Source organism: Primulina eburnea, chromosome 9 (genome assembly GCF_022965805.1).
Source record: "Primulina eburnea isolate SZY01 chromosome 9, ASM2296580v1, whole genome shotgun sequence".
In the NCBI taxonomy this organism is placed as follows: Eukaryota; Viridiplantae; Streptophyta; class Magnoliopsida; order Lamiales; family Gesneriaceae; genus Primulina; species Primulina eburnea.
The window spans coordinates 13474031-13546119 of record NC_133109.1 but is presented as its reverse complement, the minus strand read 5'-3'; the positions used below and the strand labels follow the sequence as shown (position 1 = coordinate 13546119).

The 72089-nt window shown below is 37.9% G+C and overlaps 2 protein-coding genes, 1 long non-coding RNA gene and 1 pseudogene across 3 annotated transcripts; all 4 read right to left on the bottom strand.

Moving 5' to 3' along the window:
• Positions 1 to 3237: 3237 nt before the first annotated feature.
• Positions 3238 to 6483, bottom strand: LOC140841282 (protein MET1, chloroplastic). Its single transcript, XM_073208577.1, has 7 exons — positions 6037 to 6483; positions 5801 to 5907; positions 5248 to 5342; positions 5065 to 5141; positions 4866 to 4986; positions 3828 to 3887; positions 3238 to 3675 (listed from the first exon to the last, which is right to left on the bottom strand). Exons 1-7 carry the CDS (start codon positions 6387 to 6389, stop codon positions 3535 to 3537), a joined length of 954 nt encoding a protein of 317 aa, XP_073064678.1. The 5' UTR covers positions 6390 to 6483; the 3' UTR covers positions 3238 to 3534.
• A 126-nt stretch (positions 6484 to 6609) lies between these two features.
• On the bottom strand, positions 6610 to 10849 carry LOC140840736 (ruBisCO large subunit-binding protein subunit beta, chloroplastic-like; annotated as a pseudogene).
• Positions 10850 to 13721: 2872 nt separating this feature from the next.
• LOC140840423 (uncharacterized) lies at positions 13722 to 20443 on the bottom strand. The gene is made up of 3 exons (XR_012119970.1): positions 20325 to 20443; positions 18813 to 19697; positions 13722 to 13975 (listed from the first exon to the last, which is right to left on the bottom strand). It is a non-coding gene; the product is annotated as an uncharacterized lncRNA (long non-coding RNA).
• Positions 20444 to 51218: 30775 nt separating this feature from the next.
• On the bottom strand, positions 51219 to 51751 carry LOC140840735 (uncharacterized). Its single transcript, XM_073207907.1, has 2 exons — positions 51573 to 51751; positions 51219 to 51516 (listed from the first exon to the last, which is right to left on the bottom strand). The coding sequence occupies exons 1-2, from the start codon at positions 51749 to 51751 to the stop codon at positions 51219 to 51221; spliced, it is 477 nt and encodes a 158-aa protein (XP_073064008.1).
• Between the last annotated feature and the right edge of the window lie 20338 nt (positions 51752 to 72089).

Here is a 72089-nt window from a genome sequence, read left to right as displayed (position 1 = left end):
AAAAACCGATCTTAAAATTGAAAAAAACCGCTTCTATAGACACTTTTTTTTGTAGTGTACCTAAGATTAATGGGTCTAATTATTTTCAAAGCAAGAGTCCTAAAAACTCTAAACTCTAGACTCCTGAATCACCTAAAACACTAAATTTTAAAATCAAATCCTAGGCTTGTAGAGACTCCTAGTGGCCGAAAATCACACACAATAGACACACTAGTTTTTGAAAATCTCAGAGCAAGAATCCAAGGTTGTTCGTCGCCTGTTTGCTCCTCTTCGCAATCCACACCAACGATTGAATATTCGAACATTATCAACGCAAATTCACACTTCTAAACTTTTTTTTTTGCACCATTCAAATCATAATATGCGTGTTTAATATTTAAAAGCATGAAAACTATGTTGATCAAATTATTTTATGTTTAGACGTATATTTTTCAAAGTTTTGATTTTTTACGCTTGCTTGAGACGCTTTATGATTCCTATGGACATGTTGCAAATAGGAGACGATTAGGGGTCGTAAAAAGTATCTTTTAATGGAGGAACAAAGGCTGGACAGTAGCTAGAAGTGGCACGCATGGGAAGAGGCTTGTGCACCTAAGGTTTGCTAGGGTTTTTAAGCTTGATTCCTCGGGAGGCTCGGCCATGAGGGAGGCTGCACCAGGGCTCGACCAGACTTGGTCAAGGCCCTATGCAGGCCACGTTCAGGAGCTAAGGACGTAGGTGGGTGGCTGGAACGGTGGCTCGAAGAAGGTGGAAGCCGCGAGCCCTATGGTTTCTTGTGCATGTTGCGCGCGGCTCGGCTGTGGACGGCTGAGGCTGGTGCACTTGTTCAGGGCTGGGTCAGGTAGGGTCCAGGGGGGTTTGGGCAGGGTTTGTTCCAGGGTGGCTCGTGGTTTGGGTGAGGCGATCGGTTTTGGGAAGAAAGAGGTTCGGTTATGGCTTAGGCTAGGTGCAAGGGTCGAACCGTGGTCTGCGGGGGGTCAAATCATGGTTCATGGGGGTAGTTTAGGGATGAAAAACTTATATTTAAAGTTTGGTAAGAAAATATTAAGTTTGAAATTAATTTGGGTTTAAAACGCTTCACGGTTTAGTTATTAATTCAATAAATCGAAATGCTCGGGTTTACGTTTAAGAAAATATTAAAAGTCAAATTTAAGCTTATATGATGTTATGGGATATGCTGGAGTCAATAAAAGTAAGAAAAAGTCAAAATTGGGAAGTTCAAAGTCCAAGGGTAAAATGGTCATTTTATGTCTCGGGTAGTTCGAAATGTATGGCAATGTCCCGAAGAATCATAATACATGCTAAATGATATTTTAAAATGCTTATGCTGAAAATATGATATTTTTATGATATATACAAAGGCTGAACGATTTTTCTCGAACAAATGCTATTTTTGCAGGACACAATATTTTATAAATAAAATGAAAGAAAAAAAATTTGAAGGATGTGAATTGACTGACACCAAAGATATAATGGGGAAATCGTGAGATAAAATGCACTAGAGGAGCCCGTTTGCTCGAAAAAACCCCAGAGTGAGCCCGACAATCGTATTTCCATACTTGGCGACGACCAGTGACGAGAGTAGCTGACGTCCCGCCCTCAGGCACTTGGTATAGTTAGACTTATTAGTCGACCATGATGATATGATATATTAGTTACTTTCAATGATCAAACTTCACCCAAAATGATATACGATGATGAAAAGCTTTATAATTTAATAATTGATTATTTACCTATGATCACGAGTTCTTACACCAACTTATTTTATTAAAAGATTTTTTTTAAAGCTGCATGTGTCTGTATATGTATTATTTGTTATGTATAATTAGAATGTGCTGAGTTATTAGACTCACTAGGTTTGGATGGTTGCAGGAGAGGGGGATTATGAGGGAAGAGCTGATGTTTGAATAGATCTGGTACGGTAGTATACTCTCGACAGACTTTTATTTTGCACATTAGATTAAGATTTAATATTTTAAAGTAAAGATTTTGAGGATTATTTATTTAAAGATTTTATATTTTATTTTGAAGTTAAGTTTTTGGATTATTTTAAAATTGACATACGATTTTGTTGTTGATGATTTATGAATTTTGTTTATATTGGATGATTTTGAAGTTCGAAAAAAATGATTATATATATATAAAAAAATTCTTAGTATTTATTTAAATTTTAAAGTTAAAAGTAAGAAACATTTCACGAACCCTACAAATCTTTACGATATGTTTTTGGCCCCTTCAAGCTAGTCACCATGAGTTTTTGAAAAGTTTCCTTAAAACTTCTTGTTTCACCTCTTGTTATTGGTCCTTCCGAAAATTTTAGCGGATCTCATACTTTTTAGGAGTTTGATCATTCATGATCGCATCATTTAGGACAAAAATAAATTTTATCCATCAAGATTCAAGGGTCCGGATACGTGTCATATTCTTATGTTCCTTTTGGAGAAACTCATATGTGATTGGGAAAGAATTTGCCTAGTTAGAAATGATTTTATTTCTTCACAATCTTGTTAAAAGATGATGTCGTGACTTAGTGACTCCTGGAGAGAGAGTTGCATATGACCTCACTCACCCTAGCCAGAGGACTTCCAATTCACCTTCAAAACCTCATGATACCTGATAAAATTTTAAGGGCAACTACAGTAATGGTGATTTCTTGTGTCATGCCATCAAAATAACTCCAAATACTCAATATTCACCATTGGAGCGTCTAAGAGTTTGTGTCTAATTTTTAACCGGTTACAAATTGTTTCCTTTTTTAACATTTGCGCGTCAGATACCATGCAACGAACCCCTCTCGCTCCAGGTTTTTTTTTGTTTTTTGTTTCTTTTTTATTTTTAAAATTATATTTATTAAATGTAAACGTTCATGTAAAATTTCTAATTTTATATTTGAATAAAAATATAATACTAAATAATAGATGAAATTAATTAAAGTGGTGAAATGATTTATTATAAAACTATTAGTTATTTTATTTAAATGAAAATAAAAGATATAATTAGAGTGACAGTTGGACCCATAAATATTTCATTGGTTAGATATTTGATTGTGAAATGTGAAATATTTGAGTAGTGAAATATTTGATTGATGATGTGGATTATGGGACCCGCAAATATTTGGAAGAAATACATATACTATTGTGGATGGCCTAAGCCATGATGACTGAATATACTTTTGTAGGCTACACATCAGTGATGTGTGGAATGAGTCGAACTATGATAATTATCAGAATCAAAAGGTTTCTTGGATACATATTCTTTTCTAGGAGAACTTTGGATAAATAATGAGAAGTCAAATCCTTCATACATCCTTTTTGTAACCATAATTACATATAATGGAAAAAGAAATGAAGGATTTCCTTCCAGAAGTATCAGGATGTCACTGAACACTAAACTGAGGAAGGTCTATACAGAAAATCCGAGAATGGGACTCCATCTCGAGGTCAAGTGATCTCGCATGAATAACACATCAATTCCGTCTGAATTTGTCTGTGTAAATGAACCCTGGTCTCGGTAATGTGTATGTGAAACCAGCTTTCACTTCTTGTTGAACCCAAATAGAGATTTAATCGCATTGATGGCGTTTTCATTTATAAATGATTCATCATATTTCTTCAAAAGAGACTCAAATTCTTCAGTTTTCCTTACATTAGCAAGGTCAGGATCTGCTCGGATTCTCTGTAAATAGTGGTAACATGGGATCAACTCAAAAAATATCTCAACAAGAGTTGAATGCACTAAGATAATATTTGTGAAATTGCTCCAGATAAGAGAACAGATTTCTATTATAGAATAATAGCTACATTTGGATTTTGATCCTGTCAACTTACCTTAAAGTCTTCAAATCCATCTTTCAAGGCATCACCAAGAGCTGAAAGCGCAGCTTTTATCTGGCACGAGTAAGAGATGACAGTAAGGGATCTAAAAGATTGAATGCCATCAGGGTGTTTGACTAAGTTTATAAGCAACTTAAACTTGGAGCAATTTTGTATTACGCTTGGTGCCATATTATTTGCTCTATTCAATAAATTTTGCCATGTGCCCTAGTACAATAGATTTGATATATATATCCAGCTAAAATACAAGATATCTGGAGAACAATCAGTTAATGCAACATAAGATGTAATAATAAATGTAGAAGACTTGCAAATGGTTCAAACATCAACCATCTAAAATGGATTATAGTGTGTCTATTATCATACTTCATGTTTCACCATTGGTTCACAATTACCCAATATTTAGCTTGATAGTAACAGATGCATCTTACAGTTTGATACGGAGGTTTGTTCACAGTGAAAAAAAATCTCATGTCTACTTTACAGCTTTTAATTTCCGCAATATTTATCCACAAGTTCTACATTTTTTTCTATCCACCCACATACTTGATTTACTAACCATTTTCAACCTGGAACTTGTTGCAACAATGCAAAACTGTTTTAGGCTGATCTGGTGTGCAGAAACTTGTTTGAAAAGGGAAATTTTTGAATCAGCTAAATTTGGCCCTCTGCTCTTAGGCCATTTTCAACTCCCAAAACTTTAAAACAAAGTCTTATTAATTTACAAAATAAGATGATAGAAGCCTGTGATCTCTTCTTCTAAAAGGAATTTAAAATCTTTGAACTCCAGTTCCTTCAGCATTAATCTAGAAAGATTGGCAAAAAAAGCATCTATGAAGCTTGTGGGATCTAACACAAACTGGGTTAAAAGAGAAACCTTTTAGCACAATATACAATATAAATAACATAAAGTAACTGAGATTGGGATGTTGCTGGTGGACGAGATTAAATGAGACCTTTAGAAACATAGTATCATACGACAACTTAAACCAGAACTGCAAAAAAAATTGGTTTAAGCATCTACAAAGTTACCTGATTAAGCTTTGAATAACAGCAAGCTACATTGTAACTTGCTACAGCAGATTCCTCTGGTTCGGGTTTAGAACCTAATACCGACTCAAACTTCTCTAAAGCCTCATTGTATTTTCCAATCCTTCAGTGATGGTTCAAAGAAACAAAAGATTGGTCATAGGTTTATGTGAGATTCATGACTATGCTACATGGGTCTTACTTGTAAAGCTGCAATCCTTCACGAAGGTCCTTCTCTCTTTGCTCCTTCTGTTCTTTTTTCCTTATGTAGTTTTGCAACTATATACAGTCGAGTTCAAAGCAGTGCTCCAATGATTAATCATTGGGTTGGTGAACATATAGAAACATCACCTTGTAACTATATTTCAAGAAATACAAAACTCACTTGAATTTCCCGAACTTTGTTGCTAATAAAACCCGCATTCCTCTCATTTCTTATTATTTCCTTTTCCGTCAATTCACCGGTGTTATCCAACTTCCCTGATATTAGCAAGGCAAAATATGATCACATACAGATGGTATGAATAAATCCCCCATTTAAAAGCTTAAGTTGGTTGGGATGTTATATCTTTAATATTTCAGAGTTTGTAGCAGATACATGAGACGTTAATGATCAAATGAATCTTCTGAGAATTCTCCTGTAGAATCAATTTCTGGTTTCCTTAAAAAATTAAATGGCTCCATACACACACCAGGTTCTGTGCAATAGCGTGTTGAGGAGAGCAAACATGTTAAACTCAAGTCTCTTTGTTAGAAAATTTCATGAACATATATATATATAGGCCAATGAGTTTCCAAGTTCGAAACACTTACTAAGCTAATTTATAGTCGATCTATTCAAAAATCTATTTCATAAGCTTTTGAGCGGTTATAAAAAACTCAAGCTTGACAAAAATGGAGTTCATGTCAAATGGGTCTAAAGTGTCTCGATCACATACCATCTCTTTTTTGCATTTTCATGCGCAGTGGACCTATTCTTTGCCGAATGGTGTACATTGTTCTTCCGTACTCAGCAGCTGGCCATATTTCATCCCCAAAAACTGCACTGCATCATACTCAAACTACTTTTATCCAACCAAGAAAAAGTGGAATAATCCCGAAAGCAAGCACCCAACAGTTTGAAGCACAATCATCACTCATCATGTCAAAATAGCGAAACATAAAAGCAAAGTACCTGGTAGCAATCACTCTATCCCCAACAGAGAACTTGCCAGATTTATCAGCGGACCCACCAGCTGCAATGGCGTCAATGTAAGTCCCTCCGTCCCTACCTTTTATGAATTTCAACCCAAATGGCTGAATCAGCTCAACTTCATACTCTTCATATTCCGAACTGGCTTTCGGGGTCTCAGAGGCTCTAACCACCAAAACGGAAGGTTTTGGATGATTGCAGAAAGTGATTGGCGGGGTGAGAAATTGATGATTCTTGAGCTTGATGACCGAGTAGAGTGATGGGTATTGCTTGGTGGGTTGAGAAGTAGCTGCGGCGGTCAGCGGTGGGGAAGAACAAAGGCAACACGAAGCCATGGAAGAGACGAGAGGGAGGAGTGGCTACGGTGAGCCGTTCAAATTGAAATGATTCTGCCACGTCGCCAAACGATTCCGATTGTATTTTCTTATTTTTTTTTTTTAAAAAAATTATGTTTATAACATTAAAATAAGGAAACAAATATCAATTTACGCCCCTGTTGTTTCTCACATTTAAAAATAATCCCGAAACTAGAGAAATTTCATTTAGGACTAAAAAAAAGAAATTGGAACAAGGGAAATAAATATGGAGGGACATGAAATTTAATCAGGTGATTCACCAATTTAAGAGAAATTTGACACAAATCATTTATTTTAAACTAATATGTATTATCTCAAATTTTGCCATTATTCTAAAAAACACGTTTTTTTTTTTATCAGTACAAACAAAATAATCAGGCCAGACCACCAGGAAAATTGAAGTTCTCTCGAATGACTGCTATATGGGGAAGCATAATAGAAGATTACAAAAGAATGTCTTGTACAAAAATGCATCAAGTTAATTATTGCCAGCAACAGTATAGTGAGATCAAAATTTCTTGCATTGCACTCGGAAGTCGGAACCAAATTCATTCAGATAATACATAGAACTACAAGTTCAAACTAGCCAAGACGAACCGAAGCTAACCTTGCTTCGATATAGATATAAATCAACGACACCTATTTTTCCTGCCTACGACTAAATCCATTTCCGAAACTGTGTCGTCTGCCTGCCAACTTCCCAGCCTCTAAAGATCATGGAAATAGATCATGTTGACCATTTATTTGTTCAGGGTAAGTTCACTTTGTTCAGTAACCATATCCTGATAAAAGAGGGATGATATGTAGTGTTTAAATGAAAACTGAAAAAGCACCATACATGAGAAAAATAAGCATGTAGCTGAATTGTCCATTGGGCTTCCAGCAACAGTTGGTTCAGGCTCCTTGATCTCAACTACACAATCTGACATCAAAAATGTCTTTGCCACAGATGACGCGTGTTCCAAGCAACATCCAGCGACCTAATTAAAAAAATGGGAATTTCAAAGACCAAAATATGGACGTAAGGAGAGTGCAGACCATACGTGCATAAGTTGAATGAAAAATGGACAGAAGCATGTGACTGACTAACATAGTGCATATAAGAAACACTGAATTGAAGAGATGTCCTCTTGAGTCTCGGTTTCAAGATTGAAATCAAAGTGAATATAAGGTGTTCGATGAGTTGCAATTAAATATAATAATAACTGGAAGAGAGATTGCTAAGAGCAATAATGGGCCACACTGATATGAGCTAGAAACATTGTATTTGAGCTACTGGTTGTTGCACCATTAGTACAAGCTATAACTTTTAATACAACTATCAGAGCAATCCTACACCTTCGAATGCATTTACGCATCCTAAACTACAACTTCCAATCTCAACTACGTTTCCTCACAAAAAGGGTAAAAATATTGACGTGCTACCTTATTGAAGTAAATAGGTTGATTTTAGCCAAAAGAACCAGACAGAACATTAGCTAAATCTAAGATCTCACCTTAGTTGGATCAATTATCCCAGCAGCCATTAAATCTTCATAATGTCTGGTAGCAGCATTGTACCCATACTTCTGATTATCACTTGAGAGCACCTGGATGGAGGAATGGATCCAATTGTCATGTACCTTTTAAAATATGATCCTGAACCCACATAGAGAACTCAAAAGTTCCAACAAATTAATGTGTGGTACAGGTCAAGAAGTTAAAACATTCTCACTGACAACACTTCCGTTGACACCAGCATTCTTGGCTATCAACTTAAATGGGTGACTTAAAGCTCTTTTGACAATATCTGCTCCAAACTGGCAAAAACTCATTTTTCATAAAATAATGAAAAACTTCTGAGTTCAAACATTAAAGATCACCAAAAAATTATAAGAATATCGTAATATAACTTCAAAATAGTTCACATCAACCAAAACTCATCTGTAAGTCGCATATATAAGGAACTTTTTTACCTTCTCCTCGTCGTTTTCAAAAGTTTCCTTGATAGCGTCATCCTCGACAAAGTACAACCACCTCCAACAACAATTCCTTCCTCAACAGCTGCCTGTATGTCAGGTATATTTTTGCTTCACCTCTCTGCCATCGAGTAAAACATGAACTAGTCTTGAACCATGTAGCTTAATCGAAAGCATACCTTTGTTGCATTGAGAGCATCTTCAACTCTTAAGTTTCTTCTCTTTTGGTTCTGTTTCAGTTAGTGCTCTTTCCTTCAGATAGAAATCAGAGTTGTGATAATGAAAGTGAATTCACCAATAATAATCACCAAGACAATGAAAAGAACAAAATTCATGAAAGATTGGTTGACCTGAATTACAGTGACACCTCCTGATAACTTTGCAATTCTTTCATTGAGTTTTTCTTTCTCGTAACCTTGATCAGCTACCTTCTTGAAAACTAATAAATGGATAGGAACTAGAGTTTCCAGCGAACAAGTCCATAAGTCAGTAAAAGGCAAGACAGAGAGACCTCGATAAGGTTTTTTATCTGAGAAACACGCTTATTTACGGCTTCCTGAGTGCTCCCATCACCAATTATTGTGGTTGCGTCCTTAGTCAACACCACCTTGGCAGAGTGGCCCAAAACTTCCTTGTCAACCTCGTCTAAGTTTAGCCCGCCCAATCTCATCCCTAACTAACGTTGCTGTATTAAAAGGGGACATACTGATTAAGATAACATGCACCAAATAGGCAACATGAGCACAACCACCAGAATAAAAAAATACAAAAGCAAGAAATCAAGGAGAAAATGAGGAACAAAACATGAAAAACACAACAATAATACAGGAATAACCAAGAAGAGGGACAAGACTCGAAAAACAAATGATTACCTCCGGTCAATATTGCAATATCATCAAGATACTGACTTCTCCGTTCACCAAACCCAGGAGATTTGAGAGCAGCAACCTTCAAAGCTCGCCTAAACTTATTTACAACAAGAGTTCCAAAAGCCTCTTGTTCAATATCTCCAGCAATAATCAGAATAGGATATCCACCTCTAATGGCATCTTCTAAGGCATTAATTAGATCCCTTGCGTTGCTTATCTTTTCCACCCGCAATAACCACAAGTAAAATCCATTTGTTAGAAAGATAAAAGACAGCACCGTTTTTTAAAAATAAAACCTTTCCTTTAGAGTGATATCTGAATGCCTACCTTGCAGTTCTCATATTCAACAGCCATTTTCTCGGTATCGGTGATAAAATAAGGGGAGATATAGTCACGATCAAACTGGCATGCCTTCAACAACATTATAAAGGCTGTTTTACACACCTTTACCCTCTTCAAGGGTAACGACCCCCTTCCTACCAACTTTGCTTAAAGCTTCGGCCATAATATTCCCTACTTTGGCGTTGTTCCCTGCACTAATTGCAGCAACATCTGCATGTTCGCTATCTTCCACCTGTAATATTTAGTGTTATTAATAACTTAAGCTGCATGTTCAAAAATCAAGTTACCACCAACTGCATAAAACTGTAAGTATAAGAAATTTTCAGCAACATGTTTCATCTCGAAGCAACTAAAACAGACAATCATACCTCTTTCGACATTGATTTCAGCTCAGACAGCAAAGCCTTGCTTGTCTTTTCAATTCCTCTAGTGATAAGAACTGGGTTTGCACCAGCTGCTACCACCTGTAAACAGGTTAAATTATAGGCAGAAATTATAAAGTTTCATGTCAAAAAATAATAAATCTAGGAGACTTTGCAACATAATAATGACCAACCCTACCTTAACACCTTCAGCGATAAGGCCTTGTGCAAGAACAACAGATGTAGTTGTTCCATCTCCAGCCAAGTCGTTAGTGTTTGCAGCTGCTTGCCGCACCAATTTAGCACCAATGTTTTCCACTGCATCCTCCAACTCAACCTAAACAAACAGGTATAAAGAATGTGTTAATATATGCTGAACCTCATGTGTGACAAGAACTGAAAGATTTTTCCCTTAACATATAATTGAGTATATTAAAAGAAGTTGAATATCTTTTGAAACAGATTCACCAATAGTTCCACATAAACTGTCAAAGGGCACAAGGTACATCATTAACTGCAGTTTCTCGTACTCACAACCCCAATAACCACAGTGAAACTTGAAAAATAAAAGTAATCATGATTCAGTTACCTACCTCTTTGGCTACAGTGACTCCATCATTTGGACAAAAAATGATGTGGGCAGTGGTCTAGAGGCCATTTCATAGTTCATTCAGAATCATACACGATATACTTTATTAGTCATTTCATTAATTTTTTAATTAAATTTATATCCAAAAAAGATTTCAGAAATCATTATTGTTTAGTAACTTTTAAATTTCAGTATCTTAAATAGTATATATGTCTATTTTTTATGTATCTAAATATCTTACTTGATTATTTGGATTTTGGAGCCTTCGGTCTTCACTGCAGTGCTCTCTTCTTCGTTCTTCTGCAGAGCTCTTTCTCATGTTATTATGCAGCACTCCCTTCTTCTGATTCGAGTTGGGGACTTGGGTTGTTCGTGTAATGACCCGAATCTTTATTTTGAATGAAATACTAATTAAAATAAGATTAAAGGATTGTTAATTAAGTATTATTAAAGAATCGATTAATTGAGAATCAACATGTTGGGGATCCACAGAATTAAAAATAGATCACCCAATCTACTTCTCATTACATATCTCGAGAAATCCAACTAGACGAATGAGATTATAACATGTGGCAGATAAGATTGAGTTCAGATCTTCTGAACTAGTTCAGATGCAGCTATAAATAGAAGCCGATTTCATTTGTTTCCTACACTGCTTTCTCTCAGCTACTCTCTCTCGAGTTCTAGTTATATACCTTAGGTTTTCTAGCCAGTTTCTATGACACTTAGTGACGGGAAGCTTTAGAGCTAGTGTCGACTCGAGGAGGGATCGGTGAACCAGGAAATGAAGATCGAGACATCATAGCGGGCTGACGACGGACACAGGTATAATTCTAAAGCCTTGAATACTGACTTAAGAATCATTAGGAAGAACTTTGAAGCATGTTTAGTGATTATGGATCTTGCTTGATAGTGATTTCAGTATGTTGATATTGTCTAGGTTCAAACGAGTAAACTTTTGTGTCAGATTGTTTTAGTGAGGTACTGGGAACATGATGTACTGACTGAGATATCCAAGCATAGTATACACACTTATATTATGCATATTTATCTGTTGCAAGATACATGTTTTACTACTTTGACATTATGCATGACATATCATGTTGGGCCTGATATCTTTTGAGATATACATCGTTTGTTGGGGCCGCTCAACCCTGTTCTTTATTGTGGATGGTTGGGCATCGAGACTACACACTCAGGCGCCTCTATACTAAGCATGAGATTCTCGACTTGATCCTTGATATCCAAGCATAATCCATATCACATGCATCATATCAATTTGTATACTCGTATATTTTCGTATTGAGCGAATGTCGCTCACGTCCTTATTTTCATCTTAGACACCCCATTTTTAAGGGCATGTCTTAGGTTGGACGATTTGGATGGCCAGGGAAGTGGCTAGAGCAGTTGGGGTTTCGATGGTGATTTAATTGAGTTTTATTTGATTTTTGGTGTTCTCGTGCATGATTATGATTTCAATTTGGTTGTATTAAAGATTAATATTCAGATTATTGTATTGTTTTCGTTTGGGTTGAAAGATTATTAAGTTATTTGGTTTCAATTGTTTAATTGTTGTTGTCAAGTTTAATTATGCATGGCATTATGTTTAGTAATGGCTTGCCGCTCTGGTAAGGACGCTACAGTTAGGGTTTTGGGTTTAGACCTTTTGTTTTATTTTAAACAAGTAATTAAAAAAAAATATAGAGAAGTTCTCAGTTTTTCAATTTTCAAAAAAAATAACTCAGGCGTGCTATGTGACCTTCCAAGGCGAGTGCAACTTGGTGAATCACTGCACCTAGGATGGCCCCAAGTGCAGGAATCTGGCCTGGTGGCTCCTCTCGCCTTGCCTTTGACAAGTCAGTCAAAATCAACAAACATTCCTTTAAAATTCTTTAGTTTACTCAATATTAAGGACCAGAGTTGCACAGAAACTATCCAGTAGATTCTATGGGCCGTTTAAGATCATGAAGAAGGTGGGAACGGTTGCTTATCGATTGCAGCTACCAGAAGGGTCAAAGGTGCATCCGGTTTTTCATGTTTCATGCTTAAAAAGAGCGGTGGGCAACCCCGATACTGAGATCAAACTACTAGAGGAGATAGACGTTGATCTACTGTTGACCTTTGAACCCAACAAGATTTTAGCAGGAAGGATTAAAGATGTGTCTAGCCAACCATGTCAACAGATTCTTGTGGGATGGAAGGGACGGTCTGAAGAAGAAGCTACATGGGAGGACTACAAGGATTTCCAAAAGCAATTTCCTGATTTTCGCCTTGAGGATAAGGCGATTCTTGAAGAGGCCGGTATTGTTACGAGACCAACTCCAATTATAGAAGGCTTAGATACAGTGAGTCCAGATAAAGGCCCAAGCACAACAAAAGGCCCAACAAGTAAAATAAACACTGAGAAGCCCAAGATAGTAAAGGTGTATACCAGGAGAAACAAAAGAGAAAACACGTGATAGGGAAGGGAGGGAGTTAAATACCAGTAAAAGGGGAAGAGAGAGTATTCAGTTATATTTTCTGTTACGTAAACACTAGCACTTGCTAGGGAGAAGAAACTTTGTACAGAGCCTTCAAACTCTGGGTTCTTAATTTTCTATTGAATATAATATTCCTTTTGGTACCAGTTCTTTATTTCTGAAATCTTATTGTGTGTGTAATTTGTGATCGTAACAGAAAACATCACATTCATACAATGATTCAAAATATCAATGTGTATTATTTGAAAAGAACTTTTGTGTACATAAACAACATAGCATGCCTAAAGTTAACAAAGATTAAGGTATTTTCTAAACAAAATTTTAACTACGTGGTTCCAATGGTTCTCTTCTGTTGCTTGATTGTTGTTCCTTCATTCTCTGATACATTGAACCAGCTTTTGAATTCATTTTAACATAGAAGCCTACAAAATCAATGAACATTTTCTACTATAAGATCCTTGAAAATCTTTTGTTTCCAAGTACTAAATTGCTTTATGGATACTTGCAATTTATATTTGTATTCTGTAAACAACAAATTTATTGGAAAAATTAAGTGGAAGCAAGATAAATACTTTCAAGATTTACTCAATTTTATCTCCTGCCAATAAGATAAAAAAAACTGATAAAACCACAACGATAAAGCTCCAACGCAACGCATAAGCAAAAATATTTTCAAATTTCTTCAACATTGTTAAGGTGATCCAAAATCAAGAATAAACCCGAAATGAACATTTCTTACCGTTATTTATCAAAGTTGGTTTATCCTTTTATTATAGGTGATATAGCCATTGATCATTGAATTATATTGGTTTCCTTTCCAGTCGTACCAGAAGCTGCCACCGCTGAATAGACTTCCTGAGCTTTTCTAAGCTTCTTTTGCTTTCCATAAAGGCTAATAATAGATCCTATTGCAGTAACCTCTAACTTGCAACCAAGTTTTGTCATTAGCTCATAAATATTTCGGCCTTCAACACCAAAATCTTATTTCTTCTTCAACTAACTGCTTGATTTTACATACAAAGTTCATATATGTAAACGTACAATGCACAGTGCATACATTTAGTAAAGTCGTGTGTAGTTATTGTGCTAAACTAAAAGCGTGTCTTTATCTATCTACCAACACTCCCCCTCAAGATTGGTGTAGGTTCAAGACACCAATCTTGGACAACAAATATGAGTGTTGTTCTCTGCACAACCCTTTGGTAAAGATATCCGCAAGCTGCTCTTTGGTAGAAATATGTGCAGTTTTGATCGTACCACTCTTGATTTTATCTCGGATCAAATGATAATCTATTTCTATGTGTTTTGTACGTTCGTGATACAATGGGTTGGCAGCTATGTGTAATGCTGCCTGATTATCACAGAACAATGTTGGAGTTGTAGGCAATTGTACTCCCATATCACAAAGTAACTCGAGGATCCAGATAACTTCACATGTGGTACTTGCCATAGCTCGATACTCTGCTTCTGCCGAAGAGCGTGATACGATGCTTTGCTTCTTAGACTTCCAAGAAATCAAAGAATTTCCCAACTTTACACAATAGCCCGTAACTGAGCGACGAGTCATCGGGCATGCCGCCCAATCGGAATCACAGTATGCCTGCAGAGAAAAATCACTACGAGCAGACAACAATATGCCTAAACCTGGAGCAGATTTCAAATAATGCAACACATGGAACGCAGCATCCATATGAGACTTCTTTGGTGTATGCATAAACTGACTAAGAACTTGCACAACATAACAAATATCGGGTCTCGTAATGGTGAGATAAATGAGTCTCCCAACCAACCTCTTATAAGCATCGGGGTTGGATAACAAAGGATCAGATGAGCTAGGGGTAGAAGTCTTCCGATTAAATTCATCAAGATCATAACTAGTCAATTTGAGATGTTGCATAATAGGAGTATAACAAGGTTTTGCACCTGTCAAACCTGAATCAGCAAGTAGCTCCAGCACATACTTACGTTGATTGAGATAAATCCCCGCCGTGGACCTAGCTACTTCAATACCAAGGAAATATCGCAAAGATCCAAGATCCTTGATGTTAATTTTTGAATGCAAGAAAACCTTTAAATCAGAAATAGCTTTCGCATTGCTTCCAGTAATAACAATATCATCCACGTAGACTAACAACAATGTGATATGATCGGACTCTCGCTTAGTAAAAAGAGAGTGGTCATTTGCTGATTGAAGAAATCCAGCAAGCTTCATCACACTAGCAAATTTAGTGTTCCATTGCCTAGAGGCTTGCTTAAGACCATATAAGGACTTGAGCAACCGACAAACATTCTGCTCCCCCTTAAGAGAACAACCCTGTGGCAATGTCATATAAACTTCTGCATCCAAATCACCTTGGAGGAAGGCGTTGGTCACATCCATTTGATAAATTGGCCACTGTTTGATAGCTGCAACACTTAACAAACATCTTATGGTAACAATTTTGGCCGTAGGGGAAAATGTATCATGATAATTTACCCCTTCTTGTTGTGTGTAACCTTTGGCTATAAGACGTGCTTTAAAACGATCAACCGTCCCATCCGGGTGTCGTTTAATCTTATACACCCACCTACAACCAATAGGCTTCTTCCCAACCGGTAATCGAACCAACTCCCAAGTGTGACTGGATTCTAAAGCCGTTAGTTCCGAGTCCATGGCTGCCTTCCATCTAGGATCTAAGCTAGCCTCACGATAAGAATTAGGCTCTCTGTCCAAAGAAATAGATGCCAAAAAACTTTGATATGGTTGGAAAAATCGAGAATAAGTGAGATATTGGTGAGAGGATAAGAAGAGGAAACAAGATTACTGTGGGATAAAGTGGGGCAGGAGTAATCTTTAGTCCAGACAGGAGGCTTAGAAGCACGCAAAGATTTTCTTGGTGACTGGGAAACAGGTTGGGCTGGATGATCAACATGAGAAGGAGGTGCAGAGGAACATGTTTCAATAAAATCTGAGGAAGTTGAAGAAAAATCAGAAACAACATGTGAAGGGAATGGTGGCAAAGAATGACCAGGAGTGGCAAATGGAAATATACTCTCATGGAAAACCACATCTCGTGAGACAGAAAATTTTTGAGTATCAATGTTCATCACTTTGTATCCTTTTTGAGTGTTGGAATATCCCAAGAAGACACAAGCACTTGCTCTAGCAGAAAATTTATGCTCGGGAGTCAAGGATGTTACATAACACAAGCAACCAAAGACACGGAGGTGATCAAATGATGAGCTTTTGTGGAACAAAAGTTCATGTGGTGTCTTATTTTGCAATAGTGGGCTAGGTGTGCGATTAATGAGATAGCAAGCAGTCAAGACACATTCCCCCCAAAATTTCAAAGGTAAAAAAGATTGGAAAAGTAAAGCTCGGGCAACATTAAGTATATGTCTATGTTTGCGTTCAACAACTCCATTTTGTTGTGGAGTATATGGACAAGAACTTTGATGTACAATGCCTAAGGAGTTGAACAACAACGTGCATTCATTCCTGAAAAAATCACTTGCGTTGTCAGTGCGAATGACTTGCACAAGGGCAGAAAATTGTGTTTTGACAAGATGGAAAAAATCCTTGAGAAGTTGCAACACATCAGTTTTAAAGTGCATGAGATAAACCCACGTTGCTTTTGAAAAGTCATCCACTATAGTGAGAAAATACTTCTCACCATTACGTGTAGGAGTTTGAAATGGACCCCATATGTCAACATGAACCATCGCAAAACAACAAGAAGATTTAGACAAACTCTTCAAAGGAAACTGAATTCTAGTTTGTTTAGACAATGGACAAACAGAACAGTGAGGCAAACTTACAGATTTTGGTATGAAAGGAAGTAATTGCATGCGAGACATGGGCATATGTCCTAAACGCTTATGCCAAACCAAAGAATCATCAGAGACTTTAGTCAAAGTGCTGTTATTATGGACAGAACTATTACAAAGAGAATTAAGGAATGAAACAGAGGGTACTATTTTAGAATTTGAACTTGAAAACAATCTGGTGTCAAGGTGATATAGTCCATTGAACTCTTTACCAATCCGCATCAATCTCCCAGTCTTGAGGTCCTGAAATAAGCAAAAATGGGGATAAAGTGTAACAAAACAATTATGGTCTTTGGTAAATTTGGATATAGAGAGGAGATTGAAGTTGAAGTCTGGCATATGCAAGACATGGTTAAGAGTGATAGAATCGGTTAGAAAAACAGAAACTATCTTATTTACAGGGGCCTTGCTACCATTTGGCAACTTAACAGACCTAGAGGAAGTAGCCACGGAACTAGAACTTTGTAATAAACTAGAATCACCAACCATATGCTCATTTGCACCACTGTCAATTATCCAATGAGATGACAAATTTGGTTTAGCAGAAGTACCTGCCATATTGACCACGGGCTCAGCCGGGGATGTCACATTGTGAGTTCCTAAAATCTTCAAAATTTCTGCATACTGAGCTGGTGTAAAGATTGAAGCAACATCAGTACTTTGAGTACTTTGATCCTCTGTGTTGTTCAAACGAGTAGCCTGTATTTGTGCACCATCAGTTAAGTTGGCAGATGGCCTCTGATATCGAGAGTTATCTCTGTAAGGCTTTCCATTCGGGCCCTTCTTATCAGTGGGAGCTTTATGTAGCTTGTGGTTTGGGGGATAGCCAACAAGCTTATAACAAAACTCTTTCGTGTGACCATTCCAATTACAGTAGTCACATGTCAGGACATCCTTTTTTTGATTATATGACTTGTTTTGTGTAGAGAAAAATGCTGCTGATGGGATATCAGCCGTAGACAATGCCTTATGTGACTCCTCCTGAGATATGATTGAAAAGGCTTGGCTCACCGAGGGAAGAGGATTCATCATTAGTATTTGGCTTCGAATTGCAGCATAGCTCTCATTCAATCCCATCAAAAATTGCAACAGCTTTTGTTGCTGATCATGTGCAATGTATTGTCTTGTTGTAGCACATTCACATGAGGGAAGCACAACCAATGATGAATACTCGTCCCATAATTGCTTCAGTTTGCAATAGTAACTCGATACTGTATTACCAGCTTGTGTCAATTTTCCGATTTCCCGGTGCAATGAAAAAATTCTTGAACCGTTGATTTTATCATATTGTTCCTTGAGATCAGTCCAGACTGTGGATGCATCAATCGCATAAACAATTCCTCCAAAGATTTCTTTCGATACAGAATTCATAATCCAAGACAATACCAATGCATTACATCTCTCCCATTGATGCAATGTAGGTTGCTCGAAAGTAGGTCTTCCACAGGTGCCATCGATAAATCCAGTTTTATTTTTTGCTCGCAGAGCAATGAGCATCGCACGACTCCACACTCCATAGTTATCAGTGCCTATCAATTGATCAGAAATGAGACTCATACCCGGTGTATCAGAAGGATGTATGTAGAGCGGATCGTTGAAACCGATGTTAGCTGCCATTGAAGAACTTGCAGAAGAACAAATCCAAATTGAAACACTTCGCGGAAGAATGGACAGCGCTCACGTACAGATTCTCAAATCCGTAGTAGCAGAACAACAAACCTCCTTTTTTAAGGAAAATCGAAGATCAAATCAGAAAATGAGCGCAAGATCGCTGCTCTGATACCATGTTAGAATACGAGAGAAATTGTGCAGAAACACCAAAATCTTATTTTTCTTCAACTAACTGCTTGCTTTTACATACAAAGTTCATATATGTAAACGTACAATGCACAATGCATACATTTAGTAAAGTCGTGTGTAGTTATTGTGCTAAACTAAAAGCGTGTCTTTATCTATCTACCAACAGTTTTGTCATTAGCTCATAAATATTTCGGCCTTCAACAAGTCACCGCAATAAATATTCAACTCAGGGGGTCCAGTCTTCAATAGAGACTGATATGTAACTTCTGCAGATGCAAGATCGCCTTTGACGATGTAGCAATGAAACAGTATGATATATGAAAATCTTGAGTATGAGATGTTCTTAGTTCTCATATGTTCCATTACATCTATAGCTTTCTCAAAACTTCCAAACCTGAGATGGACTTGCGACATTGTTGCATAAGTGTTCCATCACCGAGCAGATAGATCTATCGATTTCTTCAAAAATCTTATGCGCCTCCTCTTACAGGCCCAATTTACCATATATACGAACCATTAAACCAAATATGACTCCGTCTGCAATAATGCCATACTTCTCCATTTCAGTGAAAAGTGAACAGGCTTTCCTATAGTCTCCATATCTGTAATACATTGCCAGTAGCGAAGCACATGTGAAATTGTGGGGAATTATTCAATTGGATCTCATGTCTTCGTAAAGATGAAATACTTCATTTTTGTCACCACATTTGGAACTCAAAATTTCAAAAGTCTATAGGCCGACTCTTTCAGAACAAAACAAAATTTCTTCATCTCTTTAAAAGTCACATAAGTTTCATTGGATATATTCTGCTTCGTAAGGGAACTAATGACCAGTGACCACTGTGTAAATAAATTGATTTGGGGCCACCCTTTTTTCCTTCATCGGCCTCCAGGCAAATAATACATCATTATGACGTGATTTATTCTACAGAGATGATATCATGAAATTGAAAATAGCAGTTAAAAGAATCATCCCTCTTTCTTGCACGACAGATTAAAAAGAAAGCATAGTCTTGTGGCGCCAACATCTGGCATATGAACACCACATTGTCCCACAAGCAATCTCATCAGGTTCCAACCCTGCTTCAAGAATTTCCAAGAAAGTCTGTTCAGCAAGCTGAATTTTCCTGACTTGTACATATGCACGTTGAACAAGAGTGTAGACTATAACATTAGGCCGATAGCTCAACTTTCAGGGCATAATCTAACATTACACCAAATTAATAGCAGAATCATACAAGTAAGATCGTTTTCAAGTAAAAAGACTATATGATTCCTAGAAACAAGGGTAGCCCTATTGCCATGAAATCAGTGTCCGAGTAACAAGTCTCTTAAAAAAGAGTCGCAAATGAACATAAATGTCTTTCTTTGACATGTAGCAGTTTTTTTGTTCCTTACAAATTACCAAAATCCAATAGATTTATTACCATATAAAGTATAAAAAGCAGAAATTTACTTAAGAACAAAATAAAATGAAGAAGGGTGCAACAAAGAAATATATTACATCCTACTTTGCTCCCCGGCTCTTCAATGCATGAAATAAAAACACTGTTTCCCAGTCAATAACATACAATGACCTTTGCATCAGCTGTACTTTCATAAAAAATTAGAATTATGTTTTACTAATTTGAATGTTGATTCAGTCGAACACACTACCAGACGTGTTTCGAAAAAAAAAATATGGAAAATAAACAAAGAGAAAGCAACCTGCAATTTCATCCAACCAAAAAAATCTGAACTGGCGCCAGCTCTTATGTTCCTTCAACACCACACACATCTCCCTAAAACTAAGCTTCACAACAAACAACTCCATCAACTCCCTCATAGTTGTATCCCTGATGTAATGCCCCGAAAATTTTAAGGTCCACGCAAACCACATGCATGCAGTTTTTAAATTCTCTTGTATTTTCAGTAATTGTGTTAATTGCATGGATTAATTTTGTTGTGCATTTTGACATGTTTAAAAATATATTTTTTCTATATGGTTGCATTAAAATGTATTTTATAGATTATTCGAGTTGCGATCGAGGAACGGAGACCGAAAGCTGAAAAATAGAAAATATTTTTATTAAATAATTGTTTTTAATTATTTAAATTAAGGGTGACGATTTTTCTTATTTTTAAAAATATGGGGTTTTGAGGTGATTTTATAAGCCGGGACGTAAATTTTATCGGTGTTGATTTTTCAACAAAAATACGAACGTTTTGACAACCCGGATAATAAATTCACAAACTTTATTAAACAAAATATTTTTAATATTTAATTAAGTACTAATGGCCTAACTTGTATGCTTAATGGACCTAAGCTTGGTTAGTACTTAATTAACTATTTAATATGAAAATTAGACCCCATAACCATACACTTTTCACACGTCACTTTTCAGAATTTTGCACTCCAAAATCTCTCCAAAAATACGGCACACACAATCAACAATTTGGTAGAAAATTTCGTGAGTTTTAAAGAGGAATTCAAGCCAAGGTTGTCGCCGCCTTTCTTCGCAATCGTCAACGAGAAATCGTGCGTTTAAAACGCAAAGGCACGCCGTATTCTCCTTTTACTCATCATCACACCATATTATGTATTCATGTTTGAATTTGCATGAAAACAAGTTGCAACTTTGAAGATTTTCGGATATGCATATTGTGTGATTTTTAAAACATGTATTTTGATCCAAAAACCATGAATTTCATCTACCTAAGGGGCTGCTATGATTAGGATGTGTTAGGGGCATGTTTTACACAAGTTTAAGGGGTCCTAAAACACCCCAAAAGGCTGCACACGATAACAAAAACAAGCTGGAAATGAATGGAACAATTTTGGAACCAACTTACTGTCATGTTGCTGTAGGGTTCAGTTTCATGGGATTGGTGGCTGGGCATGAGTTTGGTTGGGACCAGGGCCTGGCTAGGGTCTGTGATGGGTCTAGGGAAGAGTCATAGCCACGCTAGGACTCGAGACCGGGGCTGGGGTGGAGTCCTACCCGAGAGGCCATGAAGAAGTCGTGCAGAAGCTGGGCGAGAACGATGGGGCTTGCGGCTGGCCTGGGGGCGAGCCAAGTGGGTCCTATGGGGTCTAAGGGAGATGGTCTAGGTTCGGACCAGGGGCTAGTGCAGCTTGGGTGGCTGCCGTCTTGAGAGGAGAGGGAACCGTGAGTGAGCAAGGGAGGATAGCGCAGGTGCTGTTCTTGTGCAGGGCCTTGCTGCTTGGTTCAAGGATTCGGGCCGGGGGTGGCTTGGTTCAGGGACTAGTCAGGAGTCAGTAAGGGTCATGGGTGCTCGGTAGTTAAGGGCTGGTAGAGTCCTAGGCGGCTAGGAGTCTCAATTCAACAAGGACAATACAAACGCACACACGCATGCACTTGGGGTCGGTTTCCAAGAGTGATTGTGCGACTTAGGGGCTGGTTCTTGGTCTTGGGGCTGGTCATTAGGGTTCCTAGATGGGTTGGATTAGGTTTGGCTCGAGGTGGCTTGGGCGCGGTTCAAGTAAATTGGGAGATGGCTCGGCGTGTTCGTCGATGTGTCAAAAACAAAAATTTAAGGAGGAAAATTGAATCCATGGGTCCACAGGTGTGGCTCATTACTTGGAAGGGTAGAATAAATACTAAAAATGTTACGTTTAAAATTTGGGGTCAAAATAACGAGTTTCGAATTTATCCGAGATTTAATCGCCGCACGAAACGCTATTTAAGGAATTAATTAAAAGCCTAGTTTGAAGCTTCATAAATTTATGAAAAATTAGTTTTTAAGCTTAAATAATTATTATAAGTCTAAATTTTTAATTTGGGAACTTTATATTAAGGTTTAGTTTAATTCAGGATTAAAACGCAGTAATACGACTTATTTAAAGATTAATTTAAAAGACCTCGATTTAGGCTAATTAAAAATATGAGAGAATTCATGTAAGCTTAAATAATTATTTGAGACATGTTAGAGTCAATGAGAAAAAGTCAAAAACGTGAAATTTTACGTCTAGGGGTAAAACGGTCTTTTTAGACCTAGAAAGTACTAAACGTCATGGCTGTAATGCCCGAAAAATTAATCGCTGTTAATTGACGATTATTGATTTATAATTTAATGTGATTATGAAAGGGCCAACCGAGACATGATTTGAGGTAACGGGTGATATCGAATGTGCGAGGACAGTACCTCTCGCACACATGCGCGACTGGATGCGCGCACATGAGCGAGGAAGGCAGAGGGCCTCACGCATATGCTCGAGATAGGGCGCGCATATGCGCGACGGGGTGTATTGGCAAACACCATGTCTAGAGAACCTCGCGCATATGCGCGGAAGTGGTGCGCGCATATGCGCGAGTCATCTGAGAAGCCAAAGGAGAATTCCAGAGAACCTCGCGCATATGCACGGAGGTAGCACATGCATATGCGCGAGCTGCCGAGGGGTAGAGATGCGAGAACAGAACTTTGCGCGCACATGCGCGATCGCGCATATGTGCGAAAGGCTATGGACGAAATTCAAGATTGACACGTAGCAAGTTGCATGCAATATATATATACAAGTTCCTTCTTCAGATTTGGAAGAAAATGAAGAAAGAAGGAATCGAGAAATGACTAGAAATCCTTACGCTTTTTTTTGAGAAATCCGTCTGTCCAATTTTAATTCCGACTTCAGTACTGTGTTCCTACCAACGCAGGCTACAACTAAACGTAAGTTTTGTTAAGTTTTGATATGTCTTGAAAATAGGGAATTGTCAGAATTGGATAGGATCCATATATGATGTTCTTGACATGTAAAATATCATAGAATCGAAGTCAGATTGAGAAACAGACTGATTATGGAATTGTTATGATTTTCTGATTATATTGATTTGAAACCGGACAGATTTGAATTATGAATGAATTACAGATTGTATTGGATATGAGTTATGATTTGTAATTGATATCTGTTGATATGGTATTGACAGAGATACTGAGATTGCGCCGTTATGCCGTGATTTGAATTAAATCCAGATTAATCAGATTCAGTGTTGAATTAAGAATGCAATATTGATATTATGATTCTCGATATGTCGTTTCAGATTTACAGAGAGAGTCTTGAGTTCAGAATTGATATTGCTTCAGACCGTGACTACAAACGAAATGTATAAGTCAATGTGGCATTGGGAGATTGACTGAAGTATGATATACTTGAGTTTCCCTAAATCACATACTTATTGTTATTATATGCATTGATTTGATTTGATATGCTTGTTCTATTGATTTATAGGAAGCATGTATTAGAAGAGTGATCTTGTGACAGAAGTGCCTGATAGTGGTGGGATCGCCAGGGGCACATTGTCCGATGTCACAGGATAGTGAGTGTATCACGTATAGGTCACCGGGCGGTTGGATATCGATGTGGATAGAATTGGAGTTTCTTCTATTACTGGTGATCGATATGGAATGCCAACGTCTGGAAATCGAGATCCCTAGACTAGGATTGAGTCTAGTCTGAGTCGTGGAGACACGAGTATGATTGACAGTTTTATATTATTATGTTTCAGACTTTGATTTATATCTGATATCTGCTTCATGCTTTATATTGATTATATGATTGCATGTTCGTTGATTTATACTGGGATTATATTCTCACCGGAATTATCCGGCTGTTGTCGTATTTGTATGTGTACATGACAACAGGTGGGACACAGGGTCGAGGAGATGACAAGAGATCAGGATTAGAGTGGAGACCACGGACTTTGATGTTGCTGTAAATAGGGTTTGAATACTTGATAGCTAGTTGTTGAACCTTAGTTTGTATTGAATGTATGTTGTACATGACTTGTACCTTATGTTATACTGATATGTATAATAGTAGGATTTCCATTACGTTCCGCATTTAAAAAAAAAAATTAGACCCTGTTTATTATAATTGATTAAATTATCCCAATGACGATTATGAACTTGATTAGTGTCCGGGTCCCTACAACAGGTGGTATCAGAGCGATAGATCCTTTAGATTGAGATAGAAGCTAGTGAGCGGGGTAGATTGAGGTTTTCTTTCCTGCTTTTGAATGCTAGCATGTCTTACTGCTTTAATACATGTTACTTGCTTATCTGATTTGATATAGTAATATGTTTTATTGAGAATTAATCAGCACCGATTTCGGATCAGCAGTAAGATGATCGGAGGAGGGCTGAAATAAAATTGTGGTATTTGTTACTAACCCATTTGATTATCAGATATGCCTCCGAGAAGAGTACCAGAACAGGGTAGCACGTTAAATCCTTCAATGGACGTTACAGCCACTCTAATGGAGACAATGTTAAAAGATTTCAGTCATTTCATCCACCGACTCTGAAAGGTACCGAGAATGCAGTGGATTGTGAGAGTTGGCTAGACGATATCGAGATGCTGTTCGAGTCCTTGGACTATACCGATGAGCGGAGGGTGAAACTGATAGGACACCAGTTACACGATGTGGCAAAGAACTTGTGGATCACTACTAAGCGAGCATTAGAACATCGAGGTACGACTATTACCTGGAATGTGTTTAGGACTGAATTTTATCAGAGGTTCTTTCCAGTGTTATATAGGAAAGACAAGGGAGCCGAGTTTGTTAACTTGAGACAGGGCCAGCTAAACATTGAGGAATATGTGGCCAAGTTCTCTACATTGTTGCGGTTTGCTCCCCACGTGGCTGAACATGATGAGGCTGTTGCAGACCAATTTATTAATGGCCTAAATCCTGAAATTTTTACCTTGGTGAATACCGGGAGGCCAAACAAGTTCACTGATGCCTTGAACCGGGTTAAGGGAGCCGAAGCAGGTCTGATGAGACAGAGAGGAGGTTCGTTTATGCCTCCAGTCCAGAGACCAGAACAACCACCTTCTCAATTTGAGAGTGGCAGCAGTAGTGGCGGAAAGAAGGACTTCTTGAAGGATAGAGGGAAGCAATTCAAGAAGTCAGGGAGCAGTTCTTCTAGCTCTGGGAGTCCTCGACAGAGCCAGAGCTATACAGGACCCTATTGCAGCACCTGTGGAGGGAATCATTCCACAAAGCAGTGCCGAGGAGTATTTTGCAGCTGTCGTATTTGTAGACAGCAGGGACATTTTGCCCGAGTATGTCCACAGAGAGGTGCCTAGGGATCCCAGGCAGCAGAGTCATCTGGATCAGTGGCTCACATAGGGAGACGACCATCTGCTGTTCATTCTTTCCAGCCAGCATCGTCTACTCAGTCACAGCAGAGGCCAGGAGGAAGCCAGACAGTGAGCCAGCCTCCGAGACAACAGGTCAGAGTATTCGCTTTGACTGAGGAGCAGGCACAGGATGCACCTGATGTTGTTGTGGCAGGTAACTGTTTTATTTCTGGTTATCCTGCATATGTATTGATAGACACTGGTGCATCACATACATTTATATCTGAGCAATTTGGATTGAGTCATGCATTGCCTATTGAATCATTGTCTGCGGTAGTGTCTATCTCTTCTCCGTTGTGGACATGTTTAATATAAGTAAAGTCTATTAGATCGTGTATACAGCAGTATGATGGACATGAAATTGAGTTAAATTGTATTGTGCTTGAGATATCTGACTTTAATTGTATTATCGGTATCGATATGCTGACCAAGTACAGGGCTACAGTCGATTGTTTCCACAAGATCGTGAGATTCAGACCTGAAATGGCTGAGGAGTGGAAATTTTACGGTAAGGGTTCTCGTGCTAGAATTCCTTTGATATCTGCAATGAATATGACTCGATTATTACAGAAAGGAGCAGATTGTTTCCTTGTTTATTCAGTGGATTTACTGAAATTGAGTCCATCATTGGCGGACTTGCCAGTGATGTGTGAGTTTGCTGATGTCTTTTCAGATGAGATTCCTAGATTGCCTCCGATTCGAGAGATAGACTTCAGCATTGAGTTGATGCCAGGTACAGTTCCGATATCTAGAGCTCCATACCGAATGACACCGATTGATTTGAAAGAGTTGAAAGAACAGTTGGAGGATTTACTGGCCAAGGGGTATATCAAACCGATCGTTTCTCCTTGGGATGCTCCAGTACTGTTTGTTCGAAAGAAAGACGGTTCGATGAGACTTTGTATCGACTACCGGCAACTGAACAAGGCAACGGTAAAGAATAAATATCCATTGCCTCGCATTGATGATCTGTTTGATCAGTTGCAGGGTTCTTCAGTGTATTCCAAGATCGATTTGAGATTTGGATACCATCAACTGAGAGTCAGGGATTCTGATATCCTGAAGACAGCATTTAGAACCAGGTATGGACACTATGAGTTTAATTTCATGCCTTTCGGTTTAACAAATGCTTCAGCTGTGTTTATGGGATTAATAAAGCGTATCTTTCAAAGATATCTTGATGAGTTTGTAATCATATTCATTGATGACATTCTGATTTATTCTAAGAATATGATTGAGCTTCCAGAATATCTGTGAACTGTGTTAAAAATATTGAGGGCTGAGAAATTGTATGTCAAACTGTCAAAATGCGAGTTTTGGCTGAGACAAGTGGTATTTCTGGGGCATATTATATCCGGAGAAAGTATATCAGTAGATCCCAGTAAGGTTGAGGCAGTGATTTCTTGGCCGAGACCGACATCTATGCCCGAAATTCGCAGTTTTATGGGTTTGGCCGGATATTATCGTCGATTTATCAAAGATTTCTCCAGCATTGCCAAGCCAATTACACAGTTGACTTAGAAAAATGCACCGTTTGTTTGGTCAGAAGACTGTGAATCCAGTTTTCTCGAATTGAAGAAGAGGTTGGCTAGTGCTCCGTTGTTGACTATTCTTTCAGGTACTGGTGATTTTGTGGTTTATTGTGATGCATCTCATCGCGAATTGGGTTGTGTTTTGATGTAGCGAGGGCATGTTATTTCTTATGCCTCAAGACAGCTAAAACTCCATGAGATTCGATATCCAATTCATGATCTTGAATTGGCAGCCATCGTCTTTGCATTAAAGATATGGCGACATTATCTGTACGGTGAGAAGTTTGAGATTCAGAGCCTGAAATATCTGTTTTCACAGTCCGAGTTGAATATGAGACAAAGAAGATGGGTTGATTTACTGAAGGATTTTGATTGTGAAATCAAGTACAATCCAGGAAAGTCGAATGCAGCAGCTGATGCACTGAGTCGAAAGGTATGTTCTTTGTCTTTATCGACTATGGGTGTTTCCAATTTGATTGAAGACTGCTGTTTGTCTGGATTAGTATTTGAGACAGATCGGAAACCCATGAGATTATATACTATTCGGGCTGAACTGGAACTGATTTTAAAAATTAAAGCGGCTCAGAAAGTTTATCAGAATGTTCAAAACTCGATTGCGATGGTCAGAGCAGGACATCGATCAGAGTATCAGGAACGTGATAGTGTACTGTATGTGAATAATCGTCTAGTTGAGCCAAATGTTTCAGAGTTGAGACAACAGATATTGACAGAAGCGTACAATAGTCGATTCAGTATTCATCCTGGTGGCAGAAAGATGTATAATGATTTGAAAGGACAGTTTTGGTGGAAACAAATGAAGACTGACATTGCAGAATTTGTTTCCAGATGTCTGAATTGTCAACATGTGAAGGCTGAAAGAAAGAAATCAGGAGGAATGTTACAGAGTTTTTCGATTCCTGAATGGAAATGGGATCACATTTCCATGGATTTTGTGACACAGTTGCCACGATCCTCCCGAGATTGTGATGCGATTTGGGTTGTGATTGATCGATTAACCAAATTGGCATGTTTTATTCCATACAAAATGACGTACCGATATGATCAGATGGCCAATATTTATGTCAGAGAGGTGGTCAGATTGCACGGAGTGACGAAATCGATTGTTTCAGACCGTGATCCTCGGTTCACTTCGCACTTCTGGCAGAGTTTGCAACAGGCTCTCGGTATGAAGTTACATCTGAGTACCGCATATCATCCACAGACTGACGGACAGTCAGAGCGGACGATTCAGACATTATAAGATATGCTGAGAGCTGTAGTGCTTGATTTTTTCACTAATTGGCAAGATGCATTGTCTCTTTGTGAATTTTCGTACAACAATAGCTATCAAACGAGTATTGAGATGACACCTTTTGAAGCGTTGTACGCAAAGAAGTGTCGATCCCCTCTTTATTGGGATGATATCTCTGAAGTTCCTGATACTGGACCTAATATGATAAGAGATATGACGGAAAAAGTAAATTGATTCAGAAGAAAATGAAGGCAGCTCAGGACCGACAGGCCAAATATGCCAACATCAGACGATGACCGTTGGTATTTGAGACTGGAGATCGAGTATTTTTGAATATTTCCCCTTTCCGAGGAGTTGTCAGATTTGGAAAGAAAGGAAAGTTGTCTCCATGATACGTTGGTCCATACGAGATTCTCGAGAAGATAGGAGATCGTGCCTATCGACTCGCCTTGCCACCTTCATTATCGGGAATACATGACGTCATTCATGTATCTATGCTGCGGAAATATCTCCAGATGATTCTCACGTGATTCAGCCAGACGAGGCAGAACTTGATGGAAGTCTGAGTTATGTCGAAAAACCGATCCGAATCATCGATCGTAAGGAAAAGCAACTCAGAACGAAGACTATTCCTCTTGTGAAAGTTCAGTGGACTCGTCATGGCATTGAAGAAGCCACCTGGGAGACTGAATCAGATATGAGACAGGAATTTCCAGCACTATTTCACTGATGTAAGTTTCTATTCAGTTTCTATTGCATGCCTTCTTATTAATATGATTGATTGCCTGTGATTTCGGGGACGAAATCATATCTTAGGCAGGGAGAAATGTAATGCCCGAAAAATTAATCGCTGTTAATTGAAGATTATTGATTTATAATTTAATGTGATTATGAAAGGGCCAACCGAGACACGATTTGAGGTAACGGGTGATATCGAATGTGCGAGGACAGTACCTCTGGCGCGCATGCGCGACTGGATGCGCGCACATGCACGAGGAAGGCAGAGGGCCTCGCGCATATGCGCGAGATAGGGCGCGCATATGTGCGACGGGGTGTATTGGCAAACACCATGTCCAAAGAATCACGCGCATATGCGCGGAAGTGGTGCGTGCATATGCGCGAGTCATCTGAGAAGCCAAAGGAGATTTCCAGAGAACCTCGTGCATATGCGCGGAGGGAGCACACGCATATGCGCGAGCTGCCGAGGGGCTGAGATGCGAGAACAAACTTTGCGCGCACATGCGCGGGATGAAGTTGCGCATATGCGCAAAAGGCTATGGACGAAATTCAAGATTGACACGTAGTAAGTTGCATGCAATATATATATACAAGTTCCTTCTTTAGATTTGGAAGAAAACGAAGAAAGAAGGAATCGAGAAATGACCAGAAATCCTTGCGCCTCTTTGTGAGAAATCCGTCTATCCCATTTTAAATCCGACTTCAGTACTGTGTTCCTATCAACGCAGACTACAACTGGACGTAAGTTTTGTTAAGTTTTGATATGTCTTGAAATTAGGGTATTGTCAGAATTGACTATGATCCATATATGATGTTCTTGACATGTTAAACATCATAGAATCGAAGTCAGATTGAGAAATAGACTGATTATGAATTGTTATGATTTTCTGATTATATTGATTTGAAATCGGACATATTTGAATTATGAATGAATTACAGATTGTATTAGATATAAGTTATAATTTGTAATTGATATCTGTTGATATGGTATTGACAGGGATACTGAGATTGTGCCGTTATGCCGTGATTTGAATTAAATCCAGATTAATCAGATTCAGTGTTGAATAGAGAATGGAATATTGATATTATGATTCTCGATATGTCGTTTCAGATTTACAGAGACAGTCTTGAGTTCAGAATTTATATTGCTTCAGACCGTGACTACAAACGAAAGGTATAAGTCAATGTGGCATTGGGAGATCGACTCAAGTAGGATATACTTGAGTTTTTCTAAATCACATACTTATTGTTATTATATGCATTGATTTGATTTGATATGCTTGTTCTATTGATTTATAGGAAGCATGTATTAGAAGAGTGATCTTGTGACAGAAGTGCCTGATAGTGGTGGGATCGCCACGGGCACATTGCACGATGTCACAAGATAGTGAGTGTACCACGTATAGGTCACCGGACGGTTGGCTATCGATGTGGATAGAATTGGAGTTTCTTCTATTACTGGTGATCGATACCATATCGATGTGGATAGAATTGGAGTTTCTTCTATTACTGGTGATCGATATGGAATGCCAACATCTGGAAATCGGGATCCCTAGACTAGGATTGTGTCTAGTCTGAGTCGTGGAGACACGAGTATGATTGACAGTTTTATATGAATTATGTTTCAGACTTTGATTTATATCTGATATCTGCTTCATGCTTTATATTGATTATATGATTGCATGTTAGTTGATTTATACTGGGATTATATTCTCACCGGAATTATCCGGGTGTTGTCGTGTTTGTATGTATGCATGACAATAGGTGGGACAGGATCAGGGTCGAGGAGATGACAAGAGATCAGGATTAGAGTGGAGACCACAGGACTTTGATGTTGCTGTCAATAGGGTTTGAATACTTGATAGCTAGTTGTTGAACCTTAGTTTGTATTGAATGTGTGCTGTACAGGACTTGTACCTTATGTTATACTGATATGTATAATAGTAGGATTTCCATTACGTTCCGCATTTTTAAAAAAAAATTTAGACCATGTTTATTATAATTGATTAAATTATCCCAATGACGATTATGAACTTGATTAGCGTATGGGTCTCTACAATGGCAGTGTCCTGAATGCTGTTTTATGTGCTAATATGACTATTTTCAATGGTTATGGATGTTTATGGAATTTTTATATGTTAATATGTCGATTTTAAATGTTTATGGATTTTTAAGATGTTAATATGTTTAAATGTTTTATGATTTAATATGTGAAAACGTTTATTTTCAATGTTTATGATTTAAATATTTAATTTAAACGTTTATGATGTTAAAATGTTTATTTTGAAACGTTTATGTCTTTTTATGAATTTTATACGTTAAAACGTTTATTTTAAATGTTTACGGATTTTTAATCTTTTAAAAATGTTTATTTTAAAATGTTTATGGATATTTATGATTTTAATATGTTAAATTATGATTTTTAAATGTTTATGATATTTATGATTTAATTTGGACATTTAAAAAGATATGTTTCATGCTTGGTTTAAAAGAAAAATGAAATTATATGCATGTTTTTATTAAGTGATGGAAATACGAAATGTTGAAAAACGTGAAGGGATTGTGACTAAATATGTTGGAAATATCGTGAGGGTTATGGTCCTAGTGCGAGCCCGACGATCGTGTTTCCTTGAATACGGATACGAATACGAATACGAATATGTTAATACGTTGGCCAGGACCTAGTTGATCGGTGAGAGTGTCGCTGGTGTCCCTCGCCGCCCAGTACTGTGGTTTTCTCTAGATGGATCCATCGCCCAATACATTTAAGAATACGAGTCACAATTACTATCCAAATTCAACAAACATGAATATGAATATGAATACGAATACGAATATGAATATGAATAAGTTTATATGTATATGAATATGCTGATATGAAAATGTTTACGAAAATGTTTACGAAAAGTTTACGGACATGCTTATTTTTAAAGTGATGATCATTATGAAAATATTTTATTTAAAATTTATGCATCATGAAAATGTTTATGAAAATGGATTTGTTCAAATTTTATGCATTCATGAAAACGATATTTTAAGTACAAGTATTTTCACTGTTGCATGTGAATAGTATATGTATTACTTATTATCAAGATTATTTTGTGTTGAGTCTTTAGACTAACTAGGTGTGATTGATTCATATGATTATGATAAAAATGTTATGGAGGTCTTGATGGTTGACTTTGCTGGGCTGAAGGTGCACATAATCCGAGGACCGACGCTAGTTCTCCGCACTAGTTATGATTCATGATTTTAAGTTATGTTAAAGATATTTTTACGACTTTTATTTATGTTATGAGAGATATTTGAGAGGTTATGGTAAGGACTATACTTTTCAAATAATGTTTTTAGGTTGGTAAAACGTTTGACGATTTTATGATTCAAAATATTTTCCCTTGAATTTTCAAATTATATTTGGTTGAGTTATTTTAAAATGATGTCAAAAATATTTTATGGTTCGGCCGATGCTAAGCGAGGCTTTTTTAAAATAAAAATTTCTACCACTATTTAAGAAAACGAATTGTAGACGTTTCACCTGAACTATTGACGGTCACATAAGTATTAGAATCTGTGTTCCCATTGAGAAAGTCAAAGTTCAAAGAGTTGAATTTGACGACAAAAGTTTGATGGAGATCAAACATGAAGCTTATAAAGGAGTTTATAAGTTGATTCAATGATGAAAGAAATGGACGATAGTTTAATTGCTAATTAAGGAAGGAGAGATGAACTGTTTGTTTTAGTGAAAGATTTCACAAAACTGGCGGTTGCCCAATATGATAAATGAAAATTTTGATCTTCGAAATTTCTTTTTTTATTATATGAACAAGAATTTTATCCTTGATACATCGACGCTCTCGGATCGTCGATCGAGGTTATAATGAGTTCAAAATCATTCATTTATTGAATTGAGAATTTACTGATTAAATTATTGTGTTAATATTTGTAACTACAAACATGCAAAAATTCCCATAAATGTTTTAGATGAGTCTAATTCTAGATAGGATGAGAGAGTTTTGTTTGTAAATTTAGTGCACATATCACTCCTTGTCATATCTATCACAAACAATTTCTCATTTGAAGACATTTTAAAACCTTGTTCAATTGGACACTAGTATGACCTGGACTAATCATCAACAATTACAAGAGTGTATCCTTTTTTCCATAAGCTTTTCATTGGTATAGGATCAAAGAGGTCCTTATGAAATAAATCCAAGCATTTGGTTAAAGAGTTATGCATTTTATTTTCAAAATTAGATCTCACTTGCTTATCAAGATGGCATGTTGTGTAGATCTATCCCATCAGCCACACCAAATGAAAAGCTTTGACAAAACTTCGAGTTTTATTCGTGAGATTTCTAAGTTCAATGTGTTCCAGAGATTCCTGCTAGAGTGTTTGTTAAAAAAAAATAAGTGTCTAGTGTGTCAATTGTATGAAAATGGAATTCGTCGGCCGATTATGATAATATTTGTGAAAACTTTGATTTTAAGCAAAGTCCTTGAGTCTGAGCGTGGTTAAAATTGTTTAAGAATTCACATAATTTTATGCATTGTTGTCATGTTCTTTGATATGCCTAATAAGGAGAGAACATTTATTGCACCCTTCATGATACATAATGAATGGCGTGGTGCTGAATTTTTGTGATTTCTACTTGATTTTGAGATGTATGTTACAAGCAAAGAACTTATCTAGGTGGTCTTTGAATTTGTTTGGGCCTATTTTTATTGTTAATGGGCCTAAGCTTGCACCATGTATTATATATTAAATTTTAAGCTAATAAACCCTACCCATAAACCCCAACAATTCACGCCCTTCCCTAGAATAACATAAGGACTCTTCCTCCATCAGCCCTCACGATCACACACATAATTTTCAAGCAAAGTCACGTGATGTTTGAAGAGAAAATTTCAACAAGGTCTTTCCCTCATCAACGTCAGTCGAGCCCCAAACCGTATTTCGAGCGTAATATACGCAAAGGAACGCCTTAATCTTCCTTCAAACATTTCTCACACCATATTATGTATATTTATTTATCCTTACATGAAAAATATATTGCACTACTTGTATTTTTGTTTTTATGGCTAAATATGCATAAAACTAGAGTTTTTTTTTTTAAAAAAAACTCTTGCTAATAATGCACAAAGGTAAAAAAAAAAACTCTTGCTAATAATGCACAAAGGGGCTGTAATGGTAGGGGAACTTGAAGGAATGTTTTTCCACATGATTAAGGGTCTCTAGATGCAAGGGTGAGGCCGGAGGTGGTGCAGCAAAGAGGAGCGATCGTGATATGAATCTGGCTGGGCACCTTGTGCAAATGATTGGAAGGAGATTTAGAGAGCATCGTTGTTTCGGACTTTCAAGTTCAATAATGATGAGTCAAGCATATCCAAGCAAGTGGTGGAGTTCAACAAAGAATATATGAAGGAGTACCAAACAACCAAGCATATGAGTGCAAAATGGCCCGAGAGAACCAGTGCAGCAGCACGCGCTAACGCAGATGTGCAGAAGCAGCAGCATGCGCTAGCGCAGATGAGCAGAACTGTGCACGCGACCGCACCAGAATTAGCGCAGCAGCGCGCGCTAGCGCAGGCCAGTAGAGCTGCGTGCGCGGCCGTGCCAGAAGCGGCGCATGCGCGCGCACGCGCGGCCGCGCCAGAAGTGGCGCCACCGCGCGTCGGGTGCTGCAGAAGTTCAGTAACTCGCGCGCCATCGTGCGAGAAGTCGCTCCACCACGCGCCCTGCCGTGTCAAACTTGCTAGACAACTTTATTTAATGTTTTTACACTACTTTTTATGGTTTTTGTTGGTTATTTAAACCATGTAATAAATAAAAACGAGAAATTATTGAATGATATAAGAAAAACTTGAGGTTCTCGCAATTTTTAAAGCTTTTAGCTTTGTTCTTCACAAGAAGAAAACCAAATCAAACATATCAAAGATTTTCATCTTTGTGGCGTTTGTCGATTGTTTTTCGCACGGGTTGTCAAAACAAGTTCTTTGAAGGTTCGTTCGAAACTCGATTGTTATCATCGTTGATATTTGTTGCTAAGTGTTAATCGCTTAGAGATGAATATCACAAATCGTTACTTGTTTCAAAAGATCGGGACAACATAATCGATCCTTGTTTGTTATTGAGTTGAGGGTGAGATTTCGATAATCGTGTTTGCTTCTCATTCTTACTTGGATTCTCATCATTTGGTATCAGAGCTTTGGCTCATTTAATTCAAGTAAGTTATCGTTGTTGTTATTTTTCAGATCTGTCTCAAATTTCATTCTGTTCTCAGATCTGTGATATCCTTGTGTTTCTATTGTCATATTTACCAAAAACAAAAACAAAAATTCGTTCTGTTTCAGTTTTGTGTTATCCTTTGTTCGATCTGCGTTATTTCTATCATCCTTTTTATTTGATAAACCAGAATTCTCGAAAAATTTGTTCTGTGTTATTCTATCGTTCTTGTTTTTGTGCAATCCAAGTGAGACAGTTGCAAGTGTTCACAAGTTGAATCTTGTTAGTTTGATAAAAAAAATATAAAGATTGATCACATCTTTGAAAGAACTATCAAGTTCGAGTGAAAAATATTTGAGTGCGACGTCTTTGGAGTGACCGGTGAGTATTTGAAGTGAAAAAAAAATAGATAGAGAGGAGAGGAGCGAATTTTCTTTGGAGTGACCGTGAGAATTTGGGTGAGGAATATTTTTATTTCTACTAACATTTCTTGCAGGTACAATGTTTGAAAGAAAATTGGAGGAGGTAGGAGATGACACGAACCAAGGACTTTCTAAGGTCAAGATGGAGGCATTGTTCGATCATTTTAGCAGGATAATGAGGACCCAAATGGAGCCTTTACGTGAGAGGTTTGATAGGCTTGAGGGTAGTGCTATTGGGAGTAGGTTTAAATCTAAAAATGCGGGTAGATGCGAATATGAGGATAGAATATGGGAGAAGGAGTTTAAGCCTCTACGTGAGAGGTATAGGCGGTGTGAAGGAGAGGAAAAGTATGATAGGCAAGATGATGGGAATAGACGAGTTAGTAGATTTTGTGGGGATAGAGCTTTGCACGTGAATCATGGTGATGATAGGCGATGTGAGGAAAATAGAAGAGTAGGCCGAAGAGGTGAACGTGGTGTGCACAAGGAGTCTTTGACATCCACGTGGAGGACGAGCTTGGAAGAGAAAATCAGTGCTAGACCAAAGAAAGAGTCGAGACATGAAGCTAGCAAATATGAATATCAAGGTACATTTAAAAACTCAAATATTAGTACTTATGATATTCAATGTATTTGGTGTCTAGAGTTTGGACATGATATTAGCCAATGTCCAAATGAGGAGGTGAATGTACTGGATTCTAGAGTTGAATGTGAATCTAAGGATGCAGTCAAATGTGGAGTTGAAGTGAGCATTGATGTAGAACCTAAAGTGGAGGTTGAGAGAATTGAAGAGGTTGGTAATCCATTGATTTATGACTTGAACATAGAATGTTATGCTGTGGAGGGTGAATCCTTAGATGGTGAATTTGTTTCTAATGTGTGTGCTATGGAGGAGAAAGAAGAAACGTTGTTGCTCAAAACATTTGAAGAAAAAAATATTTCTTTTGATCAATTGAAACGAAAAGAAATTCTTGATGATCAATTGAATTTTATTGAAATGAGTGGAAAAAAATGTTATGTGGTCGAAATACTGAGTGGACAAAAGAGTGAGATGGCCATAGAAAATAAAAAAAAGAGAGAAAAGAAAAAGAGGCCAAAGGAAAAGAAAAATAAAACGAAAAGAAATATAATTTGAAGGCCCAAAAGAGTAAAAAGAGTGAGGTTGAGACTTGTGTATTTTTGAATAAACCCCTTAAAGTACCTTTGTACAAAATGGTTTATTGTCATTATGATGATATAGCCGGTTCAATCCCGAGCGATGTTAGTTCTTCTTTGCAGGATTATTGTGATGGCATGATGAAGAGGAGAACAATTGTTGATGGAGTGAAAATGCGGTGGAACCATCCATATGACGTTGAGAGCAATTATCGTGAGGTAAGAGTAGTTGCCAACACAACAATCATGAGGTATGATTTTCGTTTTGATCCTAGTTCATTGTTGTGTTGTATTCAAGATTTGGGAGTGAATGTTGAAAAAGTGATGTTTATAGGGTTTAACTGTGAATTATTGTTGTTACCGGGGGTTCAAAGAATTGAGAATGTTGACATATTGCATAAAGTAAATTCAAATGTTATGGATTGGGAGTTTCCACAAGTTGTCCAATGGATGAGATTTTGTCATGGAAATGAATTATATACATTAGACTTAGATTTTTGTGATGAGATAATATATTGCATTGATAGTACATGTGACGTGTCCTATTTCCATGATTTATATTTGATTGGTGATGGTTGTGAAGATTACATGGATCGTATATTTAGTATGTTATATTTGCATGATTTATGCTTGTTTGATGGTTTTGAGAGGTTCAAGGATGAACATAATTATTTCTTTGTTCATGATGAATACCTATTTAAAGAAAATAAAATTTTCATCCTGCATCCATTGCATGAGTTGTTACTTGATAATAAGGCACATGACATTTGTTTGATTGGTAGCCATGAATTAACTAGAGCCATAGATATGATGCATGAATTTTTACTATGGTTGCATATGAGGAGGTATATTGAGTGGAATTGTGAAACATGCATTGCACGTAAGAATTTTTATGATCATAATGAATACAATTTTAAGGAGGATAAATTGTTTATTTTAAATTCATTGCATGAGTTACGTCCTGGTGATGCATATAGTGGTGTCTTTAACTTTTATAAAATACATGATTATATGTGTTGGTTGCATACGAAGCGATATGTTGAGTGTGATTGGGATACATACATTGCATGCAGGAAAAAGACATGTCGAGTGTATTCATATGTCGTGAATCAGTTACATCTTATTCCTAGTGAGATATGGTCGAACACGTGTATGGATTTCGTTATGTTGCTAACTAGGTCTAAGAAGGGGAGGAATCTGATATTTGTGATCCTTAGTGATATTTTATCATTTGGTGTCATTTGTTATTTGATGTTTGGAGAGGTTGATGAATACATAGGGAAGACGGCCGTGAAGTTGGGGTTTCCAGTGCTGAAGGAGCGAGCAAACGACAACGTCTACAAACTTGAATTTAAAGGTAAGCATGTTGATAATATCATCCTTGTTATTACTAACTTGCTTCGTTTTTGTGTAGGTAGACAAGATTTGAGGACAAATCTTTTTGAAGAAGGGGAGTATGATATGAATCTGGCTGGGCACCTTGTGCAAATGATTGGAAGGAGATTTAGAGAGCATCGTTGTTTCGGACCTTCAAGTTCAATAATGATGAGTCAAGCATATCCAAGCAAGTGGTGGAGTTCAACAAAGAATATAATGAAGGAGTACCGAACAACCAAGCATATGAGTGCAAAATGGCTTGAGAGAACCCGTGCAGCAGCACGCGCTAACGCAGATGTGCAGAAGCAGCAGCATGCGCTAGCGCAGATGAGCAGAACTGTGCACGCGGCCGCACCAGAAGTAGCGCAGGCCAGCAGATCTGCGCGCGCGGCCGCGCCAGAAGCGGCGCATGCGCGTGCGCGCGGCCGCGCCAAAAGTGGCGCCCCCGCACGCCGGGTGCTGCAGAAGTGCAGTAACTCGCGCGCCTTCGCGCGAGAAGTCGCGCCCCCGCGCGCCCTGCCGTGTCAAACTTGCTAGACAACTTTATTTAATGTTTCTACACTACTTTTTATGGTTTTTGTTGGTTATTTAAACCATGTAATGAATAAAAACGAGACATTATTGAATGATATAAGAAAAACTTGAGGTTTTGTCAATTTTCAAAGCTTTTAGCTTTGTTCTTCACAAGAAGAAAACCAAATCAAACTTATCAAAGATTTTCATCTTTGTGGCGTTTGTCGATTGTTTTTCGCACGGATTGTCAAAACAAGTTCTTTGAAGGTTCGTTCGAAACTCGATTGTTATCATCGTTGATATTTATTGCTAAGTGTTAATCGCTTAGAGGTGAATATCACAAATCGTTACTTGTTTCAAAAGATCGGGACAACATAATCGATCCTTGTTTGTTATTGAGTTGAGGGTGCGATTTCGATAATCGTGTTTGCTTCTCATTCGTACTTGGATTCTCATCAGATCGACTAGGGGCTTGTAGAGCTAAGGCGTGCAGTTTTTCATCGGATAAGGGAAGGGGGCTGCGCGGATGCTTTCCATGCTAGGGTAGGGGCTCGTGAGGGTCCTAGCCTCGAGCCATGGTGGTCAACGCAAGGCTGGTGAGGCTAGGAGATGAAGGGCGCACGGCTAGGGCACCACCTAGCCGCGGCCGTGAGATATATGGGAAAACCATTCAAGTCCTCATGAATGGATGGTGAGGGATGGACTAGGAAGGTCTTAAGGGGATTGTTCTAGGTCCTATGAGGGTCGGTCGGGCACCGGTCCACTCGGTTAGGTGCTAGGGCGAAGGGATGGATATGTTAGGAAGCTAGGGTTTTCGAAAAAGTGGGGACAAAATTCAGTAGCTGGTTTAGGCTGGTATAATGGCTTAATGGTCCTGATTTGGGTCGTATATGGTTTAGTTAGATGTCAATAATCTTTGGTTCAAATTTGGTACAGTTTCATTAAGTTTCGAGTCAATACGAGTCAAAATCGGGATGTACGTTTGAGTTTAAAAACGAATTGAGAAATTAGTTGAGGACCTTAAGTTTACATCTAAGAAATATTTAGGGGTGTATTTTAGTGTGTCATGTTAAGTTGGATGGATTTGGGTCGTCATTTTGAGGTCTAAGGATAAATTGAGAAAGTTAGGGTTTTATGGGCAAAACGGTCATTTTACATCTGAAAATTGTTAGACATCCTGGCAGTGCCATTAATGCTATAATAAATGTTAAAATCTTTATTTTAAATATTTATGAAATTTTATGATGAAACGTTAGTTAAAACACATGTTGCATGCTTGGTTTAAAACACATGTTGCATGCTTGGTTTAATGTTAAAACACTATTTGTATTTTTGTTTTTATGGCTAAATATGCATAAAACTAGAGTTTTTTTTAAAACTCTTGCTAATGATGCACAAAGGGGCTGTAATGGTAGGGAAACTTGAAGGAATGTTTTTCCACATGATTAAGGGTCCCTAGATGCAAGGGTGAGGCCGGAGGTGGTGCAACAAAGAGGACCGAACGACTAGGGGCTTGTAGAGCTAAGGCGTGCGGTTTGTCATCTGATAAGGGAAGGGGACTGCGCGGGCTGCTTTCCATGCTAGGTCCTAGCCTCGAGCCATGGTGGTCAATGCAAGGCTGGTGAGGCTAGGAGATGAAGGGCGCACAGCTAGGGCACCACCTAGCCTTGGCCGTGAGATATATGGGAAAACCATGCAATTCCTCATGCATGGATGGTGAGGGATGGACTAGGAAGGTCTTAAGGGGATTGGTCTAGGTCCTATGAGGGTCGGTCGCGCACCGGTCCACTCGGTTACTTGCTAGGGAGAAGGGATGGATAGGTTAGGAAGCTAGGGTTTTCGAAAAAGTGGGGACAAAATTCAGTAGCTAGTTTAGGCTGGTCTAATGGCTTAATGGGCCTGATTTGGGTCGTATATGGTTTAGTTAGATGTCAATAAGCTTTGGTTCAAGTTTGGTACAGTTTCGTTAAGGTTCGAGTCAATACGAGTCAAAATCGAGATGTACGTCTAAGTTTAAAAACGAATTGAGAAATTAGTCGAGGACCTTAAGTTTACAGCTAAGAAATATTTAGGGGTGTATTTTAATGTGCCATCTTAAGTTTGGATGGATTTGGGTCGTCATTTTGAGGTCTGAGGATAAATTGAGATAGTTAGGGTTTTTTGGGCAAAACGGTCATTTTACACCTGAAAATTGTTAGACATCCTGGCAGTGCCATTAGTGCTATAATAAATGTTAAAATGTTTATTTTAAATATTTATGAAATTTTATGATGAAACGTTGATGCTAAAACACATGTTGCATGCTTGGTTTAAAAGAAAAATGTCTTATATATGCATGAATTTTTATAAGTGATTGAAATATGAAAAGTTGAAGGTGGTGAATTGATTGTGACTAATACGATGATACGATGATATGTAAGGCCGAGACTCAGTTGACGGGTGAGAGGGTCGCTGATGTCCCCGCCACTCGATACCGTGGTAATACGTAGATGGATCCATCGACCTACAATTAATATGAAAGTCACAATTGAGCATCTGACTTCAATAAAAAAGGAAACGTTACGTATATGATGAAAAGAAATATGATATGATATGTTGAAAGCACAATGTAAAATTTATGTTCATCAAAAGCTATATTATTAAAAGTATTTTCGTTGTTGCTTGTGAATGTATATGTATTACTTGCTATCATGGTTAAGATTTGCTGAGTCAATAGAGTCACTAGGTGTGAACGATGCAGGTGAGCATGAGATTGATTTAAATGGAGGTCTAGGGCAAGGCTCAGTTTGGGTGAGAGGGTCGCTGATGTCCCCGCCGCCCGGTACCATTGTAATACGTAGATGGATCCATCGACCTACTGTTAATACGAAAGTTACAATTGATGAGCTGAATTCAATCAAAAGGAAACGTATACGTATATGATGAAAGGAAATATGTTATGATATGTTGAAAGGTAAATGTTAAAGTTTAAGTTCATCAAAAGCTATATTATTAAAATTATTTTCACTGTTGCTTGTGAATTTATATGTATTACTTGCTATCAAGGTTAAGATTTGCTGAGCCAATAGGGTCACTAGGTGTGAACGATGAAGGTTAGCATGATATTGATGTAAATGGGGGTCTTCATGGTTGAACTAGCTCGACTGAAGGTTCACACAACCCGAGGTCCGTCGCTAGTTTTCCGCAAATAAAATTGATTGTGACTAATACCATGATACGATGATATATGAGGTTAAGGCTTAGTTTACGGGTGAGAGGGTCGCTGATGTTCCCGTCGCGCGGTACCGTGGTAATACGTAGATGGATCCATCGACCTAAAGTTAATACGAAAGTCACAATTGAGGATCTGAATTCAATTAGAAGGGAAACATATACGTATATGATGAAAGGAAATATGATATGTTAAAAGGAGAATGTTAAAGTTTATGTTAATCAAAAGTTATATTATTAAAAGTATTTTCACTGTTGTTTGTGAATGTATATGTATTAGTTGCTTTCATGGTTATGATTTGTTGATTCAATAGAGTCACTAGGTGTGAACGATGTATGTGAGCATGAGATTGATGTAAACAAAGGTTTTGATGGTTGAACTAGCTGGACTGAAGGTGCGCACAACCTGAGTTCTGTCTCTAGATTTCCACAAATAAAATTGATTGTGACTAATAGAATGATACGATGATATGTAGGGCCAATGCTCAGTTGACTGGTGAGAGGGTCGCTGATGTCCCCGCCGCCTGGTACCGTGGTAATACATAGATGGATCCATCAACCTACAATTAATACGAAAGTCACAATTGAGTATCTAAATTCAATAAAAAGGGAAACTTATACGTATATGATGAAAGGAAATATGAAATGATATGTTGAAAGATAAATGTTAAATTTATGTTCATCAAAAGCTATATTATTAAAATATTTTCACTGTTGCTTGTGAATGTATATTTATTATTTGCTATCGTGGTTACGATTTTCTGAGTCAATAGAGTCACTAGGTGTGAACGATGCAGTTAAGCATGAGATTGATTTAAATGGAGGTCTTGATGGTTGAACTAGCTGGACTGATGGTGCACACAACCCGAGGTCCGTCACTAGTTTTCCGCAAATAAAATTGATTGTGACTAATACCATGATACGATGATATGTAAGTCCAAGACTCAGTTGCCTTGTGAGAGGGTCGCTGATGTCCCCGTCAAGTACTGTGGTAATACGTAGATTGATCCATCGACCTACAGTTAATACGAAAGTCACAATGGAGGATCTTAATTCAATAAAAAGGGAAACGTATACGTATATGATGAAAGGAAATATGATATCATATGTTGAAAGGAGAATGTTAAAGTTTATGTTAATCAAAAGCTATATTATTAAAAATATTTTCACTATTTCTTGTGAATTTATATGTATTACTTGCTATCTTGGTTATGATTTGCCGAGTCAATAGAGCCACTAGGTGTGAACAATGCATGCGAGCATGATATATTGATGTAAAAGGAGGTCTTGATGGTTGAACTAGCTGGACTGAAGGTGCACACAACCCGATGTCCGTCACTAGTTTTCCGCAAATAAAATTGATTGTGACTAATACCATGATACGATGATATGTAAGGTCAAGGCTCAGTTGACGGGTGAGAGGGTCACTGATGTCCCCGCCGTAGGTTATCGTGGTAATACACAGATGGATCTATCGACCTAAAGTTAATACGAAAGTCATAATTGAGGACCTGAATTCAATTAAAAGGTAAGTGTATACGTATATGATGAAAGAAAATATGATATGATATGTTGAAAGGAGAATGTTAAAGTTTATGTTAATCAAAAGCTTTATTATTAAAAATATTTTCACTATTGCTTGTGAATTTGTATGTATTACTTGCTATCTTGGTTATGATTTGCCGAGTCAATAGAGCCACTAGGTGTGAACAATGCATGTGAGCATGAGATTTATTTAAACGGAGGTCTTCATGATTGAACTAGCTGGACTAAAGGTGCACAACCCGAGGTCCTTTGCTAGTTTTCTGCAAATAAAATTGATTGTGGCTAATACCATGATATGATGATATGTAAGGTCAAGGCTCAGTTGACGGGTGAGAGTGTCGATGATGTCCCCGCCGCCCTATACCGTGGTAATACGTAGATGGATCTATCGACCTACAGTTAATACGAAAGTCACAATTGAGGATCTGAATTCAATAAAAAGGAAATGTGTACGTATATGATGAAAAGAAATATGATATGATATGTTGAAAAAAAATAATAAAGTTTATGTTCATCAAAAGCTATATTATTTAAAGTATTTTCACTGTTGTTTGTGTATGTATTACTTGATATCATGGTTAAGATTTACTGAGTTAATAGAGTAACTAGGTGTGAACGATAAAGGTGAGCATGAGATTGATGTAAATAGAGGTCTTGATTGTTGAACTAGCTGGACTGAAGGTGCGTACAACCCGAGATCCATTTCTAGTTTTCAGCAAATAAAATCACGTTTATGATTTATGATTTCTTAAAAAAATTTATGAATTATGATGCTTTTTAGAGGTTTTTGAGAGGATGTTAGAGTTGAGTTTATTTTTTAAATAATGTTAGCTTAGGGTTGGTTGACGTTTACGATTTTATGTTTTATATGCCTTCTTTTGGAATTTCAAATAATAGTTGGTTGTGTTATTTTTAAAAGGTCCAAAATATTTATATAAATATGTATGTGGTTCAGCCAGTGGTAAAGAAAAAAATTTATAATATTTTAAAGAAAAAGAATAGTGGATGTTTCATGATCATTTGGCTTATCAGTTAGTGCAGATTCATCAAATACAACATGAATTGATTCTTATACATTTAAAGTACACTTGTTAAACTTTGTAACCCTTGCTAACTGAAGACTAACCAAGAAATATTCCTTCATTAGATTTAGCATCAAATGTTTTTAGGTAATATTTTCCATTATTATGAATAAAACATCTGCAACCAAATATTTTGAAATAGGACATCACACTTTTTTGTCCATGCTAGATCTCATATGGGTTTTTAAATGATTTTTATTATTCATTGATCTATTTTGAGTATAACATGCAACTTTTATTGCTTCTGTCCCAAATCTTTGAGATAACCAGAATCAGAAAACATTTCTAGTTGCTTCTTTAAGAGTTCGATTTCTTCTTTCAGCTACACAATTTTGCTGAGGTGTTCTAGTTGCTGAGAACTCATGCTTAATTCCAGTATTTTCTAAAAATTGAGAAAAATTCTGATTGACAAATTCAGTCCCTCGATCAGACCTTATTCTGTCAATTCCAACTATTTTTTCATTTAAAAGTCTTTTGAAAAGCTTAATTAGTTGTGCAACAGTTTGATCTTTTGATTTGAGAAAAATGACCCAAGTAAATCTTGAGAAATCATCGAAAATTACCAGGGTGTATTTCATTCTCCCTAAACTCATGACTGATATATGACCAAACAGATCCATGTGCATCGATTCTAAGCATCTGAAGAATGATTTAATTCCGTTATTTTTGAAAGAAGATCTTACTTGTTTACCAAACTGACATGCTGAACAAATTTTATCTTTTGAAAAATAGATCTTAGGCAGACCAATTACAAGATCATTATTACTCAGATGAGCGATGGATTTGAAAATCAAATGGTTCAACCTTTTATGCTATAACCAATTCTTAGAAGAATTGGAAGCTATAAAACCAACTGGTTCATTTGGTTGAATGGTCCAACTTACTTTCTAAGTATTACCACGTCGATTTATTATCATGATGATATTATCAGTTGAGTTCTTGACTATGCAGGTGTGCTTGTTGAACTGAACTTAGAAATTATTATCACACAACTGGCTAATGCTAATCAAATTGTATTTTAAATTTTTAACGTAGATAAGTTTACTCTTAACCACAGTTCTACCTTTTGATTCGTCTCCAAAACTGATTTTTGGACCAGAATATTTAATCAGCTGAGATAGCGAATCATCATCTCCTGTCATGTGTCTTGAGTATCCACTGTCCAGATACCAAATTGAATCTTTTGTTGATGTACCTGTCACCTGCAATCACACACAATGAATAACTTTGGTACCCACATCTATTTGGGTCCTAAACTGATTAGTCCTTACTGATTAGTCCACTTCTTCATCACTGGATCTGTTCGAGCTCTCAGATTCTGATTCATCACTATAAGTTTCTCCACACTTGGACTTTCTTTCTTCAGCTAACAGGACTTCATGTTTCTTTTTGTATGATATCTTATCATCCTTAGCTCTCATCATGTGCTCAAATGACTTCTTTACCTTCTCAGCTGTCAGTAGACTATCCTTCTTTGACTTATGACAGTCGGCAATGAAGTGTCCAATTTTGCCACAGTTGTAGCAAGCATTTGGTTCTTCCTTGGAGATGTTCTTCTGAGACTGTCTTTGGAATGAACCTTGGTTCTTTTCATGAATCTCCCAAGATTCTTGATGAACAATGACATGACATCATTGCTCAGCTGTTCTACAGATTTTTCAACTGAACCCGTTGGTTCAAGTTTTATTGTGCTGACTGCAGTTTTAACTGGTGGAGTTGATGGTTCTCCCTCTCTTGTCTGTAGTTCAAACTCGTAGGCTTTGAGATCAACAAATAAATCGTGTAGTTCCACCTTGTTCGGGCCTTTGGATTCTCTCATTGCCATTGTCTTAACATCTCATTCTTTGGGAAGACCAAGAATAACTTTCAATGCAATTTCCTTATTTGAATACACTCTCCCAAGTGTGTTTAGTTCATTGATGATGCTTCTAACTCGTTAATCGAACTCATTCATTGACTCTCCAGTCTTCATCTTGATATTATCAAACTTTTGTACAACAACTGAGAGTTTGTTTCCTTTGTTTTCTCATTGCCTTCACATAACTGATCAACTTTTCCCAAATCTCTTTGGTTGTTTTTCACATCTTGATTTTGCTGAAGGTGATTTTTTCCAATGTTTTTATAGAATGTCCTTCACTACATTGTCCAAATTTGCTTTTCTCTTGTTTCGTCCATTCCTCATGTGGTTTTTCAATGCGGTGAGGTGCTCCATCAGTTATAGCAATAGTTGTATTAGCTTTCATTATCTTCATGGGTCCGTAAGTTATAACGTACCATATATCGTCATTTTTTGCAGCTAAATGAGCCTGCATTCTGATTTTCCAACCATCAAATTCTTCTCTTGAGAACATATGGATTTTATTGGAAGAAGACATGGTGATCAAGCGTATGAATAGAAAATATCCAGGAAAAAGATTGAAAACCGCTGTGATACCACTTGTTAGGATCAATATGAAGGGTCAAAGTGTTTAGAAAGGGGGTTGAATAAACACTTTAAGATTTTTGACTCTTCCCGAAATAGTGAATCGGTTTAGTGATAAACTGAGTTCAAGAATCTTGTTGTCAATATCAGACAGTTAACTAGTTTAAGTGTGAAAAGAAACAAACTAATAGATTGAATACTCAATGAATAACTGAAATAATGAACATAAAGATTTTATGGATATTCGGAGGCTTCAAATGCTCTTACGTCACCTCTTCTATCACAAGGATATGTTTTTCACTAAAAGAATTTGATTAATTACAAAAGATGTAACAACTCGCTTCAGTTTGGACTTAAATACTGTCAAACTGAAACTCTAAGTTGTTTTACAATTTATCAGTATACAGCTGATTTTCTTTCTTAGCACAACTGATCTTAGAAGATTGAATACAACAGTTTAAGGTGCTAGTACTTTAGCTGAGATGATATCCTGAAAGCTATGAATATTTCTGTGTAGTGTGAGCTTTTCTGTATGAATATCTTAACTGATCATGGATAACTGAATTCAAAAATCAATCAGAGTAATGATCCAAAATTTCGTTTCTCACCTGAACTCATCGGCTATTTATAGTCTTTGCTTCCAACGGTAACATTGAATGCATTAATTAATACTTATCCGTTGATTTTTCTTTTCTGAATATGTCAACATTCTTCTGAAAATAGTACATTGTGGCAGTCTGCTATGCCGCGCTCCTTCTGTTAGTCGTGTCTGTTGCATATGATTTGTTGGTTGGTAGCTGTGCTTTAACTGATGACATGTCTAACTGAGTATCAGTTGACTATATATCTGAGCAGTTGAAAAATTTCATGGCTGATCAGTTCCAACTGATAGTTCAGTTATCTTTACAGATTCAGTTAGCTTTGATCAGTTCGATTGTCTCTGATTATTTAACTCATTAATTATCAGTTCGGGAAACTTCAGTTTAGGTAGTTTCAGTTCCAATTAATTCAGTTGAGCCGATCAGTTCTGCAACCTTTAAAAAATTATTTATCAAACTCTGAAACTTTGATTCTAACAAAAACGTCTCTCAAAAGTACTTGAAATCATTGTTTAAAATCAAAGTAACGTCTTCATTAGAACTTGCAGTAACCCTTGCTCCATTCCCTCATCTTAGAAATGTCTCGCCATCCTAAGTCTCCTGTTTCTTGCCATCACATACAATTCATTGCATAGATGAGAACCACATCCGGTATCCAATACCCAAGAAGAGCAATTAATTAAGACATTTTGAAACGTCCACTACTCGTTTTTCTGTAAAATGTACTAGAACATTTTTTCCCCATCTCTCGGCCGAACACATGCATATTTATATATATATATATATATTTAAATTTTGCGCCATTTAAAAATAAACCAACCAAATATTATTTAAAAATTCAATATAAGTAATTTCAAACGTAAAATCGTAAAACGTCAACTACTCTAACCTAACCTTGTTTCAAAAATAAAACCCAACTCTAATATCCTCTCAAAAACCTCTCAAAAGCATCATAAGCAATAAAATCTTAAAAATAACTTATAACATTAGCATAAGTCATAAACATAAGTGCGGAAAACTAGCGACTGTCCTCGGGTCATGTGCACCTTCAATCCAACTAGTTCAACCATCAAGTCCTACATTAACATCAACATCATGCTCACCTGCATCAATCACACCTAGTGAATCTATTGACTCAACAAATCTTAACCATGATAGCAAGTAATACACATACATTCACAAGCAACAGTGAAATTACTTTTAATAAAATAGCTTTTCATGAACATAAATTTTAAACGTTTTTCCATTCAACATATAATATCATATTTCCTTTCATCATACACGTATATGTTTCCCTTTTATTGAATTCAGATAATCAATTGTGACTTTTGTATTTGCTGAAGGTCGATGGATCCATCTACGTATTACCACGGTAACCGGTGGCGAGGACATCAGCGACACTCTTACCCATCAACTGAGCCTTGACCTTACGAATCATTGTACCATCGTATTAGTCACAATCAATTCACCTCCTTAAATTTTTTGTATTTCCATCACTTATAAAAATTCATGCACATATATACATCATTTTTCTTTTAAATCAAGCATACAACTTATTTGTTAGCATTAACATTTCATCATAAAAATGCCATAATAATTTGAAATAAACATTTTAACCTTATTTACAACATTCAGTGCATTGCCACGACGTCTAACATTTTTAATGTAAAATGACTTTTTTACCCCTAGACTTATAATTTTCTATAATTATCCCTAGACCTCGTAACAACGTCCCAAATTATTCCAAACTTAACATATTACATTAAAACACTCCCTTAAATATTCCTTAGGCATAAAATTTAGTTTTTCGATAATTTCATTGATTCATTTTAAACATACACATTTATCCCGGTTTTGACTCGTATTTACTCGAAACTAAACAAAAACGTACCAAACTTGAACCAAAACTTATTAACACATAACTAAACCTTTTTCAACCTAAACTAAGCCAATTAGAACCCTTGAACCAGCCTAGCTTCCTACTGAAATTTCTGGCGATCCTATTTCCGAAAACCCTAGTCCATGTCATGCAAGTTTCGATCCTAGCCTTCAAGAAACTCAACCAGCCACTACGAGACCTTCCTAGGACCATGACTGAACCCATATGGACCCTACTGGACTGAGCTTAAAGGATCTAGAAGCTCAGCCCCTCAAAGCCGATCATTCAAGCTTGCGCGGCCCTCCTCTCACGCGATACCTCAAGCCCTTGAACCACCCCTTGTGTATCCACCGTATACTGTACTCATGGGACTCATTGCCATGCCCTAACAGCAGCTAAAACCACGGCTCCCAAGTAAAGCCCTAGCCAAATATTCCCAACCCACTAGGGCTCTTATTTTCGTTCCTCCTGTCACTAGGTTGTGTCCAACCTCTGATCATGCCCTTAAGGACTCTAAAACCAGTGGATCGAAATCGTCCCGAATGAATCCCCTACCATGGAAACCCCTTTGTGCAATGATATCATAAGTTTTGAATCACAAAAACTTGAGTTATTGACATGCTATGGCATAAACACGAAAATAAATACAAGACTAACATAATTTTCTATGCAACATACTTCAATCATGTAATATGGTGTGATATATGAGATTAAGGCGTGCTTTTGCTTATTTTACGTACAAAAAACAAGTTGAGATTCGAAGTACGGCGATGTAGAAAATCCTAAGCTGATTTTTCCTCAAAACCGTGACCCTTCCTTCTACAATTCTCATGTGTGCGTGTGTTGATGCTGCTAGGAAGAGTTCTAGTTGATTAGAGAAGGGGTGGCGTGTGTTTGTGGGGTTTTGGGGTAGGGTTTTAATTTGATATAAAACAAGTGGTGTAAGCTTTGACCTATTAACATGGTATAATAGGCCAATTAATCCCATTAGTTAATATTTAAAATATTTTGTTTAGGAAATTTTGTGAAATTATTAGTCGAGTTCTCGAAAAGTTTATATTTTCGTCGAAAATCGAATACCTTTTAAAAATACGACTCGACGTATAAAAACACCTAAAAACACTTCATTTTCAAAAATACCATATAACATATATCTTATTTTAAATAATTAAAAGTAATCATTTAATAAAAAAATGTTTTCCCTTTTTCAGCCATTGGTTTTCGTTCCTCGATCGCATCTCGAACAACCTTTAAAACACAGATTTTATGCATTCTAACAGTAAAAACCTATTTTTAAACATGTAATCATGCATATCATAATTAATTCATGTCATTAAAACCATTTAATTAGTCATATTCCATTAATTTGCATGCAGTTGGATTACGTCATCGTATTTTGAACCTTACACATTTTATTCTATGTAAAGCATACCATGGCCAAAACACTTCTGGGCAAGATACTCCATGTTGTTACGCCTCCAATGTTCAAGCTTGTTGCAGTGGAAACAGATATGTTATGACTTGTCGGGCTTTGACAGCCCCAGAGTGGATTTATTGTATGGCTTTTTGTTGGGCTTGTTATTCTTCAGTGGGACATAATGCTTCTTCCCTCTATTTTGGGCTCTCTTTTTCTTAGCAGACGATGAGCCCACTAGAAGAACATACTTTTCCTTTTTGATTGTGGCCTCATAGTATATAAGCATATTGACCAACTCTTCAAGGGTAGCCTCAAGCATGTGCATATTAAAAGTGGCCTCAAATCCATCGAACGAGGGTGGCATTGTCAACAAGAGAATATCATTAGAGAGCTCACTAGGAATAACCACGTCGAGTCCCGTCAAATTCTCAAAGAGTCAAATCATCCTAACATCACGCTCATGGACCGAAGTCCCATCACACAGGCGTGAGTCATGAGTTCTTTAATAGTAGCATGTCTGTCTGAGCGAGTTTGTACACCATACAATTCTTTCAGATGAAAATGAATGTCAGCAACATTCACCACCTTCTCAAACCTCCTTTGAAGTTCATTCGACATAGAAGCTAACATGTAGCTTTTAGCTTGAAGATCATGGTCCCACCATTTCTCAAGCTTAGCCAACTCAGTCTCACCGACGTCCGAAGGTCATTCCCTCGGTGGCTTCTTATCAAGAACATACCCAATCCTTTCTGAGTTCATAACAATCTTTAAATTTCTAAACCAGTCATTATAGTTAAGGCAAGTCAGCTTGTTTTGATCGAGAATGATTGAAAGCGAGTTACGAGTCGTCATCGTAAATATACTGAAAAAGAAACATATAATGATTACTTATTATTTTAAAATAACTTTAAGATATAAAATATGAACTTTTTTTTATAAATTTCTCCCACTATTTTGACATTTCCACTACCCTCTGATGAAAAAGGGTATTCGTATTTCTTTAATGGGTATGTAGAGCCCAATTAAACAATTATGATCCTGAATAATATCAGCCAGTTATAATTTATAAATGGCAAAATCAAATTGCATCCCTATGTAACCTCTCTGTGTTTTGCCTCACGTTTAATAAGAATCTGATAATATGACACCGTTTATTTTCACATGTCAAACTGACCCGTAATATCGAATTGTAGTGGACGGTTGCCATGAGTTCCCTTAATAATATGAGCCGAAGTCATGAGAGTTTCACTCAATTCGCATCATATGTCCGGTAAAAGTCACGGCTTTTCGGCTTCCAAGCCTCTCCAATAATATGAGCCAGACACTGACCACGAGTGGCATTCAACATGCAATTACGGTTGATGAAAGGCAATAATAAAATAAACTCTTTTAATTTATACTTTTGCGGTTTGATATGAATTTTGAATCTTATTCAAATGAGAGATTTAATTTTAAAATTGATATATCATAATATGAAATTCAACAATAAATAAAAATGATCGATCACCAAAACTTTTAGATCCATGTGAGCAAGACACAGATCCAGGTCTATAACCTAGGTGAATGCATGGATGCAAATGCAATTTATTACAAGAGTTTTCGATATTTTACATGTCTCAATCTTGTGTATCGGACCCACCATCTTCCAGTCTTGATCTCCCACTCTTTATAATAATTAAATTTGGATAGCCATGACACATAAGGGATACATCTCATGGAATGAGAACGAGCCATAAACCAGGCTCACTTTAATAATATCAAATATTAAAAAAATTAATTAAATAGTAAAATATTCTAACATACACCTATCACATTTGCCAAGGCTCTCGATCGTCCTTCATTCAATTAATATCACATATTAACATCAATTAATTAAACAATTTTAATTAATTGATTAAATCATGCATCTAGTAATTTTACTATTTACCACCATAATTTTTAAAGAAACTAATAAATTAAATAAAAAATTTATATTTAATTTCTAATTTATTCAATAATAATTGATTTCTTGTAAAATTTATTTTTACCATAAATAATTAAAATCATATTCTAATTATTTATTTTACAAGAAAATTATTGATTACCAAAATTAGATTTTAAAGCAAAATTGAACAAATTTTCATAAAATATCAATTTTTTCTAAAATTTTGTAAAATTAGAAAATCACACCCTTGGCCCGAACAATTCAAGCCAATGAGCCAGCATGATGCCCGAAACGTTGTGCCCGAGACGTTCCCGGGCACGTGCCCATTGCCTGATCCGATCGGGCGCTGGCGGGCACACTGTGTAGAACCCGATAAATCAGACTACGTATAAGCCATGCATAATTACTATTATTTAAATTAAAAAATAATTTTTATATGTTTATGGAGTGTTTAATTTATTTTAAAACTTGTTAGGTCATGACCATTTATTTATTTTAATCATAGATGTTTAGTTTTATTTTTTCAGTTAAATAAGCGAGGCCGAACTGGAGTTGGAGTATTGAGATAAAATTTAATAAAAAGAAAATATTTCTAAATTTAATTTAAGTCAAAGAATGATTTATTTTAAGGTAAAAGTATGTTTAAGGATTTATTTAATTGGAGTTAAGTAGTAAATAAGTCTTTTTATGTCCAATAATTAATTAATAGGCTAAATTAAAATGTGTAACCAATTGGAATAAATTAATCTAAGCCTATTCTATCTAAGAAATTGTAACTTAACATGTTGGTAATTTATTTTTAAGAATTAGCCATGCATGCAAGATAATTACTATCCTAAATTAATTTATTATTTCACTAAAATACATAATAAGTGTTTAAAATTTTAAAGAGTTAAAATTAATATTGCTTAATTGTTGAATTTTAAAGAGTTAAAATTCAACAATTAAGCAATATTTCACCCCATTTATTAAGCAAATTTTGGCCACCCCATTAAAAGATTTAATCAAGTTTGGCAACTCTCCATTTTGATACCTTCCTTATCCTTCACGGTAGAATACTTCCTTCATTTTAAATCTCCACTAATTAATAATTAAGCAATATCCCTATCCTCATTTTTTATAAGAAATTTGGCCTCCCCATCCCATTAAATCTCCCTCAATCCTACCATATCACACTTCATTCTATATCTAACAAGCAACTAGGATAGAAATATTTGTATTTGCCATTCAACCTCCTCATTTAATTGGTAACTTTCACCCACATTACCCAGCCTTCCTCCCCCACCATCCCTTCAAAATTCAGAAGCTAAACCTTAGAAAAATCGTGACTTGGAAGAGAGAAATAAGAGAGAAAAGTAGAAAGAAAAGGAACTCCGTCTCCGCCGTGCTGTGTTCGTCGTATCATTTTTTTTCTTTTGTAAACAAATTTCAGGCATCTATATATGGTTTCTTTGATCTTCAATCAAGTCATATATCTATTTTTTTAAAACCATTACATGTCCTTGATTCATGATAAAACCGAAATGTTGACAGCAACAACACAAAAAAATTCCGCACAGATTTTTCGGCTTTCTCTTATGCTTCACGGGTTGTCTTGTTTTTGTGATTTCAGGGAATGGCTCGATTCCAGGCGCTCAAGTCTGCACCTAGGCATGTACTATGGTGTGTTAGGATCATGTTGGTCCATTATTTCAAGCCCCATGCACGCAAGGAAGATACTTGACAACAACTTCCCCCATTGTTGCATTGTGAGTCTCGATTTTTGGTTGTTTGGATGTCTAAGTGAAGGTTTGGATTGTGGTTGGCCCAAGGCCTATAACCATGGTTAGAACCCTCCCTTAGCATGTTTAGGACGTGACCAAGATGACCTTTCATGACTTGGGTCATGGTCCCATCGATTTTTAAAACAAACAACACAAGTTCTCCTTCGGTTTTCAATTTTCTGATTTTGTTGTGTGAGTTGGTTTCGATTTTTGAGAGTGTTGGGTGGATCTTGGTTGGCTTCTAGCCCTTAGACATAGTTCACACAATACCTCATGATGTCTAGATCAAGCCATGGTCGATCATATGGCCACTGGAATGATATATGACAGCAAAATGAAGCAACACCCCCCACGGTACAGCATGGTGTTCTCTGGTGGAGATTCGGATTGTCGTAGGTGCGGAGCATTATTTCATCATGTTAGGCGTATTTTGACCATGAATAAACGATGGTTCGATGTTGGTTCGGGTTGGTACGGAGTCATTGTTAGAAATTAAGTTGTTGGTCTAGTTAACCCCGTTTTTGGGTTCAATTACGAAGTTATTCTCAAGAAAAATAATTGCATGTTTCTCACGTTAGAATTAGGTCACAGCGAGCCTAGGAATGATTCAACTCATTCGGTAAAACAAGGTTATAATTATATTACGTGCATAACATATAAAATGTTTATTTTTGAGATATATGCGATATGTCTTGTGGCCACCTTACGCTTATGGTATTGCTTCACCCGCTAACTTAAGATCAGTTTACGATTATGTATGGGTACGTATATCCAGTCCAAGGGCTGTGATGATCTCTACCGCCCAGTATACTGTGGTTTAGTCTGATCAGACGTGCATGTTATGTTATGGGCCACTTTCGTAGAACATTATCTCTATTGAAAAATTACGATATGATATGTTATGACAGAGCTCTATCGAGCAAAGCTTTTACGTATGATTTTCAGATATGCAAGTGTTTATAATTACTCATGACACGATTTTCACGTTACGCTTTACGATGCAATATTTTTACGTTACGCCAAATTTTATGATATATTTTACTTGTTATTCACGATATATACATGCTGAGTCTTTAGACTCACTAAGCATGATTGTTGTAGGTACTGATGAGGTCGGGATCGAGGGCGGGGATCAGTTAGCTAGCTTGGGTCGGCAGTAGTAGGAACCCGAGGACCTCATATTTATCATTTACTATTAATGCTCAAACTCAGTTTTTACTTTGACGAATTATTTTTAGTTGTGGTTTTAAAACAATATCTGCTTCCGCTGTTACATTAAAAAATAAATCTTTTTATCAGTTTATTTTATGAATGAGGCATGTTATTTATTTAAAAAGAAAAAAAATTTAAATAATTCCGCTAACTTACAAACACGAAATACGGGCCTCTACAGTTGGTATCAGAGCCTATGTTCTTGTAAAGGGTTGTACTACTACTACTGACCTCGAGAAGCTCACGAAGTCACGTCTTCGGTCTGTAAGTTTTACGTTTACGCATTTCGTTTAAAGCATGAAATATTTTAAGAGCATGATTTCATCAAAATGATTTATGTCAAGATTATGATTATGCAGTATTTATTTAAATTTAAAGAAATAATAGAAATTATGCATGTTAGTTACGTATGGGTTATGGATGGAACAATATGACTCCTAGACGCATTCCTGAGCGCATGAGAGATGTTGAGCATCGTCACGAGGACGGCTAGGATCATAAGCAGGAGAGAGATGTACCACCACCCCTCCACCAAACCTGAACGCCCAGATGCTAGCCGGAATGACGCATTTCTTCGCACAGTTTGCGGAGAACAATGCTGGGTAAGCCATTCAGACATGGCCTGAGGCTACCTATGAATGGTTCATGAAGATGAGACCGAAGGAGTTCTAAGGGACGACAGATCCCATGATTTCTGAGGGCTGGATTAAGTCACTCGAGGTTATCTTCGAGTTCATGGGGCTCGGAGATGAGGACATAGTTCGTTGTGCGACCTATCTGTTTGGAGGAGACGCCCGCTTATGGTAGGAAGGAGCATCTGTAGCCTTGAATGTGGCTACTCTGAGCTGGAAGCGCTTTACAGAGGTATTATACTCCAAATATTTTACTGACGAGGTGCGTTCCATGTTGACCATGGAATTTATGACCCTGAGGCAGGGAGACATGACTGTTACGGAATTTATCCGTAAGTTTGAGAGGGGTTGCCATTTTGTACCCCTGCTTGCAAACGATGCTGGAGCCAAGTTGAGGCAATTTATGGATGGTCTACGCCCGATCTTGTGTCGTGATGTTAGGGTGGCTAGCCCTACCACTTTATGATGTCGTTGTCTCCAGAGCTCTAGCTGTAGAGCAGGATCTGAATGATATTGAGAGAGATCGCCAGGGCAAGCGACCATTCCAAGTGCCGCACGGAGTAAGAGGCCTTTCCATGGCCCATCCAGGAATAGAGGACAGCACCAGCAGGGACGGGCAGTCCCGAGGACCGTATAGTACCCAGTCTGCGCTAAGTGCACGCGCCGTCATGCTGGAGCTTGTATGGTTGGCTCAGGGAAGTGCAACAAGTATGGTAGTCCTGACCACTTGCTGAAGTAATGCCTGCAGGGGAGTCTGCCTACCCAAGGCAGAGTTTTTGCTCTCCATGTAGCAGAGACGAACCCAGAGACGATGCTCTTGATAGGTACCTTAAAGTTTTAAGTTTATATTTGGAATTTAATGTTTTGGTTTAAAGTTTTGAACTTAAAATTTGTGATAGGGTTGCATGCTCTAATCAGTGTTATTTCGGGAATTTAGGTTAGAAGAAATTTGACCTTCGCATTTCTATAAGCTAGTTCTAGTAATTATTGGGTTCGGCTTGATGTTCTAACCTTTCAGGGAGAATTTTTATAGCTGGTTCAGCTACGAATGACTTGATAGATTCAGGGGCTATTCATTCGTTCATTTTGGAGACCTTTGCAAATTTTCTCCAGATCAAGACCATTGGACTAGATGTGGCGTATTCAGTAGTATTGCCCTCTGGAGAGGAGCTTGCAGCTACTAATGTGATCCGAGACATAGACCTCAAACTTCATGGTAATATCGTCTATGAGGATCTTATCGTACTGCCGATGCCGAGTTTGATATCATCTTGGGTATGGACTGGCTATTAAGGAACAGAGTTTTGATTGATTTCCAGCGGAGAACTGTTCTAGTCCGACCGCTGGGGAGAGATAAATTCTTATTTGAACCAGACATGTACTTTCCTTTACCGCGCATTATACCTTGTGTCCATGCTAGGAAGCTTATGCGTAGAGGGTGTCGAACGTTTTTAGCGACTTTTGTATCTGTTCCCGAGACACCCAGTAAGTCAGCCTCCGATGTCCCAATTGTTAGGGGCTTTCTAGACGTGTTTCCTGATGACGTCTCTATTATGCCACCTGTGCGGAAAGTTGAGTTTTCTATTGAGCTTACGCCAGGTACCACACCAATCTCAAAAGCGCCGTACCGATTAGCACCGACAGAAATGGCAGAACTCAAGAAGCAGATCCAGGAACTTCTTGAAAAGAGTTCATTCGCCCGAGTTTTTCGCCATGGGGCGCGCCAGTCTTATTTGTGAAGAAAAAGGATGGTTCGATGAGGCTATGCATTGATTACCGGGAATTGAACAGGGTTACAGTGAAGAACAAATACCCACTCCCGAGGATTGAAGATTTATTTGATCAGTTGCAAGGAGCTTCAGTATTCTCAAAGATTGATCTGCGTTTTGGTTATCACCAGTTGTGGGTGAAAGATGCCAATGTTCTCAAGACTTCTTTTAGGACTCGTTATGGCCACTTCGAGTTTCTTGTGATGTCGTTCGGTTTAACGAATGCGCCAGCGATCTTCATGGATCTCATGAATCGTGTATTTCAGCCGTATCTTGATCAGTTCGTGATAGTATTCATAGACGACATTCTCGTCTACTCAAAGAATCAAGGGGATCACAGCAGACATCTGACCGCATTTTTGCAAACCTTACAGAAGCATAAGCTATTTGCGAAGTTCAGTAAGTGCGAGTTCTGGTTAGAGAAGGTGGCATTCTTAGGACACATCGTTTCTAGCAGCGGTATCGAGGTAGACCCAGCGAAAGTTGCAGCAGTCAGATATTGGGTTGTGCCGCAGAATGCATCAGAGATCCGTAGTTTCCTTGGGCTAGCAGGATATTATCGGAAGTTTATTCAGGGATTCTCCTCTATCGCAGTTCCACTCACGGCGTTGACAAAGAAGAATGCGAAATTCGTGTGAAGCGACGAGTGTCAGAAGAGCTTCGATACTTTGAAGCAAGCTCTTATCTCAGCACTAGTATTGGCCATGCCAGTCAGGGCCCGGAGACTTTGTTTTGTATACCGATGCTTCAAAGCTCGGTTTAGGTGCAGTGTTGATGCAGCATTGGAAGGTGATAGCGTATGCCTCTCGTCAGTTGAAAATACATCAGAAAAATTACCCTAACCACGATCTAGAGTTGGTAGCCGTAGTTTTTGCCTTGAAGATTTGGAGGCATTATTTGTACAGAGAGAAGTGTCAGATCTTTACCGACCATAAGAGCCTCAAGTACTTCTTTACGCAGAAAGAGCTGAATATGCGTCAGAGGCGTTGGTTTGGAGCTTGTGAAGGATTATGACTGTGACATTAGCTACCACCCGGGCAAGGCTAATGTAGTTGCGGATGCACTGAGTAGGAAAGTCGCAGTGATGGCTCATATGGCGATTCCGAGACCTATTCAGTTTGAGATGCAGAGGTTTGATCTAGAGACATATCCTCGAGGTAGAATTCCCCGTCTATCTACTTTGACGATTCAGTCTTCTCTTCTAGACCTTATTCGCAGTGGACAGGCAGCAGACGAGCAGTTGGCAAAGTGGAGGCAGAGAGATGAGGCCAAGGGCAGTATCTTGTATACAGTTAGAGACGGTATTGTGAGATATCGAGACAGAATGTGGGTTCCTAGCAGTGATTCTATTTGAGCAGATATTTTATCTGAGGCCCACATGTCGCCGTACTCTATTCATCCTGGGAGTACGAAGATGTATAAAGATCTGTAGTTGATGTATTGGTGGCCCGAGATGAAGAAGGATATCAGACATTTTGTATCCAAGTGTCTGACGTGCCAGTTAGTGAAGGCGGAACATCAGAGACCAGCAGGCTTGCTCAAGCTTCTTCCTATTCCCGAGTGGAAGTGGGAGAATATTACCATGGACTTCGTGGTAGGTTTGCCGAAGTCAGCTACAAGATCAAATGCTATCTGGGTGATTGTTGATCGTCTTACCAAATCAGCGTACTTCTTGCCCATTAAGACGACTTTCACCATGATTCAGTATGCAGAGTTGTATATCCGAGATATAGTCAGACTTCATGGTATTCCCGTTTCTATAGTGTCTGACCGAGATCCTAGATTCACTTCTTCCTTTTGGAAGAGTCTGCATTCAGCCGTGGGTACGAAATGTAAGGACCGTGTATCGTATTATCGTAAATCCTACGTGATTATCGATAATTAATGAAATTGTCATGTGATTATGTATTTGGTGTATATCATGACAATGAATTGAGAAAATACGTATTGGATATGAATTGACGTTGTAAGAGCTCGAGTGGAGAAGCCGGACGCCAATAAGTACAAAACCAAATTTTTTGTACAGAATTGTGGCGCCCGAGCGGTATAATGTTACCGCCCGAGCGCCAGGGGAGAAGAACTCGGGCAGAGAGTTCGGCGCCCGAGCGGTAAAGATTTACCGCCCGAGCGCGGTGTATTTTACTCGGGGGACAGAATGTCTCGCGCTCGGGCGCGAGAATTCTACCGCCCGAGCGCGAGAAGCGGTGGAGTGATAAAATCGAGAATTCTGTACGTTTTCTTTCATTTTATCCTTACGCCTTCGAGAGTTATCGAGAGAATTTGATTTCTTTCTTCCAAATCGACTTTGAAACGCCGTCTAAACGCAAAACAAATTATATATTTGTAATCTGCGCGTCGAGGGCTTCAGACTGAGGTAATTTTCTTCTAGTTCCAGCAGCTTGAAATATTAAAGTGCTGGAATAGCATGTATTTGAAGTTGAATTTCTGATATGTAGTAGAATAACCGACAATAAACGTATATTCGCAGTCGGAATTGAATTATGATATGATTTGAATTTGATATGAATTATTGAAGTTTCAAATGATATTTGAAACTCATATTATTGATTTTGGACCATGTTATTGATTGGAATGAGTATGTTATTGATGTAGATAAAGTGTTATATCAATATCTTCAGGCTACATCAACTGGAAACGAAGAATTGAGGTATGTTGCGACCGGGTAACATACGACAGGTATCTGTATTATATGATATATGTCGGATTGATTGGATTGAGATTATGTGTCTATATGCCCTATTTGTTGATTTATGTGGCATACATGACATTGAGATTTGAGTATCGATGTACAAAATAAATGTTTTGTTAACACACATCATTTTATGCATACATCGATACATGACATGCACGTTGAGCTATGATCCTTGGATACCCTGATATGATTTGATTGGATTCCGGGGTTTGTGAACACAATCGCTATGCCGGTATTATATGACCCGTAAAGCATAGACAATTGTGGCCCCATATGATTGGATATGAGATGTGGGATTGATGGCGCTTCGTCGACGCTATCATATATGTATTCCCATATCGGCCGGTGTGCCAGCTCGAGCATTGATTTGATTTGATAGCGATTCGATTGATTCTGACATGTGCTTAGTGGATGGGCATTTGACCTGATACCTCCACGACATACATGCATTGCATACCATATATCATTGTTTAGATATCTGTGGTATATATGATTGGTTGTTCCATACGGAGCTTTGCTCACCCCCAAGGGGGGCTGTTGTTGTCTTTGTGTGTGGACAATGACAGGTACTCCAGGATATCAGGAGGCCGGAGAGGGTACTTCTGGAGGGAGCCACAGCTTGGGCTGAGGTTTATGTTTATGTCTTGTTCCCAGTATATATATATATATGTGTCTATATACTGGGGCATGTCCCGAGGATATGAGATGTTTGTATGTGATTGATTACGTGTGGGCGTGTTTATGATTTGAATTTAGATACTATTTTTAGTATTTAAATATCAGAAGAGATATTTTGGGCTCGTCGTAAAGAAATTTTAAACCCGTTTTCCGTTGTGATTACTTAACCTTAATCAAATTGTGTTATAATAACGATTAGGAGCTAAGGGCCCCACACTAGATGGTATCAGAGCATAGCTGGGAATGCTCTATTGAGTCTTGTGTACACTGGAATAGGCACAAATGAATTGTACGTATATGTTTGACTTATTTGTATTACTTGCTCTTATGTGATTTGATTTGAGTAAGTATCTGATGAGATTAATGATATGAGATGATGATATGAGACGATGAGATTATGAAATTGATATGAAATTGTGATATTCATCTTTTGATTTGTAGATGGATCACACAAATGAAACTGCGAGTAGCAGTACTGAGAGGATTGTTGGGCAATTTGAAGGATTGTCCATGGATGTGGTGATGGCTCGATTCCAGGATCTGAAACCACCGAGGTTCTTTGGCACTGAGAGTGCTGAAAGAGCTGAGGCCTGGCTAAAGGATATCGAGCACTTGTTTAATATTGTGGAGTATTCCACGGCTCGGAGACTGAAACTTGCTCTTTATCAGTTGAAGGACCGAGCTAAATCTTGGTGGGAAGCCGCTGAGATTGGACTGAAAGAGGCTGGGACTGAAGTCACATGGGATGTCTTCAAGGCCCAGTTTTTGGAGCAGTATTCCCCTCCTTCTTATTATACTGCTCAGGAGAATGAATTTAATAATCTGCAGCAGGGAACGATGACTGTTGCAGAGTATGCTTCTAAATTTTCTACTTTGTTGAAGTATGCACCTCACGTGGCTGGGAATGCGAGGGCAAAATATAACAGGTTTGTAAATGGTTTACATCCTGTTTTATATACATATGTTGTTTCTGGATTGCCTACCAGCTACGCAGAGGCAGTTGAACGAGCTAAGGCAGCCGAGGCTGGACTTAGGCGGGGAGGTCCACAGTATACTCCTCCACCACCGGTGTCAGCTCAGCAGCCTACTTTGCGACCGAGGGGTAAGAAGTTCAAGAAGACTGGCTCTGCTTCTTCTTCTTCTTCGAGCTCTAGTGGATCACAGAGAGGGAGTCCTATGATTGCTCCTTACTGTAGCCATTGTGGGGGTAAACATACTATCGAGCAATGCCGAGGTATGTTTGGTACTTGTTATCAATGTGGGCAGGAAGGCTATTTCTCTCGAGTATGTCCGAACAGGGGTACGACTTGTGCTCAACCCCAGCCAGGATTTAGAGGTGGCCCTAGTATGATGAGACCTGCTGTTCCTGTTCCATCTTTTCAGCAGTCGAGTGCCCCACGAGATCGAGGACCGGGTGGTCAGAGTGCCCAAGTTCCTTCTCAAGTGAGAGTGTATGCCATGACTGAGGATCAGGCGAGAGAAGCTCCTGGAGGTGTGATTGCAGGTATTTGCACGCTTTGCGATTATCCTGCACGTGTATTATTTGATACAGGAGCATCTCATTCATTCATATCTCATGCATTTGTTGCATCTCACGATATTGAGTGTACCCCGTTGTACGATATTTTGTCGATAGCCACGCCAGCAGGGAAGATTATATTGTCTGAGAAAGTTGTGCATAATTGTGTATTGATATATGAGGATAATGTGGTATTTCTGAATTTGATTGTCCTCCCTATGCATGACTTTGATTGTATTGTTGGCATGGATATCTTGATGACGAATCGAGCTACTGTTGATTGTTGTCATGGAGTAGTTCGATCTCGACCTATTGATGGACCCAAGTGGAATTTTTATGGCAAGGGTTCCCAAGCCAAAATTCCATTGGTATCTTCCTTGGAAATGTCTCAATTGTTGACTAGCGGAGATGAGGGTTATCTTATCTACGCTATTGATATTTCGAAGAAGGAGTCTTCTTTATCTGAGATTCCTGTTGCGAAAGAGTTTCCGGAGGTATTTCCCGATGAGATTCCTGATTTTCCTCCTCATCGAGAAGTTGAGTTTAGTATTGATCTGGTGCCGGGGACTGCTCCCATATCTAAAGCTCCATATCGCATGGCACCATTGGAACTGAAAGAATTGAAAGAACAATTACAGGATCTTCTCGATATGGGATATATTCGACCGAGTGTATCACCTTGGGGAGCTCCAGTTTTATTTGTTCGAAAGAAAGATGGTACGATGCGAATGTGTATCGACTATAGGCAGTTGAATCGGGCTACTGTGAAACATAAGTACCCACTTCCTCGTATTGATGACTTGTTTGATCAGCTTCAGGATACTTCTGTATACTCGAAGATTGATCTTCGTTCTGGGTTCATCAAGTACGAGTTCGAGACGAAGATGTGCCCAAAACTGCTTTTCGTACGAGGTATGGCCACTATGAATTCCTGGTTATGCCTTTTGGTCTTACGAATGCTCCTGCTATCTTTATGGATCTAATGAATCTGGTCTTCCGAGATTATCTGGACCGATTCGTTATTATATTTATCGATGATATTCTTGTGTATTCGAAATCGAAAAAGGTAGCATGCTGAACATCTGAGACTGGTACTTCAAACTCTTCGTACTAGTCATTTATATGCCAAGTTGTCCAAATGTGAATTCTGGATGGACAAAGTGGTATTTCTGGGCCACGTCATTTCGAGACATGGCATATCTGTTGATCCTGCGAAGGTCGAAGCTGTATTGAATTGGCCAAGACCTACGAATGTTCCTGAGATCCGTAGCTTCATGGGTTTAGCTGGATATTATCGTCGTTTTATTGAAGGATTTTCGAAAATAGCTAAACCGATTACTCAACTGACACAGAAGAATCAGCGATTCATTTGGTCAGATGAATGTGAAGCTAGTTTTCTTGAATTGAAGACGAGATTGACCACAGCACCTGTGCTTACTATTCCTTCAGGTACCGGAGGATTTGTGGTGTGTATAGATGCGTCTGGTAAAGGTTTGGGCTGTGTTCTGATGCAACATGGCAAGGTGGTTGCTTATGCGTCTCGTCAATTGAAATCTCATGAAACTCGTTATCCTGTTCATGATCTTGAATTGGCTGCCATTGTGTTTGCTTTGAAGATTTCGCGCCATTACTTGTATGGAGAAAAGTTTGTTATCTATTCGGACCACAAAAGTCTGAAATATCTCTTTTCTCAATCTGATCTGAATATGAGGCAACGCAGGTGGATGGATCTCCTGAAAGATTTTGATTGTGAGATTCAATATCACCCTGGATCGGTGAATGTTACTGCGGATGCCCTGAGCCGGAAAGTTTATGATTCTGTTCTAGCTTCTGTTAGTGTCGCCAAGGTACATGATGATATATGTACTTCTGGCTGGACTTTTCACTCGAATTGGAATTCTGTCACTGTCTCAGCATTGCAAATTGAGCCGAATTTGATATTGAAAATACGAAAGGCCCAATGAAGCGATGCTCAGATCCAAAAGTCGAAAGAACTTGTATCTGCAGGACATCAGTCTGGATTCCAGATTTCTTCTGATGGTTCTTTACGACTTAATGGTCGGCTGGTAGTTCCTGATGATTCTGATTTGAGATCTGCCCTTCTTCGAGAAGCACATTGTAGCAAATACAGTATTCACCCTGGAGGTCGGAAGATGTATTTGACATTGAGACCTCAATTCTGGTGGAGACGTATGAAGAAGGACATTGCTGAGTTTATTTCTAAATGTCTTGTCTGCCAGCAAGTGAAAGCCAAGAGAATGAAACCGGGAGGATTGCTCCATAGTCTTGAAATCCCGAAATGGAATTGGGAACATATTGCTATGGATTTCGTGACTCATTTACCTCGTTCGCCCAAGGGCTGTGATGCTATTTGGGTTATTATTGATCGGCTTTCGAAATCTGCACATTTTATTCCGTATGAGCGGACTTATCCTTATAAGAGAATGGCCCGTTTATACATTGAGAATGTTGTGAGACTGCACGGTGTTCCAGTCTCAATTGTATCTGATCGTGATCCCAGATTTGCTTCTAAATTCTGGGGTAGTTTCCAGGAAGCGATGGGTACGCGTTTGGCTATGAGTACTGCTTATCATCCTCAAACTGATGGCCAGACTGAGCGTACGACTCAGACTCTAGAGGATATGTTACGTGCGATTGTGATGGACTTTAGAATGGGATGGCAAGATGCCTTACCATTGGTTGAATTTTCTTATAATAATAGCTTTCAGACGAGTATCGGTATGGCACCGTTTGAAGTCTATATGGGAGACGATGTAGATCACCGTTATTCTGGGATGAGATTGGTGAGAGACAATTGACTGGACCTGAAATGATACAGGAAATGAACGATAAGGTTCAGTTGATTCGGCAGCGGATGAAAGCTGCTCAGGATCGTCAAACGAGTTATGCGAATAAACGACGACGACCCTTAGAATTCCAGAAAGGTGACAGAGTATTTTTGAAAATATCTCCCTTTAGAGGCACTGTTCGATTTGGCATGCGAGGGAAATTATCTCCTCGATATGTTGGTCCATACGAGATTTTGGATCGAGTTGGTGATCTTGCGTATCGATTGGCATTGCCACCAGCTCTATCTGCCATTCACGATGTGTTTCATGTTTTCATGTTGAGGAAACATGAACCGGATCCATCACATGTACTTGCACCTGATGAGGTTGAACTTGATCCTTCTCTTTCCTATGTTGAACAACCTGTTCGCATTATGGATCGAAAGGAAAAGATATTGAGAAACAAATCAATTCCGCTAGTTCGAGTGCAATGGACACGGCATGGTGTTGAAGAATCAACGTGGGAGTTAGAAAGCAAAATGCGAGATACATATCCGCATTTATTTGATATTGATCCATCTGTTCCATTGTACTCTATGTATTCGGATCCCTATTCTGATTTTAGTTTTGATATGTACTATAACTGGTGACATATGTATGTTTACCAATGTTATGTATATAGAAATGTTTGAGATTTCGAGGACGAAATCTTTTAAGAGGGGGAGAAATGTAAGGACCGTGTATCGTATTATCGTAAATCCTACGTGATTATCGATAATTAATGAAATTGTCATGTGATTATGTATTTGGTGTATATCATGACAATGAATTGAGAAAATACGTATTGGATATGAATTGACGTTGTAAGAGCTCGAGTGGAGAAGCCGGACGCCAATAAGTACAAAACCAAATTTTTTGTACAGAATTGTGGCGCCCGAGCGGTAGAATGTTACCGCCCGAGCGCCAGGGGAGAAGAACTCGGGCAGAGAGTTCGGCGCCCGAGCGGTAAAGATTTACCGCCCGAGCGCGGTGTATTTTACTCGGGGGACAGAATGTCTCGCGCTCGGGCGCGAGAATTCTACCGCCCGAGCGCGAGAAGCGGTGGAGTGATAAAATCGAGAATTCTGTACGTTTTCTTTCATTTTATCCTTACGCCTTCGAGAGTTATCGAGAGAATTTGATTTCTTTCTTCCAAATCGACTTTGAAACGCCGTCTAAACGCAAAACAAATTATATATTTGTAATCTGCGCGTCGAGGGCTTCAGACTGAGGTAATTTTCTTCTAGTTCCAGCAGCTTGAAATATTAAAGTGCTGGAATAGCATGTATTTGAAGTTGAATTTCTGATATGTAGTAGAATAACCGACAATAAACGTATATTCGCAGTCGGAATTGAATTATGATATGATTTGAATTTGATATGAATTATTGAAGTTTCAAATGATATTTGAAACTCATATTATTGATTTTGGACCATGTTATTGATTGGAATGAGTATGTTATTGATGTAGATAAAGTGTTATATCAATATCTTCAGGCTACATCAACTGGAAACGAAGAATTGAGGTATGTTGCGACCGGGTAACATACGACAGGTATCTGTATTATATGATATATGTCGGATTGATTGGATTGAGATTATGTGTCTATATGCCCTATTTGTTGATTTATGTGGCATACATGACATTGAGATTTGAGTATCGATGTACAAAATAAATGTTTTGTTAACACACATCATTTTATGCATACATCGATACATGACATGCACGTTGAGCTATGATCCTTGGATACCCTGATATGATTTGATTGGATTCCGGGGTTTGTGAACACAATCGCTATGCCGGTATTATATGACCCGTAAAGCATAGACAATTGTGGCCCCATATGATTGAATATTAGATGTGGAATTGATGGCGCTTCGTCAACGCTATCATATATGTATTCCCATATCGACCGGTGTGCCAGCTCGAGCATTGATTTGATTTGATAGCGATTCGATTGATTCTGACATGTGCTCAGTGGATGGGCATTTGACCTGATACCTCCACGACATACATGCATTGCATACCATATATCATTGTTTAGATATCTGTGGTATATATGATTGGTTGTTCCATACGGAGCTTTGCTCACCCCGGAGGGGGCTGTTGTTGTCTTTGTGTGTGGACAATGACAGGTACTCCAGGATATCAGGAGGCCGGAGAGGGTACTTCTGGAGGGAGCCACAGCTTGGGCTGAGGTTTATGTTTATGTCTTGTTCCCAGTATATATATATATATATGTATCTATATACCGGGGCATGTCCCGAGGATATGGGATGTTTGTATGTGATTGATTACGTGTGGGCGTGTTTATGATTTGAATTTAGATACTATTTTTAGTATTTAAATATCAGAAGAGATATTTTGGGCTCGTCGTAAAGAAATTTTAAACCCGTTTTCCGATGTGATTACTTAACCCTAATCAAATTGTGTTATAATAACGATTAGGAGATAAGGGCCCCACAGAAGTTGTTGTTTAGCACAGCCTTCCATCCCAGACGGATGGTCAGTCAGAGAGAGTTATCCAGAGTTTGGAGGATCTTCTCCGTGCATGCGTCATCAAATTCTCAGGGAGATGGGAGTCGAAGTTGCCATTGGTAGAGTTCACCTATAACAATAGTTTTCAGTCGTCTATAGGTATGGCTCCCCACGAAGCACTGTACGGTCGTAAGTGCAGATCGCCTATTCATTGGGATGAAGTAGGGGAAAGAGCAGAATTGGGTCTGGAGATTATTCAGCAAACTGTCGATGTAGTAATCAAGATCCGTGATAGGTTGAGGACTGCTCAGAGTCGACAGAAGAGTTATGCAGATCAGAGGAGGAGAGACCTAGAGTTTGCCGTTGGCGACCATGTTTTCGTAAAGATAGCAGCTATTAAAGGTGTCATGCGGTTCGGGAAGAAAGGAAAGCTTAGTCTGAGATTCATCGGACCATTTGAGATCCTCGAGAGGGTTAGGACGTTAGCTTATCGCGTTGCTCTTCCGTCGAATCTGGCCGGAGTACACAACGTGTTCCACGTCTCTATGCTGAGGAATATATGGCAAATCCTTCGCATGTCTTGAACTTCGAACCGTTGCAGCTCACTCCGAACCTGTCTTATGAAGAAAGACCAATGCAAATCTTAGACAAACAGGAGAAGAAGCTTCGGAACAAACTGGTGAAGCTAGTGAAAGTCAAATGGCTTAATCATTCGGAAGAGGAAGCTACGTGGGAATCTGAGCCTGTGCCACATTAAGAATAAAATTGAAAGAGGCTCTGATACCTCTGTTGGCGTAATCGATTTTATCGTGTCCAAAAAGCAGCGCAAGTTTAAATATTTTATTTGACATTCAAATAATGTATTTGGACACTCGTATGGTTTAATCAATTAAACATTCGTGAGATATTAATAATTATACCTTTATTGAATTAATAACTTGACACCAACTATTTCGGGGTTAGCGAATATTGCTCTTGTAATATTCCCTACGAACAATCTTCTTGGACTCCTTTCTTCAATCCTTCTAATCTGATCATCGACTGGATATCTTGTTCCTCTTCTGAATTGCACTAGAAATTTATAAGTATTTTAACATTGAGATCGAAGAACGAAAGGAGGCTCAAACTCTTAAAATTTTGAGTGCATGTATGGAGATGATTTTCGAAAATTTCAAGGCAGGGAGGCTGGGTTTGTGGCCACCTTCCTTAATATTGAACCATTAACTTAATTTCCTTAATAATAGGTTTAGGTTCCTTAATTAATATTAATGGGTTTATTATTTAATTTTTACTAGTTCAACTAGCTTAATTAATTAATATATTAAATTTCATTAACAACTTTAATTAATTAGCATGTTAGACTTATACTTTTACAAGCCCATTATGCATTCTCTCATTATATTCAATTAATCTTTAATATAATCAACCTTTGAGTTTGATATTTTCAATTCTCATTTTTTTTATACATTCATCTCCTTTAATTTATTCGCTCCAAATTTTAGTTATCATAATTCATCTCATTGAATTATACTATCTCATAATTTTTATAAATTCAACTCCTTAAATTTATTTTCTCAACAAGAATAAATGATCCAGTGTTTGTGTGACCTTCGATGGTTCAGGGATACAACTTACCATGTGTTCACAACTCCTTGTGATTTAGGACATTTACTTTATCTGGGTTTATCCTAATTTGCCCCATTCCATGCACCAACATTTGATCATGAGAATGTCAGAAATCATTTTCTGATTAAACCCATCAAATAATGGTAAGAGCTCCTAGTAGCATCGCCCCATGATTTTATAGGTATCATTGATAGTTCTCGCAAGAACAATGATTAATGTACAGTATAATCCCTTCATATCATATATCCCGATCAAATCTGCAACCATTGGTTAATCGAAAGTTGCATATTAGATTAAATAGCTATGTGATACACTCATGAAATATTCGCAGTTTCATCGCATGCACAACTAGATTTCATGCACAGTTATTTCCTTAGATCACATAAGATATCCACACCCGTAAGTGAGCGGTGAATTATCGATTACAATGCACTGGCTCCTACACATGTTGCAATTGCAACCAACACCGCCACCTTGTGATCTTCGCAGAGTTATAAATGATTCAAAGCACAATTTTAGTATGTAGAGCCTCGGTGTTATCCCTGATCATAAGGATTAATGATGTACAATCACAACAACAGAATTTTCCTCTCGATGAATGATAACCACTTGAAAAGTTCGAGGAAAAGTTGTTTGGTACAACCAACATATGATTACCCATATGCATGATTGGACATCTCTATGCCCTTACACGAAACACGGTACACAACATCACAGATGTAGTCTCAAGTGACCATTATCCTTGTTTTTAGGCGGCTGAAACGACAATATACAGTATTTACAAATGAGTTTCAAGATAAAAGTACGATTCATTTGTATTAAAGTATAATCAATGCTTTTATCTATGTTGTTTGTATGGATATATAGATAAAGTAAAACAGAGCCATGAAATATAAATTATATTAAGCTGCTGACAAATAATAACTTTTTCCTACGTTCCTTGACCCGAGCTTATGTTAAAAATGGTAAGTTAGGGTTTCAGGGGTAAAATGGTCATTTTACGTCCAAGAAAGTTCGGAACTCTTTGCAGTGTCCCGAGTAATCATAACACATGTTAAATGGTTATTTGAAATGAATATCCTAAATTTATGAAATTCACGATATATGCTAAAGCTAATAGAATTTCCTTCTGCATGATTAGTTTATAAAAATATAAGTTAATTCTAAATGGAATAAGGGAATTGATTGAAAAATAATTTGAAGGATGTGATTTGACTGTGACCCAGAGGATGTGAGGGATCTGTGGGGAAAAAAGACGGTGAACTTACTTTATTTTAGGCCACGGATCAGTGACGAGAGTTGCTGACGCCCCACCGCTAGGTACCATGGTTTATAAATTGATTAATCGAATATAGAATAAAGGATAAAGGATAGTCACTTTCAATGATCAAAATTCAGCAAAAAAGATTTATGATAAATGATAAGGAAATTCTATATAATGTTAATTGTTTTAAGTGATTTACAAAAACATGTATGCTAACGATTTTTAAGTCAGATGTATTTTATTAAAATTATTCTTTTTAGATGAATGTGCTAGTATATGTATTATTTGCTACCACTGTTAGGATGTGTTGAGTCATTAGACTCACTAAGTTTGAATGGTCGCAGGTGAGGAAAATGATGAGATTAGATGCTTTGACTCTTGAATGGATTGGGCTTGGGAAGTCCACTCTCGAAAACCTTGCGTCTTTCCGCAAAACTCTGTTAGATAAAGTTTTATGGGAAGGATATTATAAAGGGTAAAAAAGATTAATATTTTTAAGTTTAAATTCTTAATTTTCGTTAGACATATGTTTACTTTGTTGGCAAATTTTGGATTTTTATG

What these genes read in the sequence shown, in the direction of transcription:
- LOC140841282 (XM_073208577.1), bottom strand. Translation starts at nt 6,389, where the DNA reads ATGGCTTCGTGTTGCCTTTGTTCTTCCCCACCGCTGACCGCCGCAGCT. An exon ending in GAAGGATTGCAGCTTTACAA is followed by an intron (nt 4,987 to 5,064) that starts GTAAGACCCATG and finishes CCATCACTGAAG; the next exon opens with GATTGGAAAATACAATGAGG. An exon ending in ATGGATTTGAAGACTTTAAG is followed by an intron (nt 3,676 to 3,827) that starts GTAAGTTGACAG and finishes CACTATTTACAG; the next exon opens with AGAATCCGAGCAGATCCTGA.
- LOC140840735 (XM_073207907.1), bottom strand. Translation starts at nt 51,751, where the DNA reads ATGTTAGCTTCTATGTCGAATGAACTTCAAAGGAGGTTTGAGAAGGTG. An exon ending in CTTCGGTCCATGAGCGTGAT is followed by an intron (nt 51,517 to 51,572) that starts GTTAGGATGATT and finishes GGTTATTCCTAG; the next exon opens with TGAGCTCTCTAATGATATTC.